Consider the following 67,922-nt stretch of genomic DNA (forward strand, 5'->3'; position numbering starts at 1 on the left):
GGCAAGCTTAGGAGGGACCCTGCATTAACTCCAGCGAGAAGCATCAGGGCAGCAGTTAATGCGAAAGAGACAAATGAAGACGGGAGCATGACAGTGTAATTGGGGGACAGAGGTTTCAGATGGCCCTGCTGAAAGGAGTGTCTCGTCTGGAAGATGCAGGCTCTCATCCTGAACTCTATATAAGATGGCTGAGAGCTGAGCTGCTCCAGACTTTGCTTCTGAAGCTCGGCACTCCTGCTGCTCACTCAGGTAAGGCTGGGCAGGCTTTTCACACTGTCTGATTTTGCTGCTGGCAGGAAAGAGAGAGCTTCTGGCTATGAGGATGTCACTGGAGCTGCCTCTGCTGAGCTCTTCTAAAGGACAACAACGATAGAAAAGATCTGGATTTGCACTACTCCATGGTTCCTTAGAGGTGACCTCACCATCCCCAGCTCTGCTCTGCTCCAGAGAAACACAAATGGCACTTTTTTTCTCTCCTCTCTTACTGTGTGTTCCCCGGCTTTCAGCTCTCACTGTCCCCCACCTTCCAGCCATCACCTGCTTGTCCTCACACTCTCCTGCCATCTCTGCTGCTAAGCTCCATTCCTGTGAGATCCTTCTTGCTTTCCTTTTCCCTTCCCTTATACTGTTTCATTTTACCTGTGCTCTTCTCCAGCTCTTCTTTCTCTCTCTGCCTCTCCAGTTGCCTCTAACAGCAACTCATCTGAAAACCAACCAAGCAAGCAAACAAAAAAGCCCCTTTTTGTGTGTCTGTGTTTCTGTCAGGCTGTTTCAGTTTTGCAAGATGTCCCAGCTCCAGGAAAACATCAATGGCATCGTTGCTGCTTTCTACAGGGGTGCCAGAAGCGATGGCAACTGCAGCCCCCTGAGCAGGGAGGAGCTGAGGCAGCTCATGGAGGAGCAGTTTGCTGATGCAATGGAGGTGAGGATCTGGCCTCACAGATCTGCTGTGCCTCCTGCCTTCTGGCTGCAGGACTGTGAGCTCCCGGAGGGGGGGTTGTACAGGACACCTGGCTCCCTAGGAAAGGCACAGATGCCTTCAAAACCCTGGATCTGCAGGGAAGAGGCTGTTCCTCCTCCCAGTGCCAAGCAGCTTATACATCTCAGTCTGGGGAGCAATGTGTGGCACAGTGCTGTGGGTGCACAGGGCTGGATTTCTGCCCTGAGATAGCTCAAGTGCTCTTGCAGATGGCACAAGTGGCTCATGGGCTTTGCCAACACCTTTTATCTCTTTACAGAACCCCCAGGACCCCAAAACTGTCAAGAAGGTGGTGTGCTTCCTGGAGGATGACAGCAACTGCAGGGTTGACTTCACTGAGTTGCTCAGCCTGGTTTTCTGTGTGGCCAAAGCCTGTTACAAGCCACTCCAGCAGCACCAGAAACTTGAAGATGGTCAAGAGCCCACAGGGCAAGAGAAGGCAGAGGGGGAGCAGCCATCAGGGCCACATGCAGTGGGGAAGGTGCCCTCCAACCAGGAGGTCCCTGAACAGGGTCAGGACACTGAGACACAGGATGCAGACAGGCACCAAAGCCAGGAGGGTGAGACACCAGAGCACGACTGGGACCACCGTCAGGATGATGGGACTGAAGCACCAGAAGTGGATCCAGAGAGAGGTGAAATCTTGTACACTGCAACCCCAGAGCAGGATAGAAATATTCAGATGGCTGGAGAGGCTGATACACCAAAACAAGACCCAAAAACCCAAGAAACTGAGGCACTAAGACAGGGTTTAAACCACCATCAGAGCCCAGAGATGGAGTCAGCAGAGCAAAACCTGAATTGTCCCTCTGAGATACAAGGAAGGGACCCAAACAATGAGACTCAGGTCTGCAAGGCCCCTTGGCAGGACCCCAACCCTCACAAGACCCAGGAGCTTCCACTCCCAGAGCAGGGTCCAAGCCCCCATGGAGATACCAAGCCTTGGGGTACACACCATACCCCAGCTTGCCATCAGCTCCCTGAACCCAAAGTGCTGGAGCACAGTGGGGTAGAAGCTCTGGCTTGTCCAGCACGACAGCAACAACCTGCTCATCACCAAAGACAACCTGCTATGGAGCAGCAGCTCCTGCAGTCCCTGTACCAGTGGCCACCACAGCAGTAAAGGCTGGAACAAGTCCCTGAGGCTGTTAATCCCTGTGAGGAGATACACTTTGTCCTGTCTCACTCTTGTTTTTGCATTTCTATTTGTTCCATCTTGTCTAATTCCTTGTGAACCCTGAGCTTCACCCCCCTGCTTTGTGCTGAGCTGGGCATGACCACAGCCCTTTCCCTCTCCCTCTGTATTTAGCTGCCTGTGTAAGCAAAGCAATAAAAGTGAAGGCAAAAGCTCCCAGTGTCCCAGAGTGTTGCTGCAACTGTGACCTCAGCCTGAGCAAAGATGCTGTGGTGCAGAGGACCTGAGCCTCCAGCTCTTGATGGCTCCAGGGTGTGGATGGAGGAACAGTTGAGGAGAGACAGATGTGTCCTGGGGGTAGAGAGACCTATAAAGGAGCTGCAGCTCAGCTGCCTTTGCAATGTAGCCGAGGTGAATGGAGTGCTCCCTGCAGGCAGGGATGTGACTCCTCTGCATGAGATGTCTTCAGAGGGTGTAGAGGTCTAGATTAACACAACAGCATGGCCAACCTGAACAGATTCCTCCCAGCATTCATCTGCTCCAGGTGGGTTTTGTGTCTGTGAAGGAATAAACAGCTGCTTAACACTGAAAGGGAGGGATTTGGCCCATTGAACCTCACTTTATTAATACTCTCAGAAGCAAAGGGAATGCGGAGATCAAAACTCCCCATTAGCCAGGGGAGTCTCCAAAGGAAGGAGTGGGGAGATATTAAACATGAGAAAGATGGTGATTCAGGTACATCCAGTCCCAGCAACAACTGGGAGGCCAAGAGATAAAAAGGGGACCTGCAAATACCAAACTGGGAGCACTGGCTGATTCCCCAGAGGCTGAGCTGCCAGTCAGCAGGATCTCGACTGGCTGGAGAGTTGGAACCTCCTGAGGTTCAACAAGGACAAGGACAGAGTCCTGCACCTAGGGAGCCCAGGCTGCCCAGGGAGGGTGTGGAGGCTCCTTCCTTGGAGGGCTTCAAGACCCACCTGGACACGTTCCTGTGTGACCTGATCTAGGTGACCCTGCTTCTGCAGGAGGTTGGACTGGATGATCTCTAAAGGTCCTTTCCAACCCCACCATTCTGTGATTCTATGAAACACAGCCAATCTCCAACTCAGGTTCAATTCAGGGTACCAGCTCCTTGGGCACTTCTCCAGACGCACACAGAAGGAATGTGGATGACTCTGAGGGCATGAAATCAGGGAGGTTTATTAGGAGGTTCAGACGTGCTGGACCACCAGGCAAACCCAGGTCTCAGCATCCCACAGGGAGGGGGATGCTCAGCCTGTTTTTCCCCTATGCTTTGTTTCATTTGGTGACCTATCAGCCAAATCAGGAGCTGCTAAATGCACCCACAGCTCCTGCTCTGTGGCTGGTGACAAGCAGCACACAGAGACCTCACTGGAAAATCCAACGTCATTCCTCTGGGACACCCCAGAATTGCACAAGCTGATGATGGGCTGAATCAGAACAAAAACCTCAGTGATTCCAAATGAGCCCCAGAATGCACATGGCAAGATGATTTGGGCTTAAAAGTGCTTTAAAAATGACACCAGGCACATGAGTCTGCTCTGCTAAATAAACACATCAGCAAAGGGGAGTTCTGACCTAGCTCAGGACAGCTGCAGAGACACAAATTGAAGTCAATGCATAAATCCCATCACCCCATTGCATCAGAGATGTTCCTCCAAGGTTTTCTTTTTTCACAGAACTCCATTTCTTCTTCTAAAATAGGTCTCAGTTCAAGGTTTGTCCAGCAGCTCTGGCTTAGGGTTTAAAATCACCCTGTACTCTCTCTGTCCATCAGCTGCCACTTTTTCTCCAGCATCAAGAAAGAATTGACCTCCCCCTTCAGGCAGGCACCAAGCCCTGCTAAGGACATGGTGATTATATGCTCTATTTGGAATAACACTACTTTTTGCCATCAAGAGTATCAAATGTTTCAGGGTTTGGTTCATTTTGAGGAGAACATGAAAATTATCCTACTGACACAAATACCTAAGAGTCCTGGGAGGTGTTGGAAGAGAGAAAAGGTCTTTTATAAACCACACAAGGAATGCAGTTCTCCTAAGATTAAATGCAACAGAGGCTCTGTCACCCTGTCTAAACAGTGACAGGGATGGGCAGTGTTGGGTGAGAAGCAAGAAGTCACAGCAACAGCTTTTATAAACCTACCCAGGCCCCATCTTTGAGGAAAACCAAGCCCTTGGAGAAAAAGAGGGTCCCAGTGCTGCCCAATGTGCTCTGAAACTCTCCTCTTTGTCCTGGGATTGGCAGCTGGGCACGGTCAAAACGAGATGTACCTCTTCCTGCAGCGACAGCCAAAGTCTGGCTGGCAGCACCCAACCATCCCTCAGTGCCTCAGCCCCTGTGGAGGGGGGGATTACAGACTGTTACAGGACACTAAAGCCACACTGTAACACTCTAATCTTCGTAATAACCCCGATGTACCATAAAATTACAGTTCCCCAAGGGTGTTATTATCCCAAAGGTGGGGTGTAATTTGCACGAGTGTAATTGAATCTTGGGGGAAAAAAAAAGCTCAAAAATGAAGTGTGGTTAGTGACAATCCTTGTATGAGTATCCCCAAGGTGTTACCAGCACTAATTAATTAGGCTCCTACACCCAGGATGATCTTACCTTACAGATGGGCCAGCTGAGCCACTCACCCAAGGCTGCGTGACAAGTTCATGCTCTGGAGGCTCTCAACAATGTCTCCTTCACGCTTGTCAGGGCAGAGTGTCCCACCTCCAAACCAAAAGCAAGGGCCCAGGTAGCACAACTGATCTCTTCCTTTATTTGCTCTGTGTGTAGGGAGAGTTCAGGGTGAATAAAGGCGAATCAAAGCTGTTGAAAGGGTTTTTTAAGCAAAGAAAATGAAAATTGGAGCAACAAGATGAAGATTCAACACGAAGCGACCTCTGAGCAGAGGTTTCTGCTTTTATTTGTACTTAAGGATCAAGCAAAGTTGAAACAAGAGTCATTTGTGGAAGGCAGGGAACATGAAAAATGTTTTGCCCTGGTTTTTGTTAATGAACAGTCATAGAACCATAGAATCACAGAATCATTTCAGCTGGAAGAGACCTTTCAGCTCATGGAGTCCAGCTTCTGTCCCAGCCCTATCAACGTCTTAGGACCATTTCCCTCAGTGCCACATTGCCTGCTGAATATTTTCTTCCACAAAAGCTCATTTGGCAAACTTTACCATATACAAATGTTCCATTTGTGGTTGGTTGAGGGGTCTTTTCCCCCAACAAAAAGGCTCCATAATAAGAAGTTACCAAAACCAAAACACATTTTGCAGCACACTCTACAAGGACACCCCAAAAGCCAAGGATCTGGAGCACCTTGTGCACCTGCATTGCACCATTTGCATAGCACTTAAGTCTTCTTCTGTCCTTCTGTGACCCAAATCTCATTGACTTCAGGCTCGAAATGCCAATGGAACTGCACAAAAGCAAACACAAATCAGCTCTGGGATTGCAGTAGCAAGATCAGGGGTTGTGCAAAGCTCGACTGTCCCTCATCTGCTCATTGTGAGCTTTGCTGCCAACAGCCCTTCTGTCCCCAGCATCAACATCTCATTCTGGTACATCAAAATATCCTTTTTCTTTTCAGATTTGATTCTAGTACATTAAAATGTCGCTTTTCTGGGTGTATTATGGAGATACAAGTTCATACCTATGCAAAATACACGTTTCTATAGGAATACATCCTCCCATTAGTACACAGACACGCTTTTATAGCTACTCCAGATGTCTTGAAGTTTGAAAGACAAGCAGCCTGTAAAATAACTTTACAGTCTGGATTAGGTGGAACCAGCCAGTGCCTGAATTGCCACATGGCAACTGCTATTTCTGGGTTAAAATGATAGGGGGAGATGATAAGTTAAATAACCCGTTTGAGGACGTCAAGGTGCAGCTGGGCTTGGCCAAAGATGAATCAGGACAACGTCCACAAAGGGTGTCTCCTTTCTGGAGCTCCATCAAGGACCCTATAAAAGGCCCCAGGTCCTCCCATCACTCCGCACGGCTTCACAGGAATCCCACTGGATCCCGTTGGTGATCTGGGTAAGTCACTGCTCCTGAAACGGGCACTTTGCTGGGCAAGGAAATGCTGTTTCTGTAGGATTCATGTTGGGTGGTAGAGGCTTGTTCCTGATGCAGTGTTTTCTGAGTGTCTTTTGTGTTTCCAGCCAGGGAGGTGCTGCTTTGTGTCGTTGCTGGGAGCTGTTGGCGTGTGTCTGTGTGTATCTCAAAGCCAAAATGAGAGAGGGAGGCAGGTTTTATGCTTGACTTTGGTCTGGAGTCAGTTCCCAGCCAGAATGAATAGAGTGGGGAAATTGTCTTGGTTTTCTAACAGAAATACCCCACAACCAGGATTTCTTCTGCAAAGGTGTGCACATGAGTACGTGAGGCAGCAAGGCTGAGCCAGCACAGCTTCCCCAGCTGAGAGCTCAGCACTGATGTACCTGATAACAGCCTTGGAAGATCTCCTGGGAGGAAGGAAGGAGGGAGGTGGCTTTTGGGGTTTCCAAACACAAAGCCCACAACAGGAGCATCGCTTTCTGCCAAGCTGTACAGTTCAATCAGTAGCTCTGACCTAAGTGATCTGACATTTCCACTCTGACCAAATGAACTGATGCTGTAATGAAAGCTTCACCTATTGCTTTGCCTTGCTACTGGCCACAGGGCTTCTTTTAACTCCCTGTGAGCACGCTATCTGCCTCTGACCCTGCTAGATCTTTGTCTCAGGCCAGCACTGCATTAGAAAGGCGTCCTCTAATCTGCTTCAAAGCTGGTGTATCTCAGTGCCAGGCAGAGATAGCAGCGTGAGTCCTGGGATCGTAACTACCTGGTGTAGCCCCATGGAGATGGGTTCTTTGGGGCATCTCTTGAGTCAGCGCCCCCAGTTCCCTCCTTGCCATCCCCTCTCAAACATCACTCAAATAGGTCAGTAGACAAGTCAGAGGACATTCCCCATGCCACTAAAACCCCACAGCACTGGAATTTCTTCCCAGTGCTCTGGTGGAACAAAGGAGCAGAGACACAGCCCCCAGTGTCCTGTCAAACACACACAGCCTGAGCCCAGCAACTCTTCCTCCTCTTTTCATGCTCAGTGGCAAGCAAATCCCCCAACCTTTAGGTCTTCACCTTCCCTTGCAGGCTTGCTTGACTCTGCAGGAAGATGTCTCGCTTCTTAGACGGCGTTTCCACCATCATCACCGTCTTTCACAACAATGCAAAGGAAGAGGGAGACTGCTCCAACCTCAGCCGAAGGAAGATGAAAGAGCTCATCCAGAGGGAGTTTGCAGATGTCATAGCTGTGAGTGCTGTTGCAAGGGGGGAGGGCTTGAGGCCAAGGTTGGGATGCAAGGATTGCAAAACGTCCTTCTGGAGAGGGCATGATTCTTATGGCAGTGGGACGGGGAGGCTTTCACCAAAGGGGAGCAGCAGCCGTGCACTGCTTCAACAGCTCCTCCAACACATTTTGCCACGAGCAAAGGGGTAAAAGCTGCAGAATGAACCATTGGGAGTTATGGTTTCCTTTCACAAGTAGCAAGGAAATGAATCCAGGAGAGGGATAAAGTATATTCCAAAGAGAGGAGAACTGGTTAGCTGCAGGGAACAGCCAGGACAATGAAGAACAAAGAAATGGAGTTGTTGCTGAGCTGTAGAAGTGAAGGTATGAGAGATGGAAGGGGAAAGGATTGCAAAGGTCTCTGTCTTTGCATTAGAGCAGGAAGCCTAAGCTCCCTTTTTTGTTTCCCTGTGTGTGTTTTCCCTGCAGAAGCCACATGACCCTCAGACCATTGACAAGATCCTGCAGTTTCTGGAGTGGGATGGCGACGGGAAGATGGATTTTAATGAGTTCCTGCTTTTGGCATTCAGAGTGGCCAAGGCCTGTTATTGGTACTTGCCCCAGGGACCACGCCTTCTGCAAAGAACTAAGCTGGCAAGCACTGGCAAGTCACTCCGAGAGCCTGAAACCGAGACCAGAGGGAGCAGTTGGCAGCTCCAAGAGGAGGAACAACTCTATGAGAGTGACCAGCATCCCCTCAGTGAACCTGAACTGCAACGAGACATCAGGGTCAACAAGCTGGAAACAGTAGAGGAAAGGGGGAGTCGTCACCAGCAACGTAACACACGAAGCAGAAACGAAGCAAAAGGAAGCAGAGAGCCGGGGGAGCCAATCCCTCAGAGACATGAGGAACAAAGCCAAGAGCCACGCGACCAACGGGACGCTCAGAGGAGACGTCAGGCAGTGCAGCCAGACAGACGAGGTGATGTCCAGCTCTCCCAGCGTGGCAGCTGGAGAGCAAGTGGGGCTGAAGTGCAGGAAGACGAGAGGCAAAATCAAGAGAGGTCTCAGCAAGAACAACTGAGAGACGTGAGGAGTCGCAGCCAGACCTGGGAACCTCAACCACGGCCAGACCGGTGGAGTGGCCGTCGGCCAGATAAAGCAGGAAGAGCAGCAAGTGATCAAAGAAACCAGGAGCCACGAGATGCAGAGAGAGGAAGCCACAATCAGACACGTAACCCAGAGCTGCTCAGAGAGGGAAGAAGTCACGACCACCTTCGTGAGCTGGAAGAAGCAACACTCAGGCACAGGGAGGCTGAAGGAGGGGACTCAAGGTGCTCGTATCAGTTGTACATAGAGGAGCCACTAGAACTGGACTCGAGGTACTATGAGACTGGTGACCAAGAAAAAGGTATCTATGAAAGAGGGGAAACCCAGGAACAGGAACTTGACTATGAAAAAAGTGTAAGAGACACCTACAGGACTCAGGAGTGGGAAGAAGGAGGTGATGAGAAGAGGGAAGAGGCAATATGGAAAAGGACACAACTGGCACGTGAAAGGGAAGAGAAAAGGGCCACAACCAACCAGAGAGAGACACGTGAGAGACGTAACTGGGAAACATTTGAGCCAAAAGATGATGGAAGGAGACAACAGGAGTCTCTGAGGTATGAAAGGACAAGAGAAGCTGCAGTGGCAGCTGCAGAAGCTGATGTGAGGATCCAACAAGTGACACGGGAACTGCAGCCACGTGATGATGCCGAAAGGAGGGATCGTATTCGTGAGCGTGAAGCAGTGCAGGATGAGAGGAGGGTTTCCCTGCAAAGGGACAGAGATGAGCCTGTGAGGGAGAGGAGGATCAAACACCAGCAGGAGCTGGAGCTGGACATCTATGAGCGCCGCAGCCGCCAGACACGTGAGAGGGACCAGCAAGAGGACACACGCAACCAGAGAGAGACCCGAGAGCCTGAAGGTGATGGGAGGAGACAACGGGAGGCTCTGAGATACGAAAGGACACTGGAGACTGAAGCAGCAGCTGCAGAAGCTGATGTGAGGATCCAACGGGTGACACGGGAACTGCAGCCACGTGATGAAGTGGAAAGAAGAGACCGACGTGGTGAGCGCCAAGAAGAGGATGAGAGGAGGATTTTCCAGGGAAGAGAGAGAGAAGAGCCTGTGAGGGAGAGGAGGAGCAATCGCCAACAGGAGCTGGAGCTGGACATCTATGAGCGCCGCAGCCGCCAGAAACGTGAGAGAGAAGAACAAGATGCCACAAGTTACCAGAGAGAGACCCGTGAGCCTGAAGGTGATGGGAGGAGACAACGGGACGCTCTGAGATACGAAAGGACACTGGAGACTGAAGCAGCAGCTGCAGAAGCTGATGTGAGGATCCAACAAGTGACACGGGAACTGCAGCCACGTGAAGATGCTGAAAGGAGGGATCGTATTCGTGAGCGTGAAGCAGTGCAGGATGAGAGGAGGGTTTCCCTGCAAAGGGACAGAGATGAGCCTGTGAGGGAGAGGAGGATCAAACACCAGCAGGAGCTGGAGCTGGACATCTATGAGCGCAGCAGCCGCCAGACACGTGAGAGGGACCAGCAAGAGGACACACGCAACCAGAGAGAGACCCGTGAGCCTGAAGGTGATGGGAGGAGACAACGGGACGCTCTGAGATACGAAAGAACAAGAGAAACCACAGTGGCAGCTGCAGAAGCTGATGTGAGGATCCAACGGGTGACCTGGGAAGGGGAGCCCCATGCAGTCACTGAAAGAAGAGAGCGTCAGGGTGAGCGTGCAGCAGTGCAGGATGAGAGGAGGATTTTCCAGGGAAGAGAGAGAGAAGAGCCTGTGAGGGAGAGGAGGATCAAACACCAGCAGGAGCTGGAGCTGGACATCTATGAGCGCAGCAGCCGCCAGACACGTGAGAGGGAAGAACAAGATGCCACAAGTTACCAGAGAGAGACCCGAGAGAGACATGACCAGGAAACACAGGAGCTTGATAATGATGGAAGGAGACAACAGGGGTCTCTGAGGTATGAAAGGACAAGAGAAGCTGCAGTGGCAGCTGCAGAAGCTGATGTGGGGATCCAACGGGTGACCCGGGAACTGCAGCCACGTGATGATGCTGAAAGGAGGGATCGTATTCGTGAGCATGAAGCAGTGCAGGATGAGAGGAGGGTTTCCCTGCAAAGGGACAGAGATGAGCCTGTGAGGGAGAGGAGGATCAAACACCAGCAGGAGCTGGACATCTATGAGCGCAGCAGCCGCCAGACACGTGAGAGGGAAGAACAAGATGCCACAAGTTACCAGAGAGAGACCCGTGAGCCTGAAGGTGATGGGAGGAGACAACGGGACGCTCTGAGATACGAAAGAACAAGAGAAACCACAGTGGCAGCTGCAGAAGCTGATGTGAGGATCCAACGGGTGACCTGGGAAGGGGAGCCCCGTGCAGTCACTGAAAGAAGAGAGCGTCAGGGTGAGCGTGCAGCAGTGCAGGATGAGAGGAGGGTTTACCAAGGAAGAGAGAGAGAAGAGCCTGTGAGGGAGAGGAGGATCAAACACCAGCAGGAGCTGGACATCTATGAGCGCCGCAGCCAACTGACACGTGAGAGAGAAGAACAAGATGCCACAAGTTACCAGAGAGAAACCCGTGAGAGACGTGACCAGGAAACACAGGAGCTTGATAATGATGGGAGGAGACAACAGGGGTCTCTGAGGTATGAAAGGACAACAGAAGCTGCAGTGGCAGCTGCAGAAGCTGATGTGAGGATCCAACGAGTGACCCGGGAACTGCAGCCACGTGATGAAGTGGAAAGAAGAGACCGACGTGGTGAGCGCCAAGAAGAGGATGAGAGGAGGGTTTACCAAGGAAGAGAGAGAGAAGAGCCTGTGAGGGAGAGGAGGAGCGATCGCCAACAGGAGCTGGAGCTGGACATCTATGAGCGCTGCAGCCAACTGACACGTGAGAGAGAAGAACAAGATGCCACAAGTTACCAGAGAGAAACCCGTGAGAGACGTGACCAGGAAACACAGGAGCTTGATGATGATGGAAGGAGACAACAGGAGTCTCTGAGGTATGAAAGGACAAGAGAAACCACAGTGGCAGCTGCAGAAGCTGATGTGAGGATCCAACGAGTGACCCGGGAACTGCAGCCACGTGATGATGCCGAAAGGAGGGATCGTATTCGTGAGCGTGAAGCAGTGCAGGATGAGAGGAGGGTTTCCCTGCAAAGGGACAGAGATGAGCCTGTGAGGGAGAGGAGGATCAAACACCAGCAGGAGCTGGAGCTGGACATCTATGAGCGCCGCAGCCGCCAGACACGTGAGAGGGACCAGCAAGAGGACACACGCAACCAGAGAGAGACCCGTGAGCCTGAAGGTGATGGGAGGAGACAACGGGACGCTCTGAGATACAAAAGGACACTGGAGACTGAAGCAGCAGCTGCAGAAGCTGATGTGAGGATCCAACGGGTGACACGGGAACTGCAGCCACGTGATGAGGTGGAAAGAAGAGACCGACGTGGTGAGCGCCAAGAAGAGGATGAGAGGAGGGTTTACCAAGGAAGAGAGAGAGAAGAGCCTGTGAGGGAGAGGAGGAGCGATCACCAACAGGAGCTGGACATCTATGAGCGCCGCAGCCAACTGACACGTGAGAGAGAAGAACAAGATGCCACAAGTTACCAGAGAGAGACCCGTGAGCCTGAAGGTGATGGGAGGAGACAACGGGAGGCTCTGAGATACGAAAGGACACTGGAGACTGAAGCAGCAGCTGCAGAAGCTGATGTGAGGATCCAATGGGTGACACGGGAAGGGGAGCCCCGTGCAGTCACTGAAAGAAGAGAGCGTCAGGGTGAGCGTGCAGCAGTGCAGGATGAGAGGAGGATTTTCCAGGGAAGAGAGAGAGAAGAGCCTGTGAGGGAGAGGAGGATCAAACACCAGCAGGAGCTGGACATCTATGAGCGCCGCAGCCAACTGACACGTGAGAGAGAAGAACAAGATGCCACAAGTTACCAGAGAGAGACCCGAGAGAGACGTGACCAGGAAACACAGGAGCTTGATAATGATGGGAGGAGACAACAGGGGTCTCTGAGGTATGAAAGGACAAGAGAAGCTGCAGTGGCAGCTGCAGAAGCTGATGTGAGGATCCAACGAGTGACCCGGGAACTGCAGCCACGTGATGATGCCGAAAGGAGGGATCGTATTCGTGAGCGTGAAGCAGTGCAGGATGAGAGGAGGGTTTCCCTGCAAAGGGACAGAGATGAGCCTGTGAGGGAGAGGAGGATCAAACACCAGCAGGAGCTGGACATCTATGAGCGCAGCAGCCGCCAGACACGTGAGAGGGAAGAACAAGATGCCACAAGTTACCAGAGAGAGACCCGTGAGCCTGAAGGTGATGGGAGGAGACAACGGGACGCTCTGAGATACAAAAGGACACTGGAGACTGAAGCAGCAGCTGCAGAAGCTGATGTGAGGATCCAACGGGTGACACGGGAACTGCAGCCACGTGATGAGGTGGAAAGAAGAGACCGACGTGGTGAGCGCCAAGAAGAGGATGAGAGGAGGGTTTACCAAGGAAGAGAGAGAGAAGAGCCTGTGAGGGAGAGGAGGAGCGATCGCCAACAGGAGCTGGAGCTGGACATCTATGAGCGCCGCAGCCAACTGACACGTGAGAGAGAAGAACAAGATGCCACAAGTTACCAGAGAGAGACCCGTGAGCCTGAAGGTGATGGGAGGAGACAACGGGAGGCTCTGAGATACGAAAGGACACTGGAGACTGAAGCAGCCGCAGAAGCTGATGTGGAGATCCAGCACGTGTACATCCCTGCTGAGCCCAGCACACAGCCAGAGGTGAAGGTTGTCCCTCAGCCCTGTGAGCCTCAGAGCCTTGCATACTTGGTCCGTGTGATCCAGAATTTGAGTGGTGAAGAAGGTACCAGCTATGAGATCATCTGCCAGCAGCCCCATGACCTGGGGCAGCCCATCTTTGTCAAGAAGTGCCACACATCACCTCAGCCACTGTCAGATCCACGTGATGGGAGCAACAGCCCAGAGCCACAACCCCAAAGAGATGAGCAAGAAACAGGGGAGGTAGAACCACAGCAGCAAGGGGACATACCAGCTTCCCAGGAAGATGCCACTGAGGCACAGGAGAGGTCTGAAACAGGGGTGAAAGATGGGACTCACCAGGCTTCTGCCTCTGAATCAGAGAGGGCTAAGGGTGATGCTTGTCAGGCAAAGTCCAAGGAGAACAGGAAGGAGAGCCAGAGCCCCAAGCTGCCTGATGCAGAGAGGAAGAGGCATCAGCCCCAGGGAGATGGATCAAAAGCTGCCAGGGAGCAGGTCCCACAGGAAACTAAATCCAGCTGCCAGTGTGGGGACAGGGAGGCCAAGAGCTGCCCATCTCTGCCCCAAGCTCTAGAGCCACAGGAAGCTTCTGAGGCAGGTTGCCAAGCCACTGAAAAGAGTCGTCCTCAGCCACCCCGGAGAGATGAAGGCAGCAGCAGCCATGAGGATGCAAAGCTTCCCCCCTCTGAGAGGAGCCACCTGACACAGCAGGAAGAGAACAGCAAGAGGAGATCCCAGCAACTGATTGATGCTCAGCCTCAGGACGAGAAGCCACGTGCTTCCACCAAGCAGATCCAGAGCCCTCCCGGTCCCCTGGTCTCACAGGAGCCACCTAGCCGTCCTGCCAAGGATGAAGCCAAAGCATCTTAAGGGGAAGTTCTCTCCTTGGAGCTGCTGGGGCTTCTCCAGGTCTCTGTGAGGATCACTTCTGCTCTCAGCTGAAGATGTCATCACATGGTGGCACAGAAGCTTTTCACACCAAAGGGTTAATGGGGTGCTCTGAGAGGGTATCAAGCGAGTTTGGGGTGGTTTTACAGATCCTCAGCAGCTAAGTAGGCAGAGAATTATCACAGAGAATTGTCCTGCAGTTTCTGCCTTCTTGAATTGCATCTATCCCCCTTAACACAGTATTTAGTCACTTTTCTGCTCCAGTTGGATTCCTTGGGTCTCTCTGTCCTTTATCTCTGTCATCTCTTCTGCCCTGTGGTCTCACCACTCTGCATCTCGCTGCTCCCACATCTCCCCAGCATCATGACTGGTTCTGCTCCTACCTTCACTGTGCAATGCATAAAACAATTAAAGTCCCAGTAGCTCAATCCTGCTCATTCTGAAAAGCCCTCAAGGCTGGGAAGAGGAAAAAAAACCCAAACCACTGTTGCAGACTTGATGGTTTGGGTTGCACCTTTCTGCTCCCCTGGCAGCTGAGCAGACCCCAGCTCCAATCTCATGGAGGCTTGGAAGCAGTTGAGTCGTGCTGTGGTTACTGCAGGGTAATGGTAGTGGGTGGGGAGGGTCTCTTTGCTTCTTCACACTGATGTATTGCATGAAAAAAAACAGAATAAAGAGCTGATGACTGCAGTGCCTGCTGCCATCCTTCACCCTTGGATCTCACCTCTACAGGAGCCTCAGCCTGGTGGGAGGGTGGCACGGGTCAGATCACACACTGCTCCTAATCACAGACACTTCATCCAGACAAGGCTGCTGAAAATCCGACCAAACCCTTTCTGACACATGTCTAGGAACCCACATCCCTCAGAAACTGTGGCATTTGCTACTGATCTGAATGACTTTGGGGGCTCCAGTCACAGGGACCCACATAGGGACATGTGGATGTGCCTGTGCCCTCCAGCTTTCACAGCAGATGTGCACTACAGGGGGAGACAGCAGTCCAAAGCCACCCAGACACACATTTTCCTGGCTACATACACCCATCTGCCTTTTCCCCTGGGCTGCCCCACCCCTGGGACCACTCCTGGATCCACGGGCAGCAGAGAGGCAGCAGCACAGGACAGAAAACACACTGGATCTCACACGTGGTGCACAAGGCTGGAGCTGGAGACATCTAGCACCCTCCCTGGAAGAAAAAAACAGCCCAAACAGGTTTTCATAGAATCATAGAATGGTGGGGTTGGAAAGGACCTTTAGAGATCATCCAGTGCAACCCCCCTGCAGAAGCAGGGTCACCTAGATCATGTCACAGTGAGGTTCCCTTTTCTTTCCCTTGAGCACAACACAAATAATTCCCTCAACACCAGATGGGGCTGTAAGGTTGCAAGAAGACAGAGAAAGAAGCAAGGATCATCCCAGCACCATCTGTGTCTTGCTCTTAAATGCAACTAGAGCCCCCTGGCTGGCAATAGGGCTGGCCAGGAGGAACACAGACATCTCAGGTCCATCATAGCCTGATGCAGCTTGGGGAGCAGCACCTTCTGGCTCACTCAGCCATGGCCACCACCATCCTGGGGTGTTTTAGAGGCAGAGGGACTCAGGAGGGTCTGTCCCACGCAGGAGGATGCACAGGCTGATGCTCTCAGTGACATCCTCTCTGTGCACGTGACAGTCACACGTCCTGGTGACAAACATATGGTGGCACAGATGGTCTGTCTGCAAACAGGGCCAAGGCCTCAACTGCAAACACACACAGCAGCAGCAGGAAACCTCCTGAAATCCCTCACTGCAGCCAGGACAGGGTCAGGCCTCTGAGCCCCTCTGGGGTTTACTCTGGCAAAGGGAGAAAGAGCATTTGCCCCTCTGACCAGCCCCTGCTTTATTGTTGAGGAAGCACAAAGAGGAGTTTGCAAAATGCAGGTGGAAGTATCAATTCCAAGGAGGAGAGCAGCAGGTTCCTGCTCTCAGCTCCCAGCTTTGGAAAGTCTTTTTGATGTACAAGGACTGAAGAGTTTCCTGCCTTGGAGGTGGGGGAGTGGTGGGGGTGCTTCTTCCCTAACCCATGGGAAAAAAGGGGAGTTTGGGGAGAGGAAATTGAGGTAAGAAGAAGATGGCTGTTGCCCTGATTCCCAGCTTTCCCTGCTCCTGCTCTGTGCTGAGTCACAGTCTCCAGCAGGATTTCACAGAGAGCTCCATGCCTGGAGGCTGTCCCAGCTCCCAGAGCACAGCCCGGCTCCCACGCAGGCAGGCACAGCCTGTGTTCCCCCAGCCTCTGCTCCAGGCTCCTCCCTGAAGCTTTTGGGGAAATCTGACATCACCCAGAGCTGGGAGTCCCAGGGAAATCAAGCCCTGGGCAAGTAACCATAGGATAGGCACACAAACATGGGTAAACACGACATATCTGAGCTTCCTGGGCTGCTTGATGGATGGGGAGCAGCCCCAGGTGCTGGTTTCTGAACCAAACAAGCCCCACAGCCCCATTCTCCCTGCTCTGAGCTACTTGGGCACATCACTTGCCTTTCTGAGTGCCTTTAGGGTGCTTCCTGTCCCTCCTCCACCTCTGTGTCTCACTATTTCCAGCCTCCCAGGGTCTCTCACTTTGCCAGTCCCAGGCAGGATGCTGGAACACAAAAGGTTGCACTCGAACAGGAGGAGAAAGTGCTTTGGTGCTGAGGTGAGGGAGCCCTGGCCCAGGCTGCCCAGGGAGGGGGTGGAGGCTCCTTCTCAGGAGCTTCCCAAAGCCCCCTGGACACGTTCCTGAGCCCCCTGAGCCAGGGGAACCTGCTGTAGGAGGGGCTGGGGCTGGAGGAGCTCTGCAGGATCCTGCCCATCCCCCCCCACCGGGATTCTGTGATCAGACAAGGTGGGGAAGCCCAAATCTTGCTGTAGCAAGAAGAAACACTGAGGATGCTGCAGGTAGCAGTGAAACAGCCCTGGCATGGGGTGGGAGGGGAGGGAGCAGTGAAACAGCCCTGGGATGGGAGGGAGCAGTGAAACAGCCCTGGGATGGGAGAGGAGGGAGCAGTGAAACAGCCCTGGGATGGGATGGGGTGGGAGGGAGCAGCCCTGAGCCCCCGGGGAAGAAACAGAATCATAAAGGGATGAGAAAGGAAAGCAGCCAAGGAGGAAAACGAACGTGTAGGGAGTGAAAGGGACCGAGAGCTTAGAGGAGGGGCCCAGCACATTCCTGAGCCCGAGCTGGGGACCAGAGGCACGTCCTGGCCCGCCGTTAGAGCTGCGGTTGCTCAAGGGGCTGAGTCAGCGCGGGGCTGTGCCGGGAAGGGCGCGGCCGTGGCTCACCCCGCGCCCGGCTCCGGCTGCGCCACATCGTGCTGCGGCCGCGCCGAGCGCCTCCTCGCACAGCCCAGCCATGGTGAGTGAGCCCGGGCCCGCCGCTGGGAGGCAGGGGGGTGGCAGGGGGGTAAGGCCAGAGGAGTCTTTCCCCCCCTCCAAGGCTGAACGGGAGTCGTTTGGCCCGGGAAAGAGGGAACGGTGCCGAGGGCTGAGGGAGATGTCTGCCGGGGAGGGGGCTTCGAGAGGGAGGGCAGAGGCTCCCTGCTGCTGGGGGGGACCAAGGGCTGGGATTTGGGCTGTTTCTGCTACCCCCTCCCCTCCTTTTTTCCCCACTAATGCTCCTGACTCGAGGCTGCAGCTCTGCCTCCACTTTCCCCCTCCAGGCACCGGGCAGGAGGTGCAGAGGGACCAAAAGCCCAGGACCTTTGTCTGAGGGCAGAAGCAACTCAGCTCCTCTCACATTAAGCACGTAGAAGGGCTGAACTGGGTCTCAGGCAGGGGAAGACATGAAGATGCTGAAGTTTGGCAGGGACAGGCAGTCCCCATCCAGCTCTTCCCTCCCCCAAGAGCAGAGCCAGGGGGAAGAGCCCCACATCCCCCTCACAGCCCAGCTCTGTCCCTGCCAACTCCATTTGAATCTTCACCCATGGCTCAAGGTTTTTGTGTCCAGACCAGGCAGGGGGAGGGAAAGGGGAAGAGACAGGCTTCTCCTTCCACAAAAGCAGCCCCAGGCAGGCCAGGCTGCAGAGCATGGAAGGAACCAGCACATCCCTGTGGTCACTCCCTCAGCTCATCCCAGTTCAGGACACTCCCCAGATGGGAACTGACACATCCCCAGGGGAGTTTCCATGAGCCACTCCCCACTCTGAGTCCTTCCCTCCATCGTGGTGCTGTGCCAAAAGCACCAGAGACGTTAATACCAAGCAAAAATGCAGCTGGGCAGGTTGGGTATAGGCTTCTGGAGGGAAAAAACAATAGCAGGAGGGTCTCCTTCAGCCCAGCCTTCCTCCAGAAAGAGCTGGGTTGTGTGTCTTGGTCTCTCTGCCTGCAACACTCACCTGAACTTGGCTCCTGCAGCCCACAGAGACCGAACGCTGCATCGAGTCCCTGCTGGCTGTGTTCCAGCGCTACGCAGGGCGTGAAGGGGACAGCTGCACCCTCTCCAAGAGGGAGTTCGTGGCCTTCATGAACACTGAGCTGGCTGCCTTCACCAAGGTGAGTAAAATCCAGGCCAGGACAAGCTCCTGTAGGGTGTATTTCAGCCACCTGGGGTAGTAATTCAAGGTTCTGCAATGGGGTGGGCAATGGGGTCACTCACACCAGAGAAGGTCATCAGGAGTTGGTCTGACCACATTCTGCCTCCCTGTGCCCATCTCTCTCTCATGGTGGGGGTGGGAAGGGCCCTGCAGAGTTCATCCAATCCAAACCCCCTGCTAAAGCAGGTTCCCCTCGCTCAGGGGCCACAGGAACGTGTCCAGGAGGGTTTGGGAAGCTCCTGAGGAGCCTCCACACCCTCCCTGGGCAGCCTGGGCCAGGGCTCCCTCACCTCAGCACCAAAGCACTTTCTCCTCCTGTGCCAGGGGCACTCTTTGTGTTCCAGTTTATACCCATTACCCTTGAGACAACAGAAATAAATTGTCAGCCCATCCTCTTGCCAGCCACCCTTTAAATACCTGTGTTAATGAGATGCCCCCTCAGCCTTCTCCTGGCAGCTGCAGTCCACAGCTGGGGCTGGGGGGATGCGATTCCCCTTTGCCTCAAGGCACATCCATCCCCATCTCTTTGGGGTTTCTTGTTTTTGCAGAATCAGAAGGACCCAGCTGTTGTGGACAGGATGATGAAGAAACTGGATCTGAACAGTGATGGGAAGTTGGATTTCCAGGAGTTCCTGAACCTCATTGGGGGCATTGCAGTGGCCTGCTACGACACCCTGGTTGTTAGCAAACCGTCCCACTAGCCCTGGGCTGCTCTGTCTCCCCAGCCACTGTGAACAAGACCAAGGCAAAGCTGGAAGCAGTTCCTTGAAGACAGTTCCTCCCTCCCCCATTCCTCATTTTTATGTATAAAATAAAAGGGTTTCAATCCTAGTGTAAGGTATGGGTTTTATTTCAGCATGTAGAAGGAAGCAGGAGAAAAGGCAGCCCAGGCACAGAGGAAGCAAGAGCTCTAGGTCCTGCCTTCTGCTTCTCCACTGATGCCTTATCATCCTCACTGCCAGAAACTACCATCTGCCTGGCATGGGAGATCCTCCAACCTGTTTCCATGGGGAAAAGGGACAGGAATACCAAAGGGTCCAACTACAGAAGGCAAATGCAAAGCCAAGAGCATTAGCAGGAAGGATAATCTGAGCAGTAGCAACAGCAATTACTAATAATTAGCAGAAGCAGCCCCTGCTGGCATGAGATATGATGTGAGTACAGCCTCCGTTTTCTGGAAGCCTCAAAAGTCTCTTGAGTGCCAAAAAAAGGAGAGGTGGGGGAAGGTGAGAGGAGGAAACTGACTCTAATCTCTCTTCTGTATCTCAGTAAAACCAACTGAGCTACAAAACAGGAAGATCAAGATGGTCAGTTTACTTTATTCATGAGAAGCTGATTACTCTGAGAAGTGTTGCTAGGACAACAAAACAAAAAGTCAACACTAGCACTTGACTGCTGAGCTGCTCTCCTGAGGGGAGCAGAGTTGCCCCAGAGCAGGGAGAGGCTCTGTGCTGGCCCTGGCTCCAGCCCCTGCTGCATTCCCCAGAGCCAGGCTCTTTGAGCAATTCTTTTGGGAGCCCAAGACTAAAGGATGGAAAAGGCAGCTGCTGCCACTCAGCAGTTGCTACAGACTGGTAATCAAGGCTCAGCAAGAGCCACCCTTTACCCTCTAGAAAAGATTTGCTTGAGGCAATGGTTGAGAGGAACTTTTCAGAGCAGCTGGAGCTGGAAACAGAAGCACAAGTTGCTACTGATGGAAGCAGCTAAGGCTCACTACAGCATTCCTGGGTGGGGAAGAGCAGGTAAGACACAGCACAGGCATGGCCATGGTGATGGGACTACAGACTAAAAGCTGGAATGGTAGGAAGGGAAAGTTTCCAGTGTGCTGTGAGGAGAGCACTTCCCTGTGCCGTGCAGCTGCCAGGCCAGGCAGGGCTAACGGAACTGCAGGGGGCTGATGCGCAGCCCAATGACATCTTTGCCAATCTCTGTCACCTGTGGAACAAAAGGGAGATGATTCATGTTCAAAAGCAACTCAACAGCCCAACCCTGCATGTAGGGTTCAGAGCCTAGAAAGTTCTCAGGGATCAGAGAACTGCTTGGCTGGAAAAGCCCTTGAAGCTGCTGGAGCCCAACCATTGACCTCCCCCTGCCCAGCCCAGCTCTGACCCCTCAGCACCTCAGCTCCACGGCTCTGGGATCCCTCCAGGGCTGGGTACTGCCCCAGCTCCCTGGGCAGCCTGGCACAGGGCTCACACACCTCTCAGGGAAACAGTTCTGCCTCAGCTCCAATCCCAACCTCCCCTGGGGCAACTGGAGCCCATTTCCTCCTGTCCTGACACTCACTACTTGGGATAAGACACTGACAATGAGGAGGAGGCTGCTGGAGGGGATTCTCTAGGGAAACACCAGGAGTTAGGGGAGGGTGGGAGCAGACTCTTACCGTTGTGACACGGCAGATCTGCCCACGGAAGTCAGGGCAGTAACAGGCCCCGCTCAGAGGACACTTCTCCACGGGTTTACCACGGTAGATGGGTCGGTAAGAGGCAGCACAGATGTCAAAGGGGTTGTGCATGTCATAGTTGAGCTGGTAGGTGTCTGTAGGATTCTTCTCACAGGCTGACAAGATCTTACGAGTCTGCAAAAAGCCAAGCCCATCGATCAGGGAGGAAACAGCCCCAAGGGGCTCTGTCACAGATGCTTCTACCCATGAAGCCCCACAGACATACCTGCTGGGCCACCTCAGGCTTTGGCCCCAGCTCCAGCAGCCGCCGGGCAAAGGTTGCAGCTGTCTTGAAGTTTTTGAGTTTGAAGAAGAGGTTGAGAGCAGTTCGAAGCACCAGGATCATGTGGACAGGCTGTAGGTTGGAGTGGGTGAAATAGGCAGCCATCTGCACGAGGGAGAAGGAGGGAAAGAGGGAACACAATCACTACCAACCCTGTGAGAAAGCCCTCCCAGGTAATCACTGCCACTGTCTGCTTTAAATAGCTGGACTCAGGATTCCCAATGCCTTTTGAACCCAAAAGCAACTTCCCCCTCATCTCCTTCAGAGTGGAGAGGTTCACAAGAGCTCTTGTTACCTCACAGATTCGTTTCTGCTGCTCCAGGGTCTCTTTGGGCAGCTTCTTCCTCTCGATCTCCATCGAGAGCCCAACGATGTACTCCCGGCAAATGGCTATGAGCTGCTGGGCCTGGGGGAGGGAGACAGAGTCAGGCCTTGGAGCCTCCTGCCCCACCAGGCAGGCAGGAAACAGGCAGAAGTGTGTCTCTCACCTCAGCAATCTCCTGTTTGTTGTCCACCACCAGCAAGGGGACACTGAGCAAGATGGAGCGGAATTTCTCCACGGCCTCCTCGAACTTGCCGGCTGTAGTGAGCTGGTAACAGAGCTGCAGGCGCTGGATCAGGTCGTTGAGTTTGAGGCCAATGGCAGGGAGGGCATTCTTCAAGCCAGCTTCTTTCCTGGGGGCACCAAAACAGGGGGTTGGGGGGGGTAACAAACAGGATCATTGCAGAGGTCGGGAGGAACACAGACATTGGCAGCTGGACTGTGACTGGTCAGAAACGCTCTGAGCTGGGCCCACGCTGGGTTGCTTTGCCAGTAGCTTTGCCAAGAGCCATCTGTGCCTCCCTGGTTTTGCCACCCACAGTGCCCAGCTCTCCCTGCACTGGCAGAGTTTAGGAAGTGTGACTCAGCTGAGAGGGGCCCTTATCAATGCTGCTCAATCCCTAAAGGGTGGGTGTCAGGAGGATGGGGGCAGTGTTTGTTGTGTGGTGGCCAGGGGCAGGACAGGGGCTGATGGGCACAGGCTGGAACACGAGAAAGTCCTTTGGTGCTGAGGTGAGGGAGCCCTGGCCCAGGCTGCCCAGGGAGGGTGTGGAGGCTCCTTCTCAGGAGCTTCTCAAACCCACCGGGACACGTTCCTGAGCCCCCTGAGCGAGGGGAACCTGCTGTAGCAGGGGGTTGGGCTGGAGGAGCTCTGCAGGGCCCTTCCCGCCCACCATCCTGCCATTCTGTCTACAGTGGCTTCCAGGCAGCACTGTAAAAACACAAGTTCCCAAGACACCACAGACCAGCTGTGTCAGAGGCACAGCATTAAGTGCTAGACACCATCCCAACTGCCTCACCCTGCTTTTACTCTTTAAAAGCACGAAAGCAGTTCTTTAACAGCTTTAGATGTTACCAGCAGGCAGCAGAAAAACCCCACTAAAGACAAAACACTCTCTATTTATATCCAGCAGACGAAGGCTTCTGCCTTCACAAGAGGGGAAAAGACAGTTCTGGCTACAGCTCTCAAGGAATCTGGAGTTACATGGCACAAGGGGATGGGCAGAGAGAAGGAGCAAAGCCCAGTGCTCACCAGTTACGATGTGGGTATCCATACATGGCAGGGAGACATGGCAGGGCTTGGTAGGTCACACGGCCACGGGCATAAGTCTGCAGGAAGAGCTGCTTGTAGGGTCCAAAGTTTGTTACTCCTACTTGGTCATGGAGGAGCTGCAAGAGACACATGGAGCTGCTGAGTAAGAGCTGTCCAAGGCTATACAAAGGCCACACAGATGTCACCCAGACTCATGGCACCTCTGAGAAACCAATCAGCAGAGTGAGTCTCAAAAGGACATAGGACAAAGTTTCAGGCTGGAGGAGAAACAGAAACAGATGAGGACAAAGGCACAATCTTTTCCCTTAGAACTCCAGGGGAAACTTACTCTCATTGCTGTCTCAAAGGAGCCTGCCAGAACGTGGTCAACAGGAAGCTGAGAATTGTTGCACCACACCTACAAGAAGGGAAACACATAGAAGAGGAACCGTGTACATGGACACATTTATCTTCACCTACCCTCACCACCCCTAATGCCCCTTAACAAAGATCCTGTGCTGTGCTCACAGCAAGGACTGAACCCAAGAAAAAGAAGTGCCAAAGTCTAAAGTTTCTGAAAGAGACAAAGATTTGTGCATTACCTGAGTTGGGCTGGTGCCCTTGGTGGGTGGCACAAAGAATCCCTCCTCTGCTGATCCAGATGGACCTGCAGGAACATCCTGGGGGAACACAGGGAGCAGTGATTAGTGTGGAAGCTCCCAGCACTCAGATGAAATCAGAGCTGGCCACAGTTGTGGTGATCAAGTCTCTGAAGAGCCCAGAACACATTTATCCCATCACCACCACCACAAGCTGTCATTGCCTTCCCAAATAACTACAACTGGGCTACTCAAGAAGCCTCCCAGAAGCCTCCTACCAGTTCAGGGGGAAGATCTAAATCTTCTTCGACTTCCCATCCACCTCCTTCTTCCTGTCCTTTACCTAGACCTTCGTCTGCAAAGCCTTCTCCAGCATCCACAAAGCCATCTGCATGGAGGGGACAGAGGGGTAACAGTCAGAGCTGTTACATTACACACATTTGCACTCCTGCAGTAAAACTCTTGGATTCACTCACCTTCATCCAGCTGCAACTCTGCATCTTCTCCCCAACCTTCAGTGCCAACAGTGTCAATATCAATATCAGCAGCCAAAGCACCCCCTTTGCCTGTAAAAGGGTAAAATCCTTTATTTACTGATGTCTTAGGGGGGAGTTCAGGTGTTAAGCAAAGAATTACATTAAGTCAGTCACCCTTCTCAACTGTCAGATCTCATCTTGTGCTAAAAGACTTGAGAGGTTTGCCAAAGCTGCTGCAAATGGCACGTTGGGGTTCTAAGCACTGCTAATACCACACAACAAATGCCAGGTTAAAAGCAACAGCTCAGGAGCCACAAACACCCCTATCCTGCATATGCCAGCTTAATACAACGTTCCAAGTACAAAGCAATACCTTTGCTAGCAATGGTTCCCTCAAAGAATCCCTTGGAGACAGTCAGCAATGGCCAGTTGGTGTCCAGAGGCATGACAGGAGCAGGAGGCTGCAGCAGCTTTGCATTGTGATCAATGTCTGGGATCTGAGAAGAGAGGAGCAGGGAAGAGTTAAGGCCACATAAGGAAAACCCCATCTCCAACAGCACAGTCTCAAGCTTGGTAAGCAGGGACTGGAACAGAGATGGGTCCTCCCTACCAGAAAAGGGCTGCCTAGTCAGTCCCACTAACACCTGATCCCACTGTCATCTCCATCTCACACTCTACAGCTCTCATCATGCAGCAAAAAGCATGAGAGTTTGCTAACCGTTTCCTTTTCAGGATCAAATGTTTCCTTCAGGCTCTCAGCTTCCTCATCCAGCCCATGAGTTGCAGCTGTGAGATAGGCCAGGGACTCTGAAATGAGACACAACATGAGGGTGAGTTCTTCACTGCCTGGAGAAAGGAAACTTCCACCTGCACACATGGCCAAAGGACATATCAGCAGCATGGAAAGGATCACACACCTTTAGGGTTTCACTGGATTTAGGGCTAGAATGTGCAGCCAATGATCATCTGAATACACTTTGCAGTTGATTCAGGTCTCCTGGATTGTATTCCTCAGCTTCTCCCCACCCCACAAGGACATTTGTTAGTCTGATATCTAGGTGGACCTGCTTTAGCAGGGAGAGTGGACTGGACGATCTCTAGAGGTCCCTTCCAACCCCCACCATTGTGTGATTCCCTGGTTACTCACTTTGCCCACAGTTCTTCAGGATCCTCACTCTCTCTGCCACATCCCCTAGGTACAAGGCATTCTGGTAGTGGCCACTCATATCTTTACGGATTTCAGCTAAACCAAAAGGAAGAAAATGAAGTCAGGAGAGCTTTAATCTTCCTGCTCTCCACTGGGAATGACACTCTTACCTCATTCTTCTTTCCCACCCTCCTGGCACTCACCTATCTTCATCATCTTGCGAAGCTTCTCCAGGTTGCCAGTGATGAGGTAGAGGAAGGAGAGCCTGTCAAAGTTCTTGGTGCGCTGGTAGCACATCTCCACAATCTGGTGATTCCCCTGCAGCAAGGCCACTTCTCCCAGTTTTTCCCAGCAATTCTTGTCATCCAGAGCTTTGGCTGCTTCCAAAGCAATCTAGCAAAGAGAATTGACAGTTATAAAGGCTTTACAGAAAGCAGTTTTCTCTCCAGGCTCGTGTTGCTAATGCCTGTGACGGCAAACAAAGGATTACAAGGATTACTGCACTACATCATGCCTCCAGCTGAAGATGAACCTTCATCCTCAACTATCACCTTCAACTCAGACTTCTTTGTCCCACTACTCCTCCTCCTTGAAGCAAAAAGTAAGGTTTGCAAGCCATGCCCTGAAGATGATGCCTTTCCCACACCAATGCCTGCCAGCTCACCTCAATGTTGCCACACTCCAGGGCCAGGCTGAAACGGGTCTTCTCATCCTTGACAAAGTGGAGGGCCACCTCTGGGTAGCCCTTTTTCTGCAGGTAGGCAATGATGGACTGGCCCACAAGTTTAGCATTCCTCACCATGTGCAGCACCTGCAAAGAAAGAAACCCAAGCAGTGAAGCTGTCAACTTCTTTTTACCCTCAGGGTGTAAGTGAAGGAAGAGTGAGGCTTTCCTCCTGTCTCCTCACCTCATCATACTTTCTGTTGATTAGTGCCAGCTTGAATTTGAACTCTGTGGGGTCAATGGTGAGGACCCTGGGGCGACACTCTCTGTCCAGGCAGTAGACATTGTTGCCCTTCACACGGGTGACGTAGATGGGTAGGTCCAGGGTGCGGATAATCCCGTGATCCCTACAGCCACACAACACATCCCTGTCACTGCAGCCCTGACTTCTACACTCTGCATGTTATTTTAGCCTGGCTTATAAAAGCAAGCTCTTGTCAGGTGAACAGTGCAGCCAATATAATCAAATATCAGAGCACAGGGTAAGGGTTTAGCTCTCTCTGGGTGTGTCCATACTGTAATAAAAGTGCTGTTTCACAAGCACCCCAGAAAACAAACCCCCTCAGTAGTCTGCACACAGGCCTGTCAGTTCAAGGAGCCAGTGCAGGGCTCCCAGACTCACCCTGTGGTGACAGCATATTTGATGTGATTGCTGGTGGTATAGATGAAAACACCACTCTCATCCCAGGCTCCACTCTTGACACGGATGTTCTCGTGGATGTTACAGAGCGACTCCAGCTTTCTGTTGCAGATCACGATGGCTGGAGAGGAAAGGCAAAAAGAAGTAAGGCAAAAGAACTAGGGACTCTCTCCCAGCCAAGGAAGCGGCTCACGTCCACCAGGACCCAGGTGAAACTCTCCCCCTGCTACTGCTCACCGTGCTTTGCCAGCAGAGCCACATGGGACATGTCAGCTGACCAGATGACGTATTTCACCTTTGAGATCTTCACTGAGGCCAGAGTTCTGGGAAAGGACAGCACTGATATCAGACCTGAACAATATTCCTCCACAGAAAGCTCTGATCAAGCTCTCTCATTGATTACCAATGACCTATAGCCTGAACCTAATTTGCAGAGGCTCTGAAGCCTCCTGCCCCTTCCCCAGCTCTGTGCCTGGCTCTGGCCACGCTCCAGCCCCTCAGTGTCCCTGTGGCAGTGAGTGAGGGGCCCAGCACTGACACAGCCCTGGAGCTGCAGCCTCCCCAGGGCCCAGCACAGGGGTACAACTCCTGCCCTGCTCCTGCTGCCACGCTGCCGCTGAGCCCAGCCAGGATGCCCTTGGCCTCCTTGTCCCCCTGGGCAGACTAGAACAATACAAAAAAAAAAGGCATATAAACAAGAAAATGAGGCAAGTTCTGGGACATCAGCAATCAACATGCACCATATCCATCTGCAGATAATCCAGAACCTTCTCAAGCCTACAAAGACGGCCAAAAGCCCCAACTCCTTGCCTAGTTGTGGTGAGCAACACATACGCCAGCATGAACGTGCTGCCAAAAGAGCATCGTGAGCAGATACAAAGCCTCGGGGACCAGCCATCAGGCAAGCTGAGCTTGATTGAGTTGGGGTTTTCTGATTTCTCTCCACTTTTACAGCACCCAGTTCTGCAGTCAGAGGCTTTACAAGGGTATGGCAAAACATCTCCCCTGTGCTCAGTGGCACGACGCCCGCAGCATAAATTGCACCTTGGCTACGTTTACACTCTGCTCTTCATAACAGTTGTTAGCTGTGGTTTGGATGAGCCTGACACAGCCTGCAGCTGATGCTGAATTCTGGAGTGCATTAATAGCTCTCACTTGTCCCCAGAGGCCCCCCAAGCCAACAGGATGGCAATATGAGAAAGTTCTCCCAGCAGACTGGATCTTACCGCTTCTGCTGCACGTCAAAGAGGGTGATGGAGTCTGCATCCCTCAGTAACAGGTTCCCTGTGCCAGCATAGAAAATCTCATCACAGTTCGGCACCTGCACCTTCTTGGTGATCTCATTCTTCAGGTTTTTGATTAGGATCTGTCATTTGATGAGAGGAAATGGAACAGCACAGGAGTCAGGTTGGTTTTAACACAAAAAACCCTTCTACCACCAGGGTTATTTTAACTTGGAACTTTTGGACAGTTGAAGCTCAGGGACAGGAGCCCAAATGAAGAGCTGCAGCCCTTCCCAAAGCAGGATCAGACTTTATCCTGCTAGCAAACCCAACCACAGGTTTGAGAAGGGTGCAGACAGAGTGTATCTGTTCTTTTCAGCCCCACTGTTGTCATGACTTGTTTGCAAGCCTCCTCTACAGGGAGTGTATGATCAAAGTAAATATTAGGAGGAAAGTGAGAGAGAACACAGCGTAGATTGGGAAAGGAAACAAGGAGAAGGGGAAGGCAGGTAGGACGAAAAGAAAAGGCATGAAATAAACTTGAATTTACTAAACCAAAAACCCCCCTGAATGAAAAACAATGAAAGAAAAACACAGTATCCTGCATGGGGCTGCTTCTCTTCCCCTTCACGACACGTAAATTCAAGCAGGAAAAGCTTTCCATGACCATCTTTTCCCTTGTGGAGTGCAACAGGAGAAAGAAGCGGGAGAACAAAGAACTTCACTATAGACCTAGTGTGTATTTCCTCAGTACTTTCGCGCTGTTGAAGTGATATGGGTGGCTCCTGACAGCTTTCATTCCCAAATCAAAGGCTTCCAGCAACTGAGTTAGAGATTTACTGTCAGTGAAGTTAAGTAATCTCTCACCTCATCACATCCTCTTTGTGTATGCCTGCAGCCTGCTCTCTGCTGACAACACTCTGCCAGTCTGCTTGGATCCCCAATCATTCTGTTAACTAAATCTCCTCGCTTTCCATCTGCACCCCTCCCAAATGACAACATCCCCTGTTTACAAAGATGACCCTATTAAGCTTGTCCTCTTACCGAATGCATCCGATCCAGGACTGCAAAGCGGTTACGAGCCACCCACACAGCTGTTAGCCCGGAGGAACGTTTCCCTTCAGGGGCTGGGGAGAGGAGAAAAAATACCAAGAGGAAGGCAGTGAATAAAACCTCTGGCAGGCTCTTCCAGCAACACATTAGTCAGTCTTGTTTGATCCCATCTTGGCTGTTGCAGCCGCTTCCTACTAATTCATGTTTAACCTGAGGCTATTCACAAGACTCATTTCCTCCCCTGATGTCCTTTCAGATCTCTGGTGTGGCCAGTGCCAGCCCCTTCTCTCCAGCCAAAGCACAAGTGGCTTGGTTGTGTGGGCAATGCCACTGCTTGGCACCGTGGTGAGGCCAATCCTGGGTGACAGCACCGTCTGTCAAGCTAACGAGCAGAGCCTGGCTGGCCAACCCAAGTGAGCAGCGAGGGTCTGAGCTTCAACAGAAGCCCCCCTCCCACCATCCCCCCTCTCCTCTCTGCCCCCCTGCAAACCGATATAACGAGCTGGAGGAGAAAGGCTGAGCTCTCCCCAGCACACAGCTGCTCTCTCAGTGTTAAAATGCTAATGCAAACACAGCAGTGGGAGAGCACAACAAGGTTCGGAGCCGAGGAAGGCTTTTCACAACAGGGGAAGGGAACAGAGAGGTGAGGTGAGAGAGCTGCTGCTGGTTTGGTAAACTAAAAAGGTCCTTTAAGTTCCTCAGCACCTTTTCTCAACAGTCCTGCTGCTCTACGTGAGTGTTTTGGGAGACTCACGCTACACCAAGTGCCATTTCCCTGTTTGTGGCACAGCTACGTAGAATCATTAGGGTTGGAAAAGACCTTGAAGATCATAAAGGCCAACCACACTACCAAGCCCAGCACTAAACTAAATCGTATCCCCCAGCACCTCATCTATGCATCTACAGGAATGGGGACTCCACAACCCCCCTGGGCAGCTCCTTCCAATGCTTAATAACCCTCTTGGGTGAAAAAGTTCATCTTAATGTCCAAGCTAAACCTCCCCTGGCTCAACGTGAGCCCATTTCCTCTTGTCCTATCACCCTAACAACTGAGGACTTAGCCCTGAGAGCCTCCCCCCTCTGCCCTCATTTACTATCCAACACAAGAAAAGCCTTGCCTGGATTCAATGCCCAGCTCCACCTGGGGACTTCCAGGGGCAGTTTTTCCTCCATCTCAGCATTTTCACTGGCTTTAAGTTTTTAATACTGATGAGGCAGGAAAAAAAGTGATTGAAATCTTTTACTCAGAAGGCTGTTAAAGAGTGATAAGGAAGTTCAGCTTATTTACCTGACCTACAAGGGAAGCTGAAGGACATACAGCTGCCAACTCCAAAGCTCACCTACATTGTAGTCCTGGGAGATCATCAGAAAGTTGCATTTAGAGCAGCTTGTTGGAGAAGATACTTCTCAACCAGAAGAACTTCATGCTGCTCTTGAAGATGGATTAAAAGTGCATGAGCCCTAAACATTTCCTCCTTTAGAAGAATGATACTGCTCCTCATTTAAATGCTCACAAGCTGGGTGTCCCCAGACAAATTCAGCTTTGAATGTCTCAATGAAACTAAGCAGTTGGAATGGACCTGGTAGCATTTCATCTCTATAAAATTACTAAGAAGCTCCCTCTCCCTTTTTCTCTCTAAACACACCTGCTGCCTGGACTCTAGCAAAGAAATCTTCCCTTCATCCCACTGGTACACATCAATAAATCTATAAACAAGTGAGTTGGATTCCAGTTGAACTCATTCATCAACTCCCACTCATCTGAAAATCTTTACTGCAGTGAGGACAGAGGCAGGAAGAACCAGCTGGAGTTTCAGATCCCAAATGGAATCCAGAGTTAGGAGGAAGATTTCTTTTTCCTCTTTCGTTCCTAAATCACATTTTGTCTTGTAAATTGCCCCAAAACTGATGTGGAATTTGCTTAGAGGAAGAACTGACTGCTGGCACTTTGGCACTGTCACTTTTACAGCCACTTTTCAGAGCATAAAACCCTCTTAGAACAAAAGATATCTGGTTAAACAGAATCCATCTCTGTTGACAGGCCAGGAAAGCTGCCTGCTGAGTGGAAAGGGAAACCAGAAAGTTCCTAATAACAAAACTATAAAATATATATTTGTAGCAGTAAAAGTTTGGGATGAACATGAATTTTTCAAGTCAGTGCAGTGTGATATAGTGAGCAGGAAGGCTGCCAAATGATGTGTGCTGCAGGGAAACAGGGAGAAAAGAGTCCAAGCAGAGAGGCTTAGAGAAATTAAGCTGGTTTTTTTACACACACAGTTTGGGGAGGGGAGGAGGGGATAGCTACACAGGAATAAACATTCAGAGGGATTAATGTGAAATAAGAAATGCCTACCATCCGGATTCTGGGAGTCTGCATCCTTGGGAATGGTGTAGAGGTCATAAGTGCTGTTCTCCAAGTTGCTGGCTCTCTGCAGGGAAGGAGAAAAAGAACATTCTGAGGTAGGATTTCACACAAAGCAACGTTCACAGCCTCACAGAAAGTTCTTCAGCACACTCAGTGGCAAAACTGACTTACTGTGCAGAGAAGAACAGTATTCTCAGCTGGGTTGTAGGACATGTTGAACACAGGGAACTTGGAACCACTGAAGAAGAGTCATGAAGAGACAGTTAGAGAGGACCAAGAGGACTTCTACCAAAGCCCTGATCGTTGCCCTCCGTTTTCACACTGAGAAGCAGAAAAGCTCTGTTTTGATGTACTTCCTGAATCAAAACCACTTGGAATCACTCAGAAAAATCAGTGTTTTGTAAATGAAAGAGCTGGTACTTCAGTTTGGAACTTAAAGCCAGTCAATTTCTATCTTACACTCAGGTAAAACTTGACCTTAAAAACTTGTAGGCTTTGCAAAGCTGAGAGCAAAGGCCAATCGAAAGCGAGGTGTGTGAACACCACAGTGCGATCTGTCTGTGAGTGATCCAGCTAACAAAGGATTCAGGATGCTGTTAATACAATGAGCACCCAGCTCCCACCTTCGCAGCTGCATGACAGCCACATCTTTGGAGCTGTTGAAATCAAGTTGGCGGAGGAAACGGTCCTTGACATAATAGAGCATGTTCCCGTGCACGGCGTACGCAGGGCGCTCCCTCTCCAGCTTGAACACGATCATGCCACCATCATGGCCTGAGAAAACAAAGCAAGCCAGGGTTTAAACACATGAATTCAAGCCTGTGGGTTTCTTCATTGGGAAAATGACACTACCAAGCCCTTCAAAGAAAGAGAAGGCTGAGGGAAGCCATAATCAGTGACCGCCAATCACATCCGCTGCTCCTCAGCCTGGCTGGATTTAGTGGTTCCACTTCCTCCCTAAGTGCTCGTCCCCCTTGAGGTTCCCTAATAAATCTCTTCTAGAAACATTTTGCCACACTAACACATGAGTTTCTTCAAGTGTTAACAGTGCAGCATGGGCTAAGAGCTGTTCCAAGATGCAGTCTTGTTCTAGCTTTGAACTACAGCTGATATAACGAGATTGTGTCCCTCTCACAGCTCTCAGACACTGCAGGAATCACAGAATGGTGGGGGCTGGAAGGGACCTTTAGAGATCATCCAGCCCAACCTCCCCACAGAAGCAGGTCCCACCTAGATCAGGTCACACAGGAACATGTCCAGGTGGGTCTTGAAGCTCTCCAAGGAAGAAGAGAGGGTAGTTAAATAAAGATCCCTTTCCATGCAATGCATCACTAAAAACATCTGCAACTCAGTGTGTTCTGCCAAAGGAGCTACAGAAAAGCAAATCCTGTATGGATTTCCTACACAGAGTGCATTTCCTCTTCACAGCAAGCTGTTAGAGGGTTTTTTTTTTTTACCTGCAGCAAAGAGGTTGAGGTTGGGATGAGCAGCCAACACCCAAAAGCGATCGTGATCCCGCCGGAAGGTCTGGACACCCGTGCTGGAAGTGCAACCGAAGGGAAAAAGGAAGAGAAACAAAAGATAACCCTTGGTGGAAACTTTAGCTCCCAAAATGAAGACCCTAAGCTTTGCCATATCTCCAGCACACTGTACAAGGAGTCCACAGTTCCAAATACCACATTCAAAGCCTTCTGTCAAATAATACATTCAACAGCAGCATCATCAGACAAGGCAGCCCTCTTCACTTGCTTTCAGATAATTACAAGCCTTGCTCTTCACACACATCTCAAAGGGACAGAGAATGTGAAAAACATGACTTCACTCATGAATTATCAAACAGCAGCAGTGGTGTTTTAAGAGCTGTCAGTGTTCAGTTTCTCTAAGAGTAACTGTAGGTCCTTCATGAAGTTTCCTAATAAGATGGCAGTCAGCTGCCTGACAAGAACCAACCGTTTGGACATATCCCAGACACGGATGCTCTTGTCCTCTGAATTGCTGAGGATGAGTTCCTGGCGTGGGTGAAAGACGGCACATGAGACGTTGTTGTAATGCCCCCGGCAAGTGTCAACCTCCCAGGCCTTGGATTCTTAAGCAGACATGGAAAAGAACGAGGAAAATAACACTTAGGTTAAGCTCTGCCATAGCAGAAGTACAGTAAGCACTTGATGATAAAGCAAACTGCATGGGCCACACCTGGTCACGTTTATGGTCTCTGTCTACCCACTACAACAGCTCACCTAAGAGAAATGGGTCAGCCAGATTACTGAAGATAGTTTAACTGGGCTGAGCTGACAAAGCACAACCACTCCTGATGGAAGGCTTTTGGTTCTCCCATCACCTCCCTTACTTATTCCATTGGTGCATCCTCAAAAACACTTGAGTCAAGTTTTTCTACTCCTTCAAGCTTCTGCTCAGCAGCGTGTGCAAAGCAAAAGCCAGAAGAGGCTGCTAGAGAACCGAGCTCTCCTCACACTGCAAAAGCCAGTGCTGCTGAGGATTACTTACCCCTATCACACAGGCATACTGGCAAAGTGTCAAGTTACCTCTATGTTCAGCCTCCAAACATACATTTCAACTCTTTAACCCCGTTCTGTCCCTGCAGAAGCTTCTCACCGTTCATCCGCCAGATCTTCACTTGTCGATCGTCGGCTCCCGACACAATGAGCGGCATCGTGGGGTGGAAGGCAGCCCAGTTCACACCCCTGTCGTGGCCCTACAGAAAGGAAACAGTCCCAGGGAAGGATGAGGCAACAAAGGCTGCAGAAAGGTCTGCCAAGATCAGCTTTCAACTCTTTTTATCCACCGTGCTGCTCATAGCAAGTGCTGGGGATACTGTTCTGCACCACTAGAGCAAAGCTGAGGCTGGGCAGCAGAGCAGCACCACTTCCTAGCTTTAACAAGCTGGTCCAGAAGGCTGTCTGTACCATAATCTCCTCTGTTGCTCCCAGTAACACGAGGTAATAACATCTGTTATTTGACCAAGCTTTTGGCTGTAGAGACCAAACCATTATCTGTTTGGTTACAGCACAAACATCGGCAGATTTCAGCTTTTCAACTCAGGGAAAGTCAAGCTGTCATCAACAAGAGCATTTAACTCTACAGAGCTGAGGCAAGGGCTTCAACTCTTCTTGCCTCTGCCATTTTTCTGAGCTTTTAGAGGTTTGTATCTGGTTTTCTTTCATTAAATGCATCTGCAAAGGTTGCACAAACACATTGAGACTGTACCTCAAGAACGTGCTTCACAACCGCATCCGTTGTCCCAAACAAATCCACTCCTGTTATTCCCCTGACATCGGATTCCACAGCTCCAGGGGACAGGTTCTTCTTCCTGAGGCCTTGTGGAACAAAGAGGAAGCAGAACCAGAAGAAGCAAAAACTCTGTTACCAAGACAACGTTTCTCATTCAACTACAAAGTCAGACACTGTCCTGGGCTGTTTATGCACATCTTCAGGTGTGGAAACTGGCAACTTGAAAGAGGATGAGAAACATCCAGGAAACTCTTCCACTTCCTCCAACAGCACAAGCTCAGATTAGACACACCAAAAGGAAAGTCTGCATTGCAGCAAACTCTGTAGGATCAGTTCAGAAAGGAGGCCTGACACAAGAAAAGCTGATTATTGTAGTTTCTGAGTAAGGGACTCATTCCATAGCACTGGTGAATACAGCACAAATGTTCATGCATTTTAATACATACATAAACCAGGTTTATTCTGACTGCATTCACAAATGTCTCTCTCAGGAGATCAGCAGGAAACAGACCCTTTCACCTTTGTTTTGGATTCGAGCTCCTTTATCTTGGTTTCAAACCAAGCACTACCTGGACGGGAACTGAAAACAACAGGGCCACCTTCACATTCCAGTGCCCACTTCAAGTCATGCTCCTCATCCCTCACACTCTCTGCTTAGGCTGATGGTTTTGGGAGGAGGATTTGGGAATGTGACCTTTAAGCTCACTTAGTTGAGTGCTCATAATCCCCAAACCTGCTGAAAAAAAAAAAAGCCATTTCCCAGTGCTGTGGGCAGCCAGTTAAGGGCAGCACTCAGGAATGGAGTTAAAGCTCAACACCAAATGATGCAGGATTATGTGCACAACAGCCATCAGACAAACTGGGGAAATAACTCTTCTCTGGAGACTGCTAGAGCCAGAACAGAATCCTGCTAAGGTCATTTTGGGACTAAAAAAATACATATATCAGGGAGGGGAAATGTATTTTGAATCTATTTCTCATCTCTCTGTAGGTTTTGCCACACACCAGTGTTCTCACAGAGCTGTGTCTGACTGGAGCAACAGCTGAGTCAATAATTCAGCACGTCTCTAAAACCCCCTCATCACATATCAGCTGAGGGAGGGGGAAAAAAAAGCAGCTCTGTACTATCTCCAAACCAATTTGGCAGCTGGAACTCTGCTGAGAGAGAGCATTTGTGGGAGAAGGCAGCAGCAAAGCTTCCTGGCAGAAGAGCTGTTAAAACTCCCTGTGCTGGCAGTAGAGAGAGGAGGACAGGTTTTAAATAACCAGGATATCCTGTCCCCAGTCCCTGCTGTTGACACAGCTGGTCACGTCTGAGTGTGTGCTACAAAGAACACAGCATGCCCAACCAAAACTGCAATGGCGAGAGCGGCAGGTCGGATGAAGCCCTGTCCCCAAAGCAGTTTGTTGTTGTCACACCATCAGTCCTGTCTCCACCTGCCTCCCTCAGCCCTATCTAATATGTTCTTTATTTCTAGCTTTCCACCTCAGGCTCATATTTCATTCCATCAGGTCACTTTGTGGCCTAGGGATAAGTAAGGAACAGCCAGGAGAGCAGTAAAGGAGTTTTGACTTGCACCTCCTGCTCTGATCTTTAAGGCTGTGCTTTATGAGATGGACAAGCAGGCTGAAAAAGTTGAGAGAATTCTTAACAACATCATCTTTCTGTCACCACCCACAGCCAGGCTAAAAAACATCCAACCAAAAACCCCCCAAACTCTTCCCTTTTTTGCCATCCAGAGGCCTTTATAGCTTTCCTTCAGAATGAATGCCTTCTTACTTACTACTTCTTCCCTCCAAGAGGGAAAAACATGGACTAGATGACACCCAGAGGTGTGTCCAGCTAATATTTTACAACCTCAAGGAAACTGAAGGAAAATAGGTACCTGTCAGTAGAGAGTTCTTTCTTTCCTGCAGTCAATAGGCTGCTCTTCCAGGCTACTCATTCCTTCCCCAGAAATGACCCTTTTTCAATCCTATTTAAGATCCTGGGAGGCAGAACTGATGCCATTTAGCCCTCTACAGAGGACTCCCCTATCCAGAGTGTTTGCCTAGCAGCAAGTCCAGCACCATTTCTTCAGCAAAGATTCCCATCCAGTGAAACAAAACCAATTCTCCCATCCCAAACCAGTCTTTTGAACCTCCGGTTGCTTTCAGCAATTGCAGTTTTGAAGGGGCTTTTGCCACTGATCTGGTAACCCCTTGATCTGGGCAGCTCACCAGAAATATCCCAAACGCGCACTGTCTGATCCAAGCTGGCTGACACCACCAGGTCCTCAGAGGGGTGGAACTGGGCACACATCACATAGTGGTTGTGTCCTGTCAGCACACTACAAGAAGAAAAAGGACAGAAAATACCATTTAAACACAAATGTATTCATACACGTTGTGGTTTGCACCGATAGGTCCTGTATCAGGAACAGTGTTGTCAGCAGGAGCAGGGAGCTGATCATTCCCCTGGACTCGGCTTTGGTGAGGCTGCACCTGCAATACTGTGTCCAGCTTTGGGCTCATCTCTACAAGAGGGACATTGAGGTGCTGGAGAGGTAGCTACCAAGCTAGGAAAGGATTTGGAGCATGTCTCACATGAGGAAGGGCTGAGGGATCTGGGGCTGTTGAGCCTGGAGAAAAGAAGCTCAGGGGAGACCTTCTCCCTCTCTACAACTACCTGACAGGAACCTGCAGCCAGGTGGGGGCGAGTCTGTTCTCCCCAGTAACAAGCAATAGAACAAGAGGAAACAGCCTCAAGTTGCTCCAGGGGAGGTTCAGGCTGGATGTGAGGAGGAATTTCTTTGCTGTCAGGGTTGTAAGGCCTTGGAACAGCTGCCCAGGGAGGTGCTGGAGTCACCATCCCTGGAGGGGTTTCAGAGCCCAGTGGATGTTGCACTGAGGGCAGTGGGCTGGTGGGTGATAGGGCTGGGACAGAGGCTGCACTCCATGAGCTTAAAGGTCTCTGCCAGCTGAAACCATTCTGTGATTCTATGACAGCAATAAGCTCAGTCCTGGGAGGGATGGTGAGGAATGGAGGATTGTTGAATGCTACTCAAGAGTGAACAGGACCAGAGAGCAGCCAAGGGCTGGGCTTCTGGCATCAGTAACTTCCCAGGCTTCAGAACTTAACAAGTATTATCTTAACTTCAAAAGACTCTCCACCAACAGACACATGAATTCATCAACACAAGCCCAGTGGCAACAACTAAGCACTTCTCTTTGGTAGTTCTGTTCAACTCAGCACAGCTTCTGCTTGAAACCCGCAGATGAAGACAGCTCACCCCCAGCCAACAGTTATTTGTTTTTCAAAGCAACCACTGATTTTACCAGACACAAGTTCTGGACTGCCAGTTCCAAACCCGAATGGTCTGGTCATCAGAAGCGCTCAAGATCCAGGGATATTCCTAAAAAGACAAGAGTATTCAGTTCAGGAAGCAATACACACCTCAGGTATTCCAATTGTCCCCAGAAATGACCCTTTTTAAATCCTAAACAAGGGCCTGGAAGGCACAATCAATGCCATTTACAGCTCTACAGAGAGTTACTGTATCTGGAGTGGCCTCCTAGCAGCAAGCCCAGCAGCATTTCATCAACAAAGTCGATGAGGGGACAGAGTGACCTTCAGCAAGTTCCCTGATGGCATCAAACTGGGAGGAGTGGCTGATTCACCAGAGACTGAGCTGCCAATCAGTGAGCTCTGGGCAGGCTGAGGGTGTTGTATCCAGTGACAGGACAAGGGGTGATGGAAAGAAGCTGGAACACAAGAAGTTCCACTGAAACACAAGGAAAAACTCTTTCAGTGTTGAGGTGAGGGAGCCCTGGCCCAGGCTACCCAGGGACGGTGTGGAGGCTCCTTCTAGGTGAACCTGCTTTAGCAGGGGGGTTGGACAGGATGATCTCTAGAGCTCCCTTCCAACCCTCACCATTCTATGGTTTCTTTAGCAAAGATTCCCATCCAGGGAAGCAAAAGCAATTCCCTTTCACCCTCCAAGGGAGCAGACACCCAGCCCTGAGGCGAGGACGAGCAGAGCTTACATGGTGGAAGAAGGTGGTGCGAATATAATCCAGGTGCCCCAGCAGAGTGAAGAGGCAGCGGCGCAGTTTGTAATTCCAGACCTGCACAGAAATGAGGACATGTGCCCCAGCCTGGGTGATTTTGGGTGCATTCTCACAGCTCACTTCACAACAAGCCTCCTTCTTTCATTTTAAACCATGTTTTTAGTGAAAGCTTCAAGACTGCAACTCGCTGGAGTGAAGTCTGACATGATTTCCCTCCCACACACACTCTTCCTCATCCTTGAGCCTTCCCTGGATGATGCCCTTCAGGGAACAAGAGTTAAAAGGGTGACATTTTTACCTTTATTTTGTAATCATCACCTCCAGAAACAAACAGAGGCTGCTGTTTGTGGAAATCAATGCCTCGAACTGGCCCTGTAAACAAGAAAGAGCAGGTTGGATACAGCAAGGTGACTGACAGCAGTCCTTTGGACTACTTGCAGACTCCACTTTGCATTCCTCCTCCCTCCTGGTGCTACTGTCAAATTATGGAGCTTCAAAGCAACAATAAATAGTAACTCATAGTCTGAGATCCCATTCCTTTCCACTAAGATGGAAAGGAACCCATCACAGCACATCCAGGCACTCTGCAGCTCTACTGGCAGGTGGACTTTCACACCAGAAACAAAAGCACTGCCTCATTTTGTGGATGTGCAAGCAAGGCTCAGAGGCAGCAAAGAAATACAGGCAAAAAGGGTGGTTTGCCCAGGGAAAGTGTGGAGGCTCCTTCTCTGGAGATTTTCAAGAGTGCCTGGAGAGGTTCCTGTGTGACCTGACCTACATGGGACCTGCCTTAGAAGGGGGTTGGACTGGATGAGCTCTAAAGGTCCCTTCCAATCGTCATCATTCTGTGATTCTGTAAAAGTGAGAAGCCAAACTACCTAAGAGGAGACTGTAGGGAAGTGGGGGGTCAGTCTCTTCTCCCAAAATAATGAATGACAGGACAAGAGGAAATGGGTTCCAGTTGCTCCAGGAGAGGTTGAGGTTGGAGCTGAGGCAGAACTGTTTCCCTGAGAGGGGTGTCAGCCCCTGTGCCAGGCTGCCCAGGGAGCTGGGGGAGTGCCCAGCTCTGGAGTGATCCCAGAGCCGTGGAGCTCAGGTGCTGAGGGCTGGGGGTCAGTGCTGGGCTGGGTGAGGGCAGAGCTGGGACTCCATACCCTTCAATTTCTTTTCCAACCAAAATAATTCTATGATCCTCTGGTTCCAACAAGCAGAAGCCTCAGTCCTACACCAGCACAGCCCCTCTCCCTCCCCTCGCACCTCAGCCTTCCCCTAAAACCACCTCCCTTCCCTCACTGACCGTCGTGCTCGTCGAACTTGTCGATGAGGGTGCACATCCGATAATCCCACAGCTGGATGACTCCATTGTGCAGGCTGGTGAGGATCCACGGCCGTTTGGGGTGAAAGCTGAGCCCTGCCGAGGCAGCGACAGACGTGACAACGGGGCCTTCGCGGCCCTGGGACCCCCGACCCGCCTCAGGGGAGACTCCAATCTCCCCCCCCAACCCAGGGACGCCGCGGGACCGCCCCAGCTGCTCCCAGCGCATGCCGAGCCCCTTCCCCGCCGTTTTACCTTTCACCCGGGCCGACTTCGTCTCGAACTTGGTCAGCATCGCCCCCAGCCCCGGCGCCTCTGCCTCTGCCCCGGCCCCGCTGCTCCACGTCGGCGCCCCTGAAGTACCGTGTGCTACGTGACGTCACTTCCGCTTCTCCACCACCGAGTCTCAGTCCTCCCGCCGCACAGAGCGGCTTCCGGCCGTGGAAGCGGAAGCCCCGGGAAGATGGCGGCGGCGGGGAGAGCCCGGGGCGGGCGCGGGATGGAGGCGGCTGCCGGCGGTTGCCGGGTGCTGCTCCCGGCGTGGTGGGGCTTGTTCCGGAGGCTGCTTCTTTCCGTGCTGGCCGTGGGTGAGGCTGGGAGAGGGGTAGGGCTGGTTTGGGGCCGGTGAGGGAGGGAAGGGCCTGGCGTGGCCCAGCCCCGCTGCGGGGCGTCGCGTGTTCCCCTCAGCGTTGAGACGGGGCTCGCCTGTCCCACCCCCTCGTGTTGGAGAGAGCTGTTTGGGTTACAGGGAGACTGAGGTTTGGCTGTGACTGAGCTGGGGCCGTGTGTTCTCCTCAGGCTCCTGCCAGGGGAACTCTGTGGAGAGGAAGATTTACATCCCCCTGAACAAAACGGCACCGTGTGTTCGCCTCCTGAATGCCACCCACCAGATCGGCTGCCAGTGTGAGTACAGCTGCAAGGGCCCCAGAGCTGCTTCTCCGATGGTTGTGCTGTGGGTGGTAGGTTGTAGTGTAACTCTCTTCTTGGACTTGCCTAGATCGGCGTTCACAGACTCACAGAAGGGTAGGGATTGAAAGGGACCTCTGTGTTCCCCTTGTCCTCAGTGTTGTTTGCCTTCTTTGCCAGTCCATCTTCATTACTGAATGGATCTGCTGACCTGTTTTGGTTAAACTGAGTCATGGAGACCTTAAGAGTGACTTCTTACTGACCTCAAAAATCCCTGCCAAGACAAAGAGCAGCATTTTGAGCTCATGCAGTCAGGATTTGGTGGGGCAAAACCACCCCCCAGCTTCTATGGGCCATGAGGCAAAGCTGTAGATGCTTCAGAACACATTTGGGTTAACAAGGTCCAAGGGAAAGGGAATAATGAAGTAAGAAGGTGACAGGGGAAGGATTTGGCTGAGCTGCTTGTGCAATGCCTGTTAACTTTGTATGGTGGGGGTTTTTCTCCTGTTCAAGTGGGAAAGCAGCACTGCATGCCTGTTGAAAAGACAGCTAAGGAAACCCTATCCAAGCACTATTTCTGGCTGAAGAAAGTGTGAGGCACTCTGCCTGTCCACTTGGGCTTTTCTCCCTCAGGGAGCCACTCCCTACAGCAGAGCTGCACTTGACCTCTCAGATAACCCAGGGTACAAAGTTCTCTGAGTCCTCTGCCACTCTCTTTGTGAGCCTAGTGTTTGTGCAGCCAGCCACCTGCACTCCTGCCATGCCCAGCTGCATTTGAGAGAGAGAAAGTGAACTTTTCTTCCTGGTAGCTGCTCCAGGGCCGTGGTTTGTGTTTGTGCTGAGAAGAATGGGGATGTTTTGTTAATTGCAGAGCAGGGCTATTGCAGAGCTGAGGCCTTTTTCTGCTTCTCACCCACTGAGGAGGCTGAGGGTGCACAAGGAGCTGGGAGTGAGCATGACCAGGACCATGGCCATGACCCAAACTAGCCAAAGGGCTATTTCATGGCCAGTAGAGAAACTGTGAGGAGTTGGTGGGAAGGGGCTGATGACTGCTCAGCATCCCAAGGGGTTGGGGAGCACTTGTATTGTTCATCACATGGTTCTTTTCCCTTGAGTTTTGTTTCTCTCTCTCTTCTTCTGTTCCTTTTGATTGTTAAGGTCATATTTGATCCTTGTTCTTACCTTTTATTCCCTTTCAGCCATTATATTGTTCTTATCTCACAAGTTTTGATTGGGAAGAGGTTCAGTTCTCCTCCCCATCCCACAGAGTGAACAGGCAGCTGTGTGGTGCTGAGTTGTTGGCTGAAGTGAAGCTTCAGGCAGTTCCCAACAGTGCCAGCAGTTACTGACTGAGGGGGAGAGGGGTGACAAAAGGGTTGTTTTTGTCAGTAGCTCCTTATGAAAGTGCTTTGTTCATCCCTTTTCCATGGGAGGAGGTGAAATGACAAGTGGTGGATCTGCTTTGTTGCTCTTCCCCCTTTTGCTGTCACAATCTTTGGCCCCTTTGGAGCTGTCTGAGCTCTGAGTTTCTGAACTTGCAGCCTTTGCTCTTTGCTGAGGGACAGCACTAAACTCCTCCCATGACTGTGGTCCCTCAGGCAGGTTCTCTCTTCTCTGAGTGCCTTTCTATCTTCCTCATTCCCTTCAATCACAAGAGGCTTAGCTGAAGGTCTTTAAGTGATTCGATGGGCTTAAACAAAAGATGCTTTCAAAGAATGAATGAATTTCTTCATCAGCCTCTTTTTCCCCCACCTCTTACTGAAAGCCACAGATCCTTTTCTGTCCTGCTCCAGCTAAATGATACCACTTCGAATTGCTTCCTCTAACCCTCTAATTAAATGAGCTCTTCTCCCCTAAAGCCCTTCCTGACATACTGCCCTGCTGTTCTGGGCTATTTGGGGGTGTAAGGGAAGCAGATCACTGTGAAACATGAAACTCTCTCTTTCCACAGCGTCCATCAGTGGAGACACAGGAGTGATCCATGTGGTTGAGAAGGAGGAGGATCTAAACTGGGTGCTTGCTGATGGCCCACACCCACCCTACATGATACTCCTAGATGGGAACCTCTTCAACAGGTTAGTCTTCATCAGTTTTTATCCTTCCAGGCTGACTGGAGCCCAGAAGACCAAAATGGGGCCTTAATCTGCTGACAGAAGTTTCATTTTTCAAGTGACAGATGACAGAATCAGCCCTGGCTGTGCTGTAGGGAGAATCCCAGGATGGTGGGGGTGGGAAGGCCCCTGCAGAGCTGCTGCAGCCCAACCCCCTGCTAAAGCAGGTTGCCTTGGAGCGTGTCCAGGTGGGTTTGGGAAGCTCCTGAGAAGGAGCCTCCACACCCTCCCTGGGCAGCCTGGGCCAGGGCTCCCTCACCTCAGCACCAAAGCACTTTCTCCTTGGGTTTAAGTGTTTTGTGTTCCAACCTGTGTCCTTTACCCCTTGTCCTGGCACTGGCCACCGCAGGGAGAAGTGTCCCCCCATCTCTTGCCACCCACCCTTTGGGTGCTTGTCAGCATTGGAGGTTGAACCATATGTGGGTTTACTGTGTTTTAGTGCCTGAGTTGAATCTCCTTAAGCTGCTAGAAAGAACTTTGCTCTGTGTACATTCTCATGCCATGTGCATCAACTAAAGTTCATTAATCAACGTGATTAATGATTGGTCCCATCAGGAAAGAAGTGGCTGAAGTTCTCTGCTTGTTGCTGTGTGCACAGTCTGGTTCTGAGAGGACAGAGGGACATGTTTTATTGTGGTCCAAAGCATCACCACGCGGCTCAGCTGTAACACATCAGCATGTCTAGAGTTTGTAACTCTTCATTCATGAATTGATGATCTCAGGTGGATTTTCTCTTTTCCAGGAGGGTAATGCTGCAGCTGAAAGGAACCTCCAGAGTGTCAGGCCTTGCTGTGGCCATTGCCAAACCTAACCCTCCCCAGGGATTCTCTCCTGGTTTGAAGTGCCCCAATGATGGGTTTGGTAAGGAAACATTCAGTCTTTCTCTTTGATGGGAGGAAGATTTAACGTTGCTTTTGCATTGTATGGTCAACGAAAGAAGTGCAAAGGATCCTTGAAATGTCAGCTAACGCTTTGACATGGAAGTGTTTAAGGTGAAGGGCTCAGTCTGTTCTTTCCAAGTAGCTGGTCTGAGCTGGAACCTCACAGTTTCTCACTGAGGGCTGGGACAGACTCTTAGATCAGTGACTTCCTGCTCTTTTAAGCAACTTTAGTGTTAAAATTCCTTTTCTTTAGCTTTATCTGTACCTGATCATTTAAAGGGTCTCATGATAACCTCTGGTCCAGTCCCTACTTCCCCACGTGCCATCCTGCCTCCCTCAGTTCCCCCTCTCCATGGGCTCAGTGATTTCCTTCCCACCACTTGTGTCACACAACAAATTTACTGTCTTGTGCTTAGAGGGGTGAAATTATTCCACCTCCTGTATCCTGCACAAAGCTTTCTGCTGGGAAGGATGCAGCCTGAGATGAGTTTGATGTGCTGGCATTTGTGGTGCCTCTGCCTTCCTGCTGCTTGCTCAGTATCTAGGTGTTAAAATGATTGGCACCTTATGGATGTGCCTTGGGGGGCTCCACACGATGAGCTCAGAAAATGGGCCTTTCTACATTCCTCCTCTGGAAGTAGAATGTTTTCTCTGTGTGCCTCCTTTGGGCTCCCAGCATGTGATAAATGCTCAGAGAGTGCTTGTGCCAGCCTCCTGGCATGGGATGGCTTTGAGTGTGTATGGTTGTTGTTCTCCCTGTCTCTGCCACTCTGCCTCATGCAGTGACCGACTCCATCTCTCCAAGCTTTTGTCAGCTGGTTCCTCAGCCCATAATGGTGCTCATTCCATATCTGCTGCTATTATCTCAGCAGGCCCTACCTCTCCTGCAGTCTCTTCTTCTCCTGCAGGCTCAGATTTACCCATTTCTTTCTGTTTCCAGGTGTCTATTCCAAAGATTACGGCCCTCAGTTTGCTCACTGCAATAAGACCGTGTGGAATCCTCTGGGCAGTGAGCTTTCATATGAAGATTTTGACTTCCCTATTTTTCTCCTTGAAGATGCCAACGAGACACAAGTTATTAAGCAGGTACAACACTTCCTCACCACACAGGGAAGGGAAACTGCTGCAGAGTTCAGCAAAGGGGCAGCAAGTTGGGCTTTTTTTTATTCCTCTCAGGTGTTGAAATCTACAGTAGAAACATGGGCTCTGGTTTGATAGTGCTGGTACAGAAAGGCTGAGGTTTGGAATGCTTTTTCTTTCCATCCAGTGTTATCAAGACCACAACATCCCTCGTGGTGGATCTGGCCCTGAGTACCCTCTCTGTGCCATGCAGCTTTTTTCGCACATGCATGCTGTCACCAGCACAGTCACCTGCATGAGACGCAGCTCCCTGCAGAGCACCTTCAGCATTAACCCAGGTGAGCAGCTTCCTTCTCATGATGTGGGCTGTGAGGCTGGTGGCAAAAAAAGAATCCCAGTGGGATACAGCTGTGCAAAAGGACAATTTCAGTTTCCTTCAAGGCTTGCTTGCCAGCTGAGCCTTTTCTAAGTGGTAAAGGAAATTGGGGCTACATTTATCATCAGCTTAGAAAAGAGATGCTGTCTGAGAAAGACACCTCGTCCCTGATCAAGAATGGCTCTGAGAGTGCTGCTCTGTTAGACTGTGTGGACAGGAATTGAAAACCTGCTCCTGGTGAATGTTTTGCCAGGGACATCCCATGGGCCAGGATTTCACTCCTGCTGACTAGAAGTTTGCTCCTCAGATCAGCTACAGCTCACCAGAAAGCTCATTTCTCACTTGTCACTGCTGTAGTCTTCAACTCAAGCAATGTTGTTTCTGCTTCCTAGAGGTTGTTTGTGATCCTCTTCTTGATTACAATGTGTGGAGCACCTTACAACCCATCAATTCCTCTGGCAAAGTCGATCCTGAGAAGGAAGTTATTATTGTAGCTACACGAGTAGGTACCTCTTAATCTTGCTTTGTAGAGCACAGCCTGGAAGGATTCTGGGCAGATGTGAGCTTTGAGTCTCATGGGAATATACTTCTCTCATATAGATTAATTTCTTCCCATGATCTAAACCTTTTAGATCTACCTGACTGTTGTGTTTCTGCAAGTGTGAGCCTTTTAGTTGGTGGCTTTAGCTGTTGTTTCAATACAAAGACATCTGGATTGAGACATAAAGACACCTGACACAACAACATCTTTCTTTCTTATTATGCAAGTCTTCTTTTCAGCATTTTCTTTCCTGAATAAAAACAGACAAGTGGAAATAGTTATCATGTCTGTTTTGCTTTCCTGAGATACTTCACAGAGGGATGCAAGATATTTACAGAGAGGGGGATAACGTGGTTGGCTCCTCTGTGTATTTTGGGGGGACAGGCTGAATCACGTGGATATTTTGTTGGGTGTCAAGCAGTGAGTCAGTGTCAGAGCTGAGAAAGGAGTTTACTTGTGTTCTACAGTCACTTCACACCCTCCAGAGATGCAAGTTTGCCACCAGCTCAGAGCCTGGAGCTGGGGAGGGGTGGCAGTGGCAGGACTCGGAGGCCTCAGAGTGCAGTTGATGCTTTAAGTGTCATTAGGCAGAATGCTTTGGTTCTTCCCTTACCTGTAGGATGAGTGGGATGGGAGATGATGGATTTGCTTGCCCAATACAGCGTTCCTCTCACACCTCCTGATCATACTTACAGATTGACAGCCATTCCTTCTTCTGGAACATTGCACCTGGGGCAGAGAGTGCTGTCTCTTCTTTTGTCACCCATTTGGCTGCTGCTGAAGCTCTTCATAAAGCATCAGACATTCATTTGCTGCAAAGGAATGTGATGTTCACCTTCTTCCAAGGGGTAAGAGCAGCAGCATCTCTCCACCATTTGGCTTGTTCAGACATAGCAAATCCACCCTTGGCTCACTGCAAATGAGTGGTTTTTTACCCCCCTCTACTCTTTGTTTGGTGTCATTTGTCTGCATCCCAGCACCATGGTTCTCTCTGCTCCCCCAGTGAGAAGAGGATCTTAATTGCACTGGGATAACAACAGCAGATGGAGCTTCCACTGGGGCAACCCAGCTTCTGCCCCCACAGTTCATTCTGGATGAATGACTCCAACTTTGCTTTCCCTCCCATCTCCTCCCAGTGTGTCTGTTCTCTGCCTCACCCCTGTTCAGGATGAACTGCAATGGCCAGGCTTTAAATTCTGAAATGAAGCCCAGAAAAGACTAGATTAAAAATATATGTGTTGACAGCAGCAGAATGTAGCTCATTTCTGAGAGCCCAACGCTGGAGTTGGCAGCTGTGGAAGAGCAGAACAAGCCTGTGGAGGAGGGACTGATGGCCAACAGCTGATGTTCCCCTCAAGGCATCTATGTTGATAGCTTCTTTTGTGCAGCTTTGTGAAACTGGCTCCCACAGCCTCATGCTGTGGCCATGTGATTCCCTTCATCCACCCCCCCTCTGCACATACGTCCTTAGTCAGAATTTCCCTGGGGGAGACAGGAGCCCAGCTCTGTGGAGCAGCCATTCTCTGTCACACTCCCAAGACGTAGGAGGAATGATGAGACTTGGCTGTAAATTCATCAAGAGGGAAGTCTGGTGGCTGGCTGACTTCGTTGCCCTTCTTTGTGGCAGGGATTCTCTTCTTAGGGGCACCTATTCTTCCCAGGCAATGTTCAGCTTCTTGACAAACCCATTTCTGTCACCTAGCCTTCACTCCCTCTTTTTTCCCCAGGGAAACAGACACTTCTGCCTCCAGGAGAGCTCCATACGTTTAACTCCTGGCACGGGGAATTGCCCTTTTCCCTGACTTGCTGTCCTCTCCACCAAAATCCCCCAAAGAGGATTTCTTATGCCAGAGTAAAGGCTGTATTAATGCCTCTCTGCTGGTACTCCCAGTACCTTGCCAGATATCAGTGCTCACTTTGCCTTTCTTGCCTATGGAATTCAATAGCTGTCCCCTGGGGTGTTTTTGCTGTTTGTCTTTGCTCCATCCCTTCCTGCATCCTGTGTCTGTGGAGCCAGGCACAGTGTAATATTTACTTCTGTCATTTGGTGAGTGCCAGGCCCCACCTTCAGAAGTACTTGGTGTAGCACTTGGCCCTCAAACTCATCATTTTGGTCCACCTCAGCCTCTCAGATACTGCTGGTAGTTGTGCCAGGCGACTCTCTGTGTGTGACTCATGTGACTTCTCTTCTTTCCCTTTTGCAGGAGACCTTTGATTACATTGGCAGCTCACGGATGGTCTATGACATGGAGAAAGACAAGTTTCCTCTTGGCTTGAACAACATCCATTCATTTGTGGAGTTAAATCAGGTGTGGCACAAGTTAAGGAACCTTTTCATTCCCTGTCTCTGCAGGAGAATTTAGTTGTGCTTTTCCCAGCCAGGTTTTCACTGGCCTTGATTAGTTTTTTTCCCCCTGGACTGGAGTAAATGTTCAACTGCTACATTGCTGTGGCTTTTGTTTCTTGAAGGTGGCTCTAAGGAACGATTCAGTGCTGTGGATGCACACAGACCCTATCTCTAGGCTGAATGGATCTGTTGAAGCTAAGGTAATGGACAACAACCTTTAGTTCTTCATCTCCTTTGCTATGCTGCTGCTGATCAGGGTGTTAAAGCATCGCAGAGAAATGACCCATCCAAAAGAACAGTTGAAACTATGCCTCTTTTCTTTCAGGTTAGGAACTTGCTAGATACCCTGAGAAACAGCAGCCTGGGAGCCAATGTGTCCTTGCAGGAAGCTGAATTTTCCCAGCCTCTTCCCCCATCCTCCTTCCAGCGCTTCCTCCGGGCCAGGCCCATCCCTGGAGTGGTTCTAACTGACCATCAAACCGCCTTCCAGAACAGGTACGTCTCTGAGCTCACTGTGCACAACCTTGACCCACTCTAACCAGACAGTGATACCAGCAGAGGGCATCTGAGCTCCTGTGAGGCCACTGTGCCGGGGTGTGCTGCCTCCAGCCCAGACTGGGGGGGCGCTGAGGAGCCAGCGTGTGCCATGGAATGGAACAAGCGCGACACAATTATTCTGACAAGCGAAAGAAATCCACTTTTGTACAGAAAATGTTCCCCAACAGCTGGCTGGAAGCCAGGGGTGAGCAAATGGCAACTGAGCGTGCCTAAGCCTCAGCTGTTCTTCCAGAAGCTAGCTGCCTATTTTTTATGCCCCTCTTGTTTTTTTCTAAGCCCCAGGCATTGGAAAGGGCACTTTCATTCACCCCACATGACCCTACTACATGTTCGTTGGGGAACTTGCTCCTCCTCAACTTTAGAAGAGGAAATGTGGGGTAGAGGACAGACATATGGCTCTCCCTTCTTCCCTAAACTCTTCATGTTGTCTTCTTTCCTTTCTTCTGTCCTTCCTGCTGAGAATCTCTGGAGCAATTGAAGGGTAGCAGTTTCCCTTTTATCTCTGAATCTGCCCTGTTCTGAAGGGGTAAGAGGAGCTGGGGTGGATGAAAGCACAGCTCCCTGCTGTGTGACCCATCTTTAACTGGGAATGTCGTGCACAGAGGATGCAGTGGGCTTTCAGCCTGATTCCCAGTTCAGCTGCATGTGATCCAGAGGCCTTGGTGTCAGCCTCTCATAGAGCTCACTTGGAATCCCTCACTACCTGCAAGGTAAAGCATTAAATAAAATCCACTGGCAGGATTTGCATCAAAAGCCCTGTTCCCAGGAGACCTTCTGCATGGGTTCTGTCCTTGCCTCAGTTTCTCCACCCATTTAATAGATTGGGCTGTTGCCCACCTGAAAGCTAATCACAGCTTGTAAATTGCTTGGAGATCCTCAGATGGGAGAAGCTGTGGAAGGGCCAAGTTAATTATAAAGCCTCATTAAATGGTTTAAGGAGCGTGTGGCAGGGCAGTGCTTTGGCAGAGCTGGATCTCTCCTCCCAAGAGACTGTTCCCACTGTTTGCTTTAGGCACACTCTGAATTGAATTCTGTGCCCTGTGCTTTCTTTCTGCTCCTCCCCAACCTCTGTTTGCTTCCTTCTTTTACAGATACTACCAGAGCATGTACGACACTCCAGAGAACATCCACATGCAGTACCCTGAGGGGCTTAGCCCCGAGGAGACCTTGGAGTATGTCACAGACACAGCCAAGGTTCCTACTTTGCATTTTCTTGTAGCTGCTGCATCTGGGATGGATGGGGCTTTGGGTAAAGGGACAGAGAGAAGCAGGGTCGTGGGGAGGGTGATTCTAAAAAGGGCAGAAAGAAGGTGGGAGTGCTTTATACAGTGACAAAGGCAATAGGCACTCAAATGCTAGCACAGTGAGAAGTGTTTGGATGATGTGTAAATCCTGGCTCACTCTCTCTTGCTTGTTTTGCTGGATCTGCCTATCTTGATTAACACAGAGCACACTCTTCCTTTGCAGTCCCTGGCAGAAGTTGCCACAGTGGTCGCCCGTGCTCTGTACAGACTTGCAGGGGGAGCCAACAACACCTCTGCTATCCAGGCAGATCCAAAAACGGTATGAGCAGATGGAGTTGAGTCCCTGGCATCTCTGATGAGCCCTCACGTACTTCCCTTCTGTCTCTGTTTATTTGTGTTTACACAGCATGCTGTCCTCCCTGTCTCCATCAGGGCTTTGCCTCTTTCCCCTCCCCTCCCTTCTTTCTTTCCCCACCACAGCTAAGGAAAAACCTTTCACCCTTCTCTAGTTCTTTGCCTCTCATTCTTCAGGCAGACATTAAAGCTTCACAGGCCTCCTACAAAACAGCTTCTTTATTCTCATGCCACAAAGCAGAGGAAGCTGAGGTGAAATGCCACAGGGATCAGCTGAGGAGTCGCTGGAATCAAACCCAATTTGCCCAGCTCAGTCCTAAATTACTTCCATACAGTCTCTCCTTCAGTGTGCTCTTGTAGTGGGAAACATCTGTCAGCCAAACATTGTTGAGAGGTGTAGAGCTCTTAAGGTGCTGTTTTCTCTCCTCTTTCTATAAACCAGTTTCCATCTCTTCCCAGGTCACTCGAATGCTCTATGGGTTTACAATCAAAATGAACAATTCCTGGTTTCAGTCCATCATTAAACCAGACCTAAAAGGAATTCTGGGTAAGAGCAACCTGGGGAAGAAGGACACAGGGGTGGGTTTGACCCCATGTGTTAACTGGAAGCCTTCTAAAGCTCCACAATGATGTTGCTTCTGGCCATCTCCCCACCAATCCCATTTCTCTGCCTGTTCCAGGTGATGAAGTTCCTCAACACTACGTTGCAGTTTCCAGCCCTGTGAACACTACCTACCTTGTGCAGTATGTGCTGGCCAACCTCACAGGCACAGTTGTTAACCTCACCAAGGAGGACTGCCAGAACCCTGAAAAAGTACCCAACAGTGAGATAGAAGTAAGTATCATTAGAGTGGGATGATAGGCATGGACAGGTCTGCTGTCCAGTTTGCTCATTGCTGCTTTGGAGGAGAGCTGGTTAGGAATGAGCCTTCTGTTGCTCATAGTAATGTGTGGGAGAACTGGGAAGCTCACAGAATCCCAGAGTGGTAGGGGTTGGAAGGGCCCTGCAGACATGATCTAGTCCAGCTTCCCTGCTAAAGCAGGTTCCCCTCGCTCAGGGGGCTCAGGGACGTGTCCAGGGGGCTTTGGGAAGCTCCTGAGAAGGAGCCTCCACACCCTCCCTGGGCAGCCTGGGCCAGGGCTCCCTCACCTCAGCACCAAAGGACTTTCTCCTTGGATTTAAGTGGAACTTTTATGTTCCAGCTGATGTCCATCACCCCTTGTCCTGGCACTTGAGACAACAGCAAAAAGTGTTGCCTCATCCTCCTGACACCCACCAGTGTCACTGAGATCCCCTCTCAGCCTTCCCTTGTCCAGGTCCCACAATCTTTCCTCATTAGAAAGATGCTCCAAGGAGACATCTTCATGCCCAAGGGCAAGGAAGGAGTGGGTGAAAGGATCCCCTTACAGCCTCTCTCTCTCTCCTCAAGACCACGGGTAAGGTTCCAGAACCTGATCTGTCTCCTCTTCTTTGCAGATGTATGAATATGCCTGGGTGCAGGGTTCCCTTTATCCTAACTCAACATTACGAGTCCCCTACTGTGTCAGGTCAGCTGTTCACCTGAGCAAAGCACTCTCTCCTGCCTTTGAGCTCAGGCAGTGGGGCTCTACAGAGTATTCCACGTGGACAGAGAGTCGGTGGAAAGAGATCCGTGCCCGAATATTCCTGGTAGCCAGCAAGGAGCTAGAGGTGAGTTTTTGTACATGTCAGAGAAGGAAAGTAGAGGGGGGAAAAAAAAGGGTCTGGTTTTGAATAACATCTCTTGACAGCTGGAGAAGCAGTTCAGAGTTTGTTGTGAGAGCTTGTGCCAGGCTTTGGTCCTTGAATGTGATGTTGAGCCAGAGTGCATGGCTGGGGATAACCTTGCCACCTCCAGCAATTTGAGGGTTAATACAGTAGTTGCTGGGACTGAGACAGTGCAGAATAATCAAGAGTCCCATGAGCAATGAGCTCTGGGAATAAAAGAAGTGAGAGGAGCTTTAATCCCTTCCCCAAGCACAGGGAGCCAGGCCAGTGAATGTGGCTGTTAATGGTGTTTGCCCAAATCTTCCTGCAGCTCAAACCCCGCCTCAACAGCACAGAAACAAAAGCTGCTGTGGCTTCAGTGTCTTGGGTTCTGAGCAGCCCTTAGCTGGGTGTGGTGTGTCAGCAGAAGAAGGGTTAAGTGTGCATTCACTTTGTGCCTATCTTGATGCCTTCTGCTTGGTTGTTAATCATGTCGTACCCTGTCAGGACACAGTGCAAGGTGCTGGAGTATTCATGTGCTAGGGGTGAGCCACCCAAAGGCCTTGCAAGCCTATGTAATTCCTGGAATCAGAGAGTCATTATGGTTGGGAAAGAACTTGAAGGTCATCAAATCCAAGCCCAGCACTGACCCACAGCCCTCAGCACCTCAGCTCCACGGCTTTGGGATCCCTCCAGGGCTGGGCACTCCCCCAGCTCCCTGGGCAGCCTGGCACAGGGCTGACACCCCTCTCAGGGAAACAGTTCTGCCTCGGCTTCAACCTCAACCTCCCCTGGGGCAACTTGAGGTTGTTTCATCAGTGAAAACTGACCTGATCCTCTGTGACAATCACCTTTGTCTGAGCTCCTCAGAGTGTCTTTATTTCACTGCCTCGGTGGTTCAGCTGATCTCTGTGGCTTCCTGACAGAGACCCCCCCACACACACACTTGGATGCCAATGCTGTGAGGTGCTGCTAAATCTTTCTCGTCCCTTCCTAGATCATCACTTTGCTTGTGGGCATTGCTATTCTGGTCTTCTCTCTCCTTGCCACGTACTTTATCAACGCCAAAGCAGATGTACTTTTCAGCATCCCACGGGAGCCAGGGGCTGGGGCTTACTGAAGATGCTCTTGGGGGTTTGAAAGTCTTAAACCCTTGGATTCCAATTGTCAAAGAGGAAAAACTACACTGGAAAAATACCTTTCCCTCTGGATAGGAACATGAATGGTTCTCTCCAGAGCTTCCATGCTCAAATTCCGCGGACTCAGCCCCTCAAACACAAGAGACCTTCCCAGAAAACCATGCCCTGAAGAAAACTGCTGAGCAACAAGTTCCCAAAGCCCTGCTTTTTGATTTCTCCTTCCTCCTGAGCAACTTGAGAAGACTGTTCCTGAGCACCACTGAATCAACAACAGGCTGGCTGTGTCCCCTAAGTGAAGCCCAAGCTGCTTTGAGGTGTTTTCTCTGGGGTACACGTGAGCCAGTGTGGCTGACAGCACAAGTTGCCTGTTCATACCCAACAGTGGCTGTGAGTCTCTGTATACCACAGTGCAGGGAAGGCCAAGGTGTGTTTAACATGATTAGATGTAAAATGTCCTCTTTTTCTGTTGTTGTTTCCTTTTTAATGGTGCAATATTTTCTGGGTTTTGTATATAATATATATAATGAGTTCCATTTAATTAAAGGAAAAATCCCTTCACTTACAAATTCCCCCTCGTGCCTCTTTTGTCTTAGTTGCTGCCCCCCCCCACCAAAAAAAAAAGGACCAAACAGATGAATGTTGCAATGTTTTAGTCTCAGGAGAGACAGGATTTGGGTTTGTGACTCCTGTGGAAGCTTTGAATCCTTTCTACAGCTGGACAAAAGGAAGACCTTGTGCCCTCAGACAAAACAAGGAGTGAACTCACTGTTTAGACTTGAAGCTGTCCAAGGCAAGGGTGGCTATTCACTCCAAACAGTCCTTTGTGTGATGGGGCTTTGATCTCAGTCAGTCCCTGGGCACTGATGGAGTAAAGGTGGGTTTGAAGGAGCATGCTCACACGCTTGGTTTCCTTCTATGCCATTGCTTAGTGCCCAGTGAGGGTGGGCACTGGGGGGACTGAGCAGGCCTTTGGATGTTCCTGCTTGTTTCTTTTGCTGAAGAACAAGTGGATTTCCATATAATGGTGATTTAAAGGTGCTGAAGTGCCGTTGAGCTTGAAAATAGAGAGGATTAGCTACAGAAACCAGAGCTGACTACCACTAAAGCAGGCATTTCCCTTCCCTAGAGGACAGTGAGGCCTTGCTGTGTTGGAATCTTTCCTCAACTATGAACACACTCTGGAGTTTTCAAGGAGTTCAGACCTTCCACTTTCAGTGCTACCCTGAGGGAGACTGGGAGGAGTTTTTCCCCACTGACTGATGCATCCTGCTATCAGGAGACTGCTCCTGATACTTGGTGGAACGTTTCTTGGGCCTGATTTCATTTCTCCAAGCAATGCTGGAGAAGCTCCTGTCTCCGTTTACACACAGAGATCTTGTCTTTTACAATAAGCCTCTTAACTCCAAAGTCTTTGGACTCCTTCCAACTCATGTACAGAACAAAAATCAGCTCCCCAAAATATGATCCAAGTAGCGTCTCCGTGCATCAAAGTATTTTGGGTGATGCAGAGGAACTGGAGCCAGTGTGTGGTCTGGCAGAGAATTCTGTAGGGTATGTGGGGTGGGGTTTTTTGCCATCCCTAAGGTAAGTTTATCCTATTTTATCTCCATATAAAAATACAAATGCTTAGTTCATGGTGGAGCAGTGATGCCTCATCAGCAAATTAGGTCAAAATACTCAGGCTTCTTGTTAATTGTCAAATGACAAATGGATCCTTCCCGTGCTGCTCTCCCCTGGCTTCCAAATCTTGATGCTGTGCTTGGATTTGGGATTTGTTTTATTTCCCTTCCCACCCCTGAAGGCTTGTGGCTGGATACATTTTTCCTTTCTCCTTGTTTTTCCCCATACAAACAGAAATAAACCCCCTTTTACCACTCCCAGCCCCATTTTCCACTCCCAGCTTTTTGTTCTGAGCTGCTCTCTGGCAAGGCCAACAACCAACTGCCTCCCTTGTCTGGGCCTGCACCACTCCTTGGATGGCCAACAGGTCTCCCCTGTGTCCAGTTCAACCAACAACCCTCCTATCAGTGCCTGACAAGGAAGGGAGAAGCAAAAGGGGGTTTAGGCTGGCAGAAACTGCAGCAGGCACACACTATTTTACCCTGAGCTGGGGGTTCTGCCTGGCCCTCAAACTCTCTTGGTGCCAGGAGCGTTGCTGCACAGAGAGGGGTAAAAGGAAAAGCAGTTTCCAGCCTTCCTCATCGTGTTTTGCCATGGTCAGGAAATTGGTTTTGCTCAGCTGGCTTTGGCTGATGAGGCTTGTGCCATCCCCTCCTCTGGGGAGCTGGGCCTGAGGGTTGGCTGCAAGGGGGGTGAGGAAGAAACAGTCGGGATCGGGAAGTAAATGAGCAACTGAAGGTGAGTCCTGGTCCTTGGGTTTCTCTTCCCCAGACTGTGGCTGCTTCCCTTTACCTCACAGACAGAGAATGTGACATGGGCCCTGTCTCACAGGGGTGAGGGGATGCCCTTCAGCCCTTGAGGTGAACAGCATTGGAGATGCAAAAGTGTTTTGTTAAAGCTGAGGTGTTGGAGAATGAAATCCCACTTTATATGGAAACAAGACAGTGAGAAAAGGTCTTGTATCCACCTGCATCTCTCTCCACATCACAAACTGGGCAAGCTGGGAGGAATCAGGATCTCTGTGACCTCTTCAGTCCTTCAGTCTCCCTCCAACAAAGAGCTGCCAGTAGATTTAGGGAGTGATCATGCCCCTCCTCTGGGACCAGGAAAGCCTTTGCTGCTTTTGTGTATGACTGCTGAATCCCTGCCCCTCAGGGAGTTGCTGTCTCACTGCTTTAAGCCCTGAGTTAGTGCCTCAGCCCTGGAAAGGCTCGCTCTGCAGCCACCCTTTCCATGCCTTCAGTGTGAGGACAGTGCCCTGCAGTACCTGCATGTCCCCAGGTTCAAAATGAAACAGCCTCAACCCCCTGCTTCTTTGGACTGTAACAAGCCTTTGGTTTGAGGCTCTGTTGTATCTCTCCTTCCTCCTCCTCATCCTGATATAACAGCAGCTGTCCTCAGCTGTGCAAGCCTTAAAGTTGATAACTCCCCTGATACACTTTCCTCCATCACTCCTGAGATTATGTGCATTAATTAGAGCATCTCTAATGCTAATAAGCAATGGGGAATAAGTGCCTCCTCAGTCCATTAACGTGGAAAGGACTTCTGAGCATTGGCATCGGCGTAGATTTCTTTTCCTCTTTGTAACAGAAGCACAACTAGTGAGTTCTGAGGAGCAGCTTGCGTGTCTTTGGATGCCTGCTGACTAAATAAGGTAAAGTCTGAAGTGCAGAGCTGCTGGTGTGGCCTTCTTTGAGGCAGGCTGACGTGAGGGAGAATTCCCCCCTCTTCAAAGCCCCATTTGCTTTGATAATTAGAGAAGTTTGCATGGGGAAATTATGCAAAACATAATATGGAAAGCAAACAACTTTCCTGCTCTGTGGCTGGTTGTCTTTGAAGCAGAGGCTCACAGCAGAGCAGCCCTGGCTGCCTCTTGGTCTAGGGAAGGGATGCAGCATGGGCTGCTTGTTCTATAGACCAGCTGGGGAAACAATTCAGAGGAACACTCAGGAGAGCCTGAGGTGTTCTCTGGCTTCCACAGATCCCTCCTAGCAACCTTTACTGCAGTTGATTTAAGAAACTCTTTCCCCCAGCTGACAGAAGTGACCATGTCTCTGGCACAGTCAGCACTGGAGACAAAGTTCACTCCGTTGTCAGCATCACAGGCACTGGGAAAACTTCCTCTTCTGCCTCTTTGGCTTTGTTGTTCCAAAGCATGAGGGCTGGAATTTCTTCCAGAACTCCACTACACTTTGTGGTTGTTTTACATCATTCCTGGTCTAACCAGTTCTTCCTGACACTTCTAAATGGCTTTGAGTTCTACCCAAGCCCTTGGCATCTGTCAGGCACTGAGTTCAGCAGGTCACTTCTGCTGCTGGGTTAGTGGGACGAGGCTCCTGGAAACTCTTCCCTGCTCAACACTCCACCAAGGGAACACGGGGATGAAAGGAGAGAGCAGCTTGAGCAACCAGGGGCAAATTCACCCTCTAGAGATGGAACCTAGAGGAAGGAAGTTCTGCAGCCCTCTGCCAGGGGGGAGAAAGGAGTGATGCAACTTCAAGCAAGTCTTGCTGAACTGCTTCTCCAAGTTAACAGGCTGTTGTGCCTGTGAGGGCCAGGGCAGCTGCTCCCACGGGCAGTTGACTGTCTGCACCTTGAGCTGTGATTTGCTCTCAGAGGTAAAGCTGCAGCTCTTGTGCCTGTTCCCAGCTCCAGGGAACCTCCAGGTGATGGGAAGAGTCCTGGAGAAGATCAGCTGAACTCTGGAACCACTTTTGCTGTTGTGCTTGGACAGAAGTAATTCACAGATTCAATCACAGGACCGTTTTGGTTGGAGAAGACCTTTAAGATCATCAAGTCCAACCACCTGCTGCTGCCTCATTTTTTTTGCTACAACATGCAGGGAGTAGAAAGAGGGGGATCTCTGCCTCACTTCTCTGCTGCCTGTCCTCCAAAATCAGCCTCATCCCTCTACTTTTCCTCACAAAGCCCCATGAGAAGCCCTGTCCCTACTCTGTGCCCCACAGCCTCTCCATGCAACTTGTGCCTCTGCTCCTGAGAGAGCTGGAGATGCTTTGGGGTAATCCAAGCTCTGTGGTAAAGCCCAGACTAGGGGGATTTTTGAGGGGACAGCCCCTGCCTCTTCTTGCTGTAGAGGGCAGCTGGCACGTGTTTGTCTCCACTGTAGAGCCCCCGGGCATCTTGCTGAGACACACACTCCCTCCCCTTCATGCACACACGTAATTGGCAAGCATCAATTTCCTCTCCCCACACAAACTCTACCAGGGATTTCTGCACAAAAAGAAGATGCCACTGACTCTCTTGACCTCTGAACTTGTTTCCCAGGAGGCAGAGGGGCTGGGGCCAAGCCCAGAGAGGAGGGTTTGCAGCTGCCCTTGTGCCCTGAGGGGGGAGACATATGGGGGTGACAGTCAAAGAGACGAGGAGAGAGGAGAGGAAATGTGTGTTTTCTTAGTGCCCACCCTCCCAGCTCCTGGGAACTTCATGGCTTTGGAATATTAAGAGGCAGGAAAGTTAATTAATACCCAGAACAAAGCCAAGGCTGTTGGGCTTCTGGGAGAAGGAAGCAGTGGGGACAGGAAGAAAAAGATCAGTGTCATCTTCAAGGGTTTGTTTTCTTTGAGTTTTTTTATCAGCAACTAAAACAGAGATGGAGGGGAAGAGATTAATTTTGGGGGACCAAATGGCAGGAGAGTTTGTAGGGTGAGCCACAGGGACAGCTGCCATTGCCTTGTTCAAGCTGGGGACTGAGCCTGGCCTGTCACAGAGTTTGTAGTAACTGTCACTTCTCCAAGAAGTCTCTTATTTCTCTGCCTTGAGATGACACTTGTGCTCCCCACACAGCATCCTTCCTGTCCAGTCTGCCCACTGCTGGTCCCAGCACCACTCAGCCCGTGCTTTGGGCAGCAGGGGTTGCAGCTGGCCCATGCTGAGCTGTCCCCAGATGGCCTTGCTTATGTCTCTCATTCACCCCCTTTGCTTCTCCCTGATGGTCAGTACTGCAGCCTGGCTGGGCTCAGCTCCCAGCTGGGCTATTGCCTACCTGCTATCTAGCTCAAGAGCTGGAGAGGCTGAGGTCTTGCTCTATGTACATGTACAGACACCCAGACCCTGACAACTGCTTTCTGTGTCCTACCCATGAGCAGCAACATGGTCCAGCTGAAGGAAGAAGGTAGCTGAGCTCAGGGTCCCTGTCACAGCAAGCAAAGGCCATTGGCTGGCACCCAGCAGGCATCTGAGTTGTTTAAACATGTGTTTAAAATCAGGGGCTGACTGCTACAAATAGGAGGGTGGGAAGTGCCAGACTGGATCATGCCCAGGGTCCATCCTTGTCTCTGACAGTCTCTGCAGCATGTCTCTGAGGAGGGAAGGCTGTGAGTCCTGGGGCTGATTATCCTGGAGAAAACTGAGGGGGAACCTCATCAAAGCTGCACCCCAAACCCACAGCATGCTGACCCCTGGACACCTACTTGCCACAGTTACCATTGCAGCCACTTTCCCTGGCTCTGCTTGACTTTGTCCTCTCTCTGTGTGCAGCCAGAACGTCAGGTCTCACCATCACCAGGTCTGTCCTTCATCCCTCCAGCTGCGAGCATCCCTGAAGGAAATCACCAGCGCTAGAGAAAACTGAAGGTGTTTTGGGGAGAGATTGATTCCAGCTTGGTCTTCCCCAGCCTTGTGCTCCTGGGGCCTCACCCTTCTGTCTTTCCCCTCTTTCAACTGCTTGTCCAGCCTCAGTACTCGCACCACACCTGCAACTGGAGGAGGCAGAGGATAAGCCAGGACTGGAGGATGCTACTTAGGACCTACAGCTCTCTGCTACCCAGGTGATCTTTCCCCAGCGCCAGCACAGCTTTAAGTGAGGTTTCTGGGGCTAATCAAGATCGACACACAAACAAAACAGCATCTCTGCATCTCACAGCCAGCAGAAAGGGAGAAGCAGATGGGCTAGAGGAGGCAGGGAGCTGCTGCTAAATGGATTGATGGAGAGGCCTTTAAGAGAGATGGATTGGAGAGGGAGCCGCTGGAGGAAAGGGCCGGGGCGGCCACGCTGTGAATGGGGCAGGGGCCCAGGGAGATGATGGGAAGGGAGAAAGGCCTGTAGATAACAGATGGATGGACACAAAGACTGGAAGGGAAGAGAGGGACAGATGGACAGGCAATAGAGAGAGTCGGGAGAAGAGAGGGATCTGGACATAATTAGATTGGATCCGATTATGACAGACTCGATTAGAGCAATATTATGATCAGGAGCTTCTGTCGCTATTTGGCTTTTAGGGGGGAACAAAGCCAGAGAGCACGTGTGGAAGGGGGACAAGCAGAGGCAAAGGGAACCAGGGAAGGATGAAAGGAAAGGGGCTCCTTGTGAAAGCTGTCAGTGGTGGTGGTGACAGATTGTCTAGTTATCGAGCACCGGGGCCGTCTGTCACCGACCGCTCACAAAACCTGCACTCAATGAAAGCCACAGAGACAAAGGAGAGGAGAGGAGAGGAGAGGAGAGGAGAGGAGAGGAGAGGAGAGGAGAGGAGAGGAGAGGAGAGGAGAGGAGAGGAGAGGAGAGGAGCTATCAGAGCAGAGAGAGCTTCTGGCAGTAGCCAGGCAAGCGTGCCCAGGGCGTGGGGAGAGAGCTCTGCAAGATCTCTTAGATGTCAGGCACATGCACAAATAGCCACGGGTGCACATGAGCTGAGGGGTGCCGGAGCTCCCTCAACCACTCAACCACCCTCACGTGGAGTTTGTGTGCTTTAAAATGCTTGCTCAGAAAGGCTTTGAGCCCTCCTGGCTTCCCAGGGAATCATCACCCTGGGGGAGGATAAACAGGCTGCCCAGGTGCTGCTCCACATCCTGATGGAGGGTTCTGCTTCCAGCTCGCTCGCTGCAGACTGTGGGAGCTGGAGCCTCCCCCCAGCTGAGCCTTGGCTGATCCCTTGTGCCTTGTCTGAACTCTCACAACCAGCCTTTGGTCACAAACCAGAGGGGATGGAGATGGCAGCTGCCCCTTCCACAAACTGGACAGGGAATAATGATACCAAAAGTGACACTGGGGCTGCTGGGGGATCTCTGATGGCTCTGCTGCAGCGAACACTCCAGCAAGGCAGCAGCTCTGCCAGAGGAGACTTTGCCATGGATGAGCAGCTGAGGGCTCACAGGAACACAGCAAAACCCAGCACTTTCTGTTGGGCAGAGGGTCCTTGCTGGAGAGAGCAGGGCACAGTCCCACCATGCACAGAGGGGGCAGTTGATGAACAGGAGTAGTGGCAGAGATCCCCTTCCAGGGCTCCCACTCATCATTTGGACATTCATCCCCGTGCTGTATAGAAGTTTCTGGCTCTGTTCCAGCAGCAGAAGGGTTAAAGCTGCCTGAGCTGTGGGGTTTTTTCCCCTGACAAGCCCAGGCCAGTGTGATCCCCAGTGACTTTGTACAGTATGTCACCTCATCTCCTGCCAAATGCTGCCTCTTTAGGCTTCCTTTCATACCTCACCCGTGCCCTCCCTGCACTCCCCCCTCAGCTCTGTCCCTCTCCAGCTCTGTCCCCCAGCTCTCTGCAGCTGATGCCCAAACCTGGGAGGTCAAAGTGGGCAAATCCTGGAGGATTTTGTCCCCTTTGGATAGAAATACTCCACAATGAACCCACCTGGGTCCACCCACCTCCCATGTCAAGCCCAAGGTATGGAGAGGCTTAGAGGAGCTGGCTGTGCTCCCACCAGTGCTCACCAGCTTCTTTCTTCTTAAAAGGGAGGCTCAGGAATTCAGAGGAAACAGTGATTTGCTGCAGGCTCCAGCTTGTGGGCTCCTGAGATTAAGAAACCTGGTTGGTTTGGACAAAGGACACCACTTACTGCCAACCACGTTGGGAAGCTCAGGAGTGACAAGCAAAGGCAGTTTCTGTTCTCCCTCCCCCAAATCTCATTAGGTCTTTGCCAGCCTTTAGGGTGTTTGAAGCTCGAGAAGTTCTTGCTGAGGAGGCAGAGAAGGAGGCAGCAGCTCAAAACTCAGGGAGCACAGGGGCTGCAGGTTCTGAGCAGGGGTTGCAGCAACAGGGGGAATATTGACATGGATTGCAGGAGGAAGGTCTGGAGTATCACCCTCCCATGGGATCTGTGGCTTCATCTTCCCCCTCTCCCTGGCACAGCCCTGACTGTATTCATCTCACCCTCCACGAGCTGCTGGGCTCTGCCCAAGCTGTGTGTGCTCCATGCAGAGCAGCAGGGGCTGTGTCCTGCCCTTTGACACTTCTCAGGTACAAAAAGTCACCATTTTCCATTCCCAGGTGAAATCCTCCCTGCCTGCGAGGCAAAACTTGGATGCTGAGGAGGAGGAGGAGGAAGGCTGAGAGTCTGTCATCCCAGGGCAGAGTTCAGGTGACTGATACGGGAAGGGGCCTCAGCTGCTGGCACTGGGTACTGTGCTGGTGTCCCTGCAGCTGAGCAGGGAGGGCTCTGCCTGCGCCCTCTGACTCTGGGCTGCATCTGGGTGAGGGGCTGAATCTGTCAAAGCCTTGGCTTGAGAGAATCACAAAATAGAATCACAGGATAGTTTGGGTTGTTAAAGCCCTTGAAGCTGCTGCAGTCCCAACCCTCCCCTCCCCCTGCCCAGCCCTGACTCCTCAGCACCTCGGCTCTGGGATCCCTCCAGGGCTGGGCACTCCCCCAGCTCCCTGGGCAGCCTGGCACAGGGCTGACACCCCTTTCAGGGAAAGAGTTCTGCCTCAGCTCCAACCTCAACCTCCCCTGGAGCCTCTCTCCTCTCGTCCCAAGTATAGCCTGACCCCCAGCTCCCTGCAGCCTTCTGTCAGAGAGTGTCAGAGAGGGCTCCTGTCTCCTCTCAGCCTCCTCTTCTCCAGCCTCAACACCCCCATTCCCTCAGCCCCTCCCCAGCCCCTTGTGCTCCAGCCCCTTCCCCAGCTCTGTGCCCATCTCTGGCCACGCTGCAGCCCCTCAGTGTCCCTGTGGCAGTGAGTGAGGGGCCCAGCACTGACACAGCCCTGGAGCTGCAGCCTCCCCAGGGCCCAGCACAGGGGACAATCCCTGCCCTGCTCCTGCTGCCATGCTGCTGCTGAGCCCAGCCAAGATGCCCTTGGCCTTCTTGCTTCCCTGGGCACACTGCTGGCTCCTGCTCAGCTGGTGTTGATTAACACCTTCAGGTCCTTAAGAAGAACTTGAGTGAGTGGCTGCTGAGAGGAGCTGAAACCTTTCTGTTGCCCGTGTTGGTGGCTGTGGGGCCAGCACAGCCTGGGCCTGGCATCCCCAGAGGGGAAGCTTTGGCAGCCAGCTCCTCTCCTTCCCTCCCCTCCTTCCCCCAGCCCAGCCCGGCAGGATGCCCGGAGCAGCTCAGCATCAGCTGCAGAGAGAGGTGGGGGCCCTGCTGTCGTCCTGGCAGGGGGAGAGGAGCAGGAGAGAGGGGGACAGAGGAGGAGCAGCGAGTTCAGAGCGAGAAATAAACACAAACGGCCCCTCAGGCTTCTCAGGGGAGCTGGGGAGAGAGGAACACTCTGGGGAGGAGGGCGATGTGCGTGCAGGGGGACGTGGGCTGCCTGGAAGGGGCTGGCAGAGGGTGTCACACGTGGGAGAGGGGAGTGATTTGTGTGTGGGAGGGACGTGGGGCTCGTGTTACTGTGTGTGTGAGGCGGGGGCGGCTGTGGCTATTGCCACGAGCTCATTAGTAGAATATTGTTTCCTAATCGGTGCCATAGCAATGGGGAAGGAGGCTCTTCTCTGCCACCTGATCCCTCTGCCACGTCCCTCGCTCAGCCTTTGCTAACGCTGAGACCATCTGCTGATCCCTGCCACGGGCTGGAGGCTGCCCAGGTGTGTGGATGCCCATCACCTGGGCTTCACTTGCCTGCAGGAGGGGCGAAAAGCCGTCCCTCAGAGCCTGGGAGGGAGGTGGATCCCCCGGTACTCAGTGGGAGGAAAAGCTGAAGGTGAGAGACTCCAGCAAGCAAAGAGCAGGGAGGTGTGGGAGGACAGCCATGCCCGGGCTGGGGGGGGACATGGGGGGATTCAGAGCAGGGAGTTTGCTGATAGTGAGGAGAAAGCAGAGCAGGTTTTCTCCAGACAGTTGAAGAGGAAATCAGAGAAGGGCAAGAGGCAGAGACCAAGTTTAACCCACAAAAGAGAGTGTTGTGTCATGGGCAAAAGGAAAAGCTGTGTTCCTAAGCTCCACCCCTGTGTTCTGCCTCCCTCATCCTTCCACTTGCTTTCTCTTTCCTCACCAAACTTTACTACAGGTGAGTTTTACAGCGGCTCCCAGGCAGAGCCTGGTGGGGAAAGGCTGTGGGCACCCAGCAGTACACCAGCAGCCCCCTGTGTGTGCCAGCCCAGCATAGACCCCAGCACAGCACAGACCCCCCCGGTACAGCCCAACTGCAGGGGCTACACACCAAGAAGCTTTTTGCCCTCAATCCTACATCTTGTACAGATGCCTCCCCTCGTCCCACTCCAGCACAGGGACTCCTGTGCCTGTCTGTCTCTCCCTCTCCCCTTTCCCTGCTCACTCCCATCTCTCCTTTATGAAATATTCATGGGGAACAGATGTCGCCTTCTCCCCCAGCACCCCCCACCCTCCTCCCTCAGCCCACCACCCTCCATCCACCCTCCAGGACCACATCCAACCTCCACCTCCTTTCCTCTCCTGGGGGGGTGGGTGGAGGGAGAGGGGAGGGGGGTTTCTAACATCCCACCCAACCAATAGCATCCTCTCTTTTCACTTTAATATTGATGAGGGGGGGAGCAGCAGGAGTGGCCAATGAGGCAGCCGGGGTCGGCCCCGGTGTGTGATGCTGGGCTGGATATAAAGCTGGGCTGGAGCTAGAGCCTATGGGGCATGTGCCTCCTTGGGTTGGTCATCTCACAGCTCTGTGGCTTGGGAACACTCCCACCCAAGGAGTAGCATGTCTGGGTATCAAATCTGCCTGGGTTCTCCCTGATTTCCTTCCCTATATCTATCCCAGGGAAACTTTCTGCCTCCTCAATGGATGGGTGAGCCCCAAGTGCTTCTTCCTTCCCTGGATTATCTGAGTTTCATCCTGCTGGAAGAGAAAAGCTGGAGCCTGGGAATGGTCATCACCTTGGGGGTAAGGTGGCTGTCCTGGGGGTGGGTTTGGGGTGCTGCTGGGTGTTGTTATGAGGATTTGATGCTGAAAGGGTGGAGGAGCAGGAGGGGAGAGGGGTGGTGAGATAAGCTGGGGTCTGTGAGGAAAGGGAGCCCTGTGCTCAAAGGCACAAGAAGGAGACTTCAGCTCAGGGCCAGGTTTAAGGCACAAACCTGCTTTGGGCTTGGTGGTGACAGAGGATTTCTGATCAGGGGAAAAGAAAAGGAACTTCCATTCAGGTGGCCTGAAAGTGAGTCCTGGATGTGCTTTGTGTTGCCAGGGAGTCATCAACAATTGTCCCCCTGTGGTCTGGAGTGTAAGGGAAAGGGCGGGAGAGGGAAAGATCTGCTTCCCATTGAGGGTGTGAGCAGTGCTGGGGCTTTGCTGAAGCAAAGTGGAGCAAGGGCAGGTTTAAACCAAGTTCCTGCAGTAGATGGATTTAGGAAGAGTGAAAAAGAGCTATTCAGAGCACAGGTCACCTGAGGAAAGGAAAAGCTTTCTGAGGACTGGAGCAACCCAGCAAGGGAGGGAATGGGGTAAGCAGTTCATTTGGATCCAGGGCTGGAACTTACCTTCCTGCAAATGCTCTGGCATCTCCTGCCAATGTCCTTCTGCCCCTGAGAACAGAGATCCTCGTGCAGGACTCCTGCTTCCCCTCTTCAACCTCCTCCCAAGGACACTGGGACAGTGACAGCAACGTGTCTCCCAGCCTGTGCTCTCCCCTGGGGCACCAGGGAGCGGTTCCTGGGCTGCTCCTGGGTTGCAGGAGGGAGGTTTTTCCATCCTCCCCTCCTCCAAGATGAAGTGCCCCGCTCTTGCCTCAGTGCTGGTGTCCCAAGAGGGGTCAGGAGGTGGTGGTTTGTCTCTTTCCCTGCCCTGTGCTAAAGCAATGGGGCCAGGAGGCAGCAGAGCAGTTCCTCAGGTTCTCCCTGCTGCACCCCCAGCACGGAGCAACCAGCACCTGAGTCTGCAGAGCAAGAGGAGAACAAGCCTGATGTGTTCAGAGCAGCAGCAGCAGCACCAGGGCAAGAGGGAGCCAGACGAGCAGGGAGGCTCGTGCAAGAGTTGAAATGCAGTTCCCTGTCCCTGAGAGCAGGAGGGGGAGGATTTAAAGAGAAGCTGAGTGCAGAGATGAGGATCCTGGAGGTGATGCTGGATGTCCACACACTGACTCCCTGCCACAGCTCAAGAGTTGGAAGTGCAAGAGATACTGTGTCCAGCCTCAGAGCTGATCTCCCTCCTTCTCCTGGCCCCTGCTCACAGATGGAGCAGCATCTCTGCTGAGAGAGATGCTCCAGGAATGGTTATGGGGAGTGGGAGAGGGGCAACACTGCCAGAATGCTGTGGGGATGAAGCGTTGTCCCAAGTGACCAGCCAGGCACCAGAAAGGAGGTCCTGAGTCTGCTGGAAGAGGGCAGGAGCAGAAGGAGAAAAGAAATGACAGTGGGAAGGGAGGGCAAAAAGGTTAAACAAGGTGCAGGAGTCACACAAGAGTGGATGGTGCAGCAGATGGGGCTAGTTCAGGAGCTTGAGATCCAGGCTCTTGCATTGCTCGTGGTTCTTGGTCCCAAGCTGGTTTCTCTCTGAAGCGGGAAGAGCAAGTTAAACCCAAAACCAAACTCAGCTGTGCTCTGAAGACAAGCACAGCTCACTGCAAGCTCAGAGCCCTGAGAGGGCATCTCCACAGCTCCCAAAGGCCACGTTTCCAACCACCCTTTCCAGGCTGAGGGCTTCCCAAGAGTCGCTGTTGGTTTAGGAGCTGGATGCTTCTGCTGTCACAGGTTTTGTGTGATGGAAAACAAACTCTGAGCTCATTCTCTACAGGGAAATCTGAACACCCCAGTGCAAGGGGGAGTGTGTGTGTGTGTGTGTGCACACACAGAGATACCCGACTCAGGGCAGATTTACAAGCATGGGTGTGAATTATGGGGCATCAATGGACGTGGGATTCTCACTGAGGAGTTTTTGACAGGCACTGGGAGGTGTCTGGGGGTGTACCTGTGTGTGTTTGTGTCGACGTGTAAAGAAACACCTCGCCAGGGGTGGGATGCTCAAAGGGGGTTTGCAGACAGTTCTACACACACTTCTGGGGTTGGAAACACCCATCCAGGGCTTTGCCTTGTGAAAAGGGGATGGGGACTGTTTCTTCCCAGTTATTGCCTGTCCATATTCGTTTAGTTTCCATTACTCAGCCCTATGGCTCATTACAAGCTCGTCAAGCCTGAGAGAGGTAATATGTTGTACATCTCTGCCTGGCTGATTTCCCAGCCAGGCTGCTGGCTCTTCCAGCAGCAGTCTTTTGCCAGCTGAAGTTTCTTCCCTTTCCCCTTCTCCTACTCTCAGGTTTTCCCCTGCCCCAGGGCTGGAAGATGCACTTGTGGCAAGATGCTTTTTACCCAGAGCTGTTCCTGGGGGTGCCAGAGGCATCTATGGGATGCTGGGGTCCCCCCATGCCAGAGCCATGCAGGGAAGGCAGCAGAGAGGGGGGAGGATGAAGAGAGGCAGCTTTCCCATCCCAGAGGGAGCCAGCCTCTATTTGGACACATCAAGCAAAGCAGCTGTGTTGGGTTCCATATGTCGGGGGTGCCAGGATCCATGACATACGGGCTCATTTAGTACACAATAAGCCCCCAGCCCCCCTTTCCTCTCATCCCTGCAGTCTGGTTCCCCCCCCCTTCCCTCATCCACCACCTGTCATCTCTCCAGAGAGTCAGGAGAAACAGCTTCTACCTTCTCCCAAAGCCACCCATGACTGGGAGGGACCCTCAGCCCCATCTCAACCCAACTGTGACCACACACACACACACACTCCATCCATCCATCCAAAGCCAATGCCACAGGGCAGGTAGAACAAACAGCCTCTCAAGCTCCATCTCTCATGTTAAACCCCACAAGCTGGGTGATGCTGAGAGCTCCCTGTGCTTCTGTTTTCTAGAGGATGAAGGAGGAGTTGGGCTCTGACACCTGACGACTCCCAAACTGGCTGCTGCCCCGTGGCTGCAGGGAACAGCCCAAGGGCTCTGGGCTTTATTCCTTCCTCTATCTGGTTTCTATGCCTCTGTCATTGTTTCCCGTGGAAGTTCTGACCCAGCCAAGGAGTTCTCCAGGAGGAAAAGGAAAACAATTGCATGAGACTGTGTGATGAGGAGGAAGAGGAG

General features: G+C 51.5%; 5 protein-coding genes across 5 annotated transcripts; 4 read left to right on the forward strand and 1 right to left on the reverse strand.

The window, feature by feature from the left end:
* The first annotated feature begins 339 nt into the window (after positions 1-339).
* Positions 340-2,102, forward strand: CRNN (cornulin). The gene is made up of 3 exons (XM_010205064.2): positions 340-412; positions 766-922; positions 1,239-2,102. The coding sequence occupies exons 2-3, from the start codon at positions 785-787 to the stop codon at positions 2,100-2,102; spliced, it is 1,002 nt and encodes a 333-aa protein (XP_010203366.2). The 5' UTR covers positions 340-412; positions 766-784.
* Positions 2,103-7,292: 5,190 nt separating this feature from the next.
* LOC104559898 (trichohyalin-like) lies at positions 7,293-14,117 on the forward strand. The gene is made up of 2 exons (XM_010205062.2): positions 7,293-7,430; positions 7,896-14,117. The coding sequence occupies exons 1-2, from the start codon at positions 7,293-7,295 to the stop codon at positions 14,115-14,117; spliced, it is 6,360 nt and encodes a 2,119-aa protein (XP_010203364.2).
* Positions 14,118-17,386: 3,269 nt separating this feature from the next.
* On the forward strand, positions 17,387-19,516 carry S100A11 (S100 calcium binding protein A11). The gene is made up of 3 exons (XM_062016435.1): positions 17,387-17,508; positions 18,507-18,644; positions 19,234-19,516. The coding sequence occupies exons 1-3, from the start codon at positions 17,506-17,508 to the stop codon at positions 19,384-19,386; spliced, it is 294 nt and encodes a 97-aa protein (XP_061872419.1). The 5' UTR covers positions 17,387-17,505; the 3' UTR covers positions 19,387-19,516.
* A 1-nt stretch (position 19,517) lies between these two features.
* Positions 19,518-40,177, reverse strand: COPA (COPI coat complex subunit alpha). The gene is made up of 33 exons (XM_062016432.1): positions 40,082-40,177; positions 39,809-39,922; positions 38,810-38,883; positions 38,488-38,568; positions 37,780-37,856; positions 36,682-36,791; positions 34,438-34,547; positions 33,826-33,925; positions 33,163-33,298; positions 32,670-32,752; positions 31,836-31,986; positions 31,384-31,450; positions 31,201-31,276; positions 28,839-28,921; positions 27,798-27,937; positions 26,809-26,894; positions 26,554-26,692; positions 26,116-26,278; positions 25,872-26,018; positions 25,411-25,600; positions 25,208-25,303; positions 24,779-24,867; positions 24,434-24,557; positions 24,061-24,150; positions 23,863-23,972; positions 23,588-23,665; positions 23,335-23,403; positions 22,986-23,122; positions 21,900-22,086; positions 21,707-21,817; positions 21,355-21,516; positions 21,069-21,263; positions 19,518-20,620 (listed from the first exon to the last, which is right to left on the reverse strand). The coding sequence occupies exons 1-33, from the start codon at positions 40,119-40,121 to the stop codon at positions 20,561-20,563; spliced, it is 3,675 nt and encodes a 1,224-aa protein (XP_061872416.1). The 5' UTR covers positions 40,122-40,177; the 3' UTR covers positions 19,518-20,560.
* A 95-nt stretch (positions 40,178-40,272) lies between these two features.
* On the forward strand, positions 40,273-53,258 carry NCSTN (nicastrin). Its single transcript, XM_062016433.1, has 17 exons — positions 40,273-40,413; positions 40,625-40,729; positions 42,684-42,807; positions 43,586-43,704; positions 44,665-44,810; positions 44,992-45,142; positions 45,573-45,682; positions 46,417-46,569; positions 47,926-48,030; positions 48,191-48,268; positions 48,394-48,563; positions 49,718-49,820; positions 50,094-50,189; positions 50,684-50,771; positions 50,905-51,059; positions 51,702-51,914; positions 52,948-53,258. The coding sequence occupies exons 1-17, from the start codon at positions 40,290-40,292 to the stop codon at positions 53,068-53,070; spliced, it is 2,163 nt and encodes a 720-aa protein (XP_061872417.1). The 5' UTR covers positions 40,273-40,289; the 3' UTR covers positions 53,071-53,258.
* Positions 53,259-67,922: the final 14,664 nt, after the last annotated feature.

This window comes from Colius striatus, chromosome 29 (genome assembly GCF_028858725.1).
Source record: "Colius striatus isolate bColStr4 chromosome 29, bColStr4.1.hap1, whole genome shotgun sequence".
NCBI lineage: Eukaryota > Metazoa > Chordata > Aves > Coliiformes > Coliidae > Colius > Colius striatus.

Coding starts and splice junctions, on each gene's coding strand:
- CRNN (XM_010205064.2), top strand. CDS start 785: ATGTCCCAGCTCCAGGAAAACATCAATGGCATCGTTGCTGCTTTCTAC. Junction 923..1,238: donor AGTTTGCTGATGCAATGGAG/GTGAGGATCTGG, acceptor ATCTCTTTACAG/AACCCCCAGGACCCCAAAAC.
- LOC104559898 (XM_010205062.2), top strand. CDS start 7,293: ATGTCTCGCTTCTTAGACGGCGTTTCCACCATCATCACCGTCTTTCAC. Junction 7,431..7,895: donor AGTTTGCAGATGTCATAGCT/GTGAGTGCTGTT, acceptor TTTTCCCTGCAG/AAGCCACATGACCCTCAGAC.
- S100A11 (XM_062016435.1), top strand. Junction 18,645..19,233: donor AGCTGGCTGCCTTCACCAAG/GTGAGTAAAATC, acceptor TTGTTTTTGCAG/AATCAGAAGGACCCAGCTGT.
- COPA (XM_062016432.1), bottom strand. CDS start 40,121: ATGCTGACCAAGTTCGAGACGAAGTCGGCCCGGGTGAAAG. Junction 33,926..34,437: donor TTGTGAAGCACGTTCTTGAG/GTACAGTCTCAA, acceptor TCCTTTCTGTAG/GGCCACGACAGGGGTGTGAA. Junction 22,087..22,985: donor GGATACCCACATCGTAACTG/GTGAGCACTGGG, acceptor TGGTGCCCCCAG/GAAAGAAGCTGGCTTGAAGA.
- NCSTN (XM_062016433.1), top strand. CDS start 40,290: ATGGCGGCGGCGGGGAGAGCCCGGGGCGGGCGCGGGATGGAGGCGGCT. Junction 42,808..43,585: donor GATGGGAACCTCTTCAACAG/GTTAGTCTTCAT, acceptor TCTCTTTTCCAG/GAGGGTAATGCTGCAGCTGA. Junction 46,570..47,925: donor TGTTCACCTTCTTCCAAGGG/GTAAGAGCAGCA, acceptor TCCCTTTTGCAG/GAGACCTTTGATTACATTGG.